Source organism: Cornus florida, unplaced genomic scaffold, assembly GCF_030987335.1.
Source record: "Cornus florida cultivar Cherokee Brave unplaced genomic scaffold, ASM3098733v1 CherokeeBrave_3.0.0_Hap2_Chr05, whole genome shotgun sequence".
Classification (NCBI taxonomy): Eukaryota; Viridiplantae; Streptophyta; class Magnoliopsida; order Cornales; family Cornaceae; genus Cornus; species Cornus florida.
In genome coordinates, this window is record NW_026775575.1 from 53185565 (window position 1) to 53257653 (window position 72089).

The following is a 72089-nucleotide window of genomic DNA, read 5'->3' on the forward strand; positions in this document are numbered from 1 at the left end:
TCTACTTTCCGACCTACAAAAACAGCATAATATTGACATCCAGCCATTGATGTGGACAAACTTGGTGTATCGGTTTCGTTAGATTGGCACTAGGGTAGAATATATATACCACCCACTTACAATATATATAGCAGTTGAGAAACCATTTACTTCTTTACTGCGTTGGTCACGTTGGGTTTATTGAACTAATAATTCCAAAGATATACTTTCACTTCTTTAGTACATATAGCAATATATATGCATTGAATTATAAACATGCAAAGTTTGGTAAGTTTAGAACTTTATGATTAGGTGTGGGTCATTCAGAACTTAATAAACTCTTAATTCCTTTCAACTATTTTTACTTCTTTAGTATATATAGCAGCAGTGAATTTTGGATATGCCGACTTTTGTACGTTTCAATTGATTGATTACCTCTGCGTCATTCAAAATTTATTAAAGTCTTAATCCCTTTGAACTACTTTCACTTCTTTCCTATACTTACCACAATATATAACAGTTAATATTGTATATGCACTTTTCATTATTATAAAGTACTTTAACTTCTTTATTAGAATAATAAACCATATATATATGTATAGCAGTGAATATTAAAAAAATAATATTATATGAAACGTTATTTAAAAACTTATTTCAATAGGTGTCCTATTAATAAGGAATCATCGAGTAGTTTGACTTCTTCAGAAGCCATGCAGTAGCAGTTAATTTTGCATATGCCGATTCATGAAGGTATGAAACGTTGTTTACAAATGTATTTAAGTAGGTGTCATATTAAAACATACCCACCAACAATTAAAAAACAAAATCGCAAACTTTTGCGTTTACAGAGCAGTGATTTAATGGATAAAGAAACGTAATATTGGATTAACGATGTCATTCACAAAGTTGATGCTTTATGCTTCAACCATTTGAAGGACAAGCATGAGTGGTTAGTTCTTATTTTTCAGTACCCATGCATGACAAAATATATATTTCAATACAGGTTTGGATCGAAATTTACATATCATGTTGAAGGGAAATGGAACAACTTGGAAATGCACCGTGGACGATGCTAACATGGGAAGGTTATGGTGTAGCAAAGCATATACTTCGAAGTGATGGGCCAAAATATGTAATGAGATAGGTGTACGTACATACAACATAGTTTTCAGTGCAGGAATTATGATGCAAGGTTTATAAGAGGAGTGGTACGTGTCACAAGATTCTATTATTTAGATATTTATCAATCAAAGTTCTGTACAGGAATATCGTGCCAACTTTAATTAAGACTATATCATAGGTGGATTGGATTGTCTTCAACAGACGTAGAGGCTTGGCATTCCTGCCTCGAAATGGGTCTAAGTCCTTATATGCCATGTGCATTGCATTACTCTTTTGTGATGATGATGACAAGGAGGCCGGAATTCAGTTATTAACTTTGTTATGGCGATATGAGCATCTGTGGATAGCATTGAAGAAGGCCTGAAAAAAAATTCTTACATTAATTCAGAAACAAGACTGTGGGAATGCTAGATTCTTTGAATATGTTTCTCAATGTTGTCCGCAAGGGAAACACATTAACTGGCGATGCTGGATTTTGAACAAGGATATCATAACTTGCCATCACTGTTGGTGTGATTTAAATGTAATGTTGTTGCAAGGAAAACTTTCAACAAATTACATTTAAGGCTTATTTTAAATGTGATGTTATATACGTAATTCTTGGGATGTTTTATACGTAAAGATTGTACTTTTATATACTTAAGTATTGGGGTTTAATGTACGAATAATATGGGATTTAATGTAGGTAAATGTTGGACTGTTATGTATGAATTATATTCACAATTTATCCTTGGTATTTGTTTCCTACATATTTTATTAGATAATATTAGAGTAAAATTTTTTAAATTCAAAATTTGAAAAACTGACCGTTTCTGTACTTTGATTGGAATTAGTATTTCTAGAGTCCTATAAATCATGACTTCGCAAATTTACTTCATATGAATTATGCTTATATTTTTTTCCTATTTGGAGATAGACTCCTATGTTTTGTAAACCAGCAGGTGTTCTTTAAAATCCCATAACTGAATATCATCAATGGCCACCTACACCAACAGTCATGGGAATCACATATCACTCCGGCCATCTAATGTTCAGAACATAGTAAGAGTTTCCCTCTCTTCATTGATGAAATATATCATTGTATTCAAATAATTTTTACTTCCTCCATGATGACATTGGATTATCCCCATTTTTTTTAAGAAGGTTTGGTGAAGCCGTATTTAATGTGTTTATTTCCCTTTATTCAGGCTGCATCTGCATCAGGCACGGGGCTAATCGACTTACCTGACATAAGGTATATGAATACACTTTGTTGGTGTCAAGAGACGGCAAATGTAAAAATTACAGAAAAACAAAATGCCAACAAAGGAAAGTTATATTATGTATGTTCAAAACCACAACATGAACGTTGTGGATTCGGGGAATGGTGCCATCCTATTTCTTCTATCAGATTTGGTCAATCTTCAACTTTATTTGCAAGTTAACCATAAGACTTACCAACCAACCAGTCAATAGGAGATCGCATTAATTTGGTGGATGAAGTTGAGGAACTTAAATCTGAAACCGGAGACCTTGCTTTAACTATGAGAGTCATCCAAGCAAGTAATGCATTGGTTAAGCTGCTGGCAATGTCAACCCTACTTATAACTATCTTATACTTTGTGTTAACTGTATCTGTTTTACTTCATACGTAAGTTTCAGTTGTAAGGTCTGATCCCTCTTTGTGGTTATGGACCAACTTTTGTCTTATGTTTCTTTAAACACTGCAAATTTCATATCCGTATTGCAATGGTAAGGTGTTTTTGTAGTGATGAGAAAGTTGGGATTAACTGTAACAAATGTTTGGACTTCTAGCACAAAATTATTGAGATATAAATAGGAAAATATTGGGATTTATACTAGGCTAATGTTGCGATTTATTATAGGAAAATGTTACGATTTATTTTAAGAAAATGTTGAGATGTTAATTAGGAAAATTTTAGGAATAATTTTAGGAAAATTTTGGGAATAATTTTGGGAAAATTTGGGATTCATTTAGGAAAATGTTCTGATATTCGAACCAAAATTTTGGGATACAAAATAGAAAATTATTGTAAATTGACACAATAAAATGTTGGGATGTAAAGTATGAAAAAAGTTATGATTTTAGATAGGAAAATGTTGGAATTTAAAAAGGAAATTGTTGGGATTTAAGGTAGAAAAATGTTCAGATTTAAAATACCAAAATGTTAGAATTTGAAAGTAGGAAAATGTTGGGTTTTAAAGTAGGAAAATGATGGGATTTAAAGCATCTCCAACACTAAAATATACACCACTACATATACACCGACACATATGTTTCGTAATATCACTCTGTTAGAATGATATTCAATGCATGTTTAGCGACATATATTCCATTCACGTATCTATTAAAGGCGAAGTAAGAATAATATAAAGTTATGACATGAAATTTGTTTGAAATTTTTACACCAACTGAACTTTGTTTTTTGAATATTACTATTACAATTATTATACGACATGCATATCGTGCATCTATCCCATATTAGTAGTCCACTATCTCATGTTTACCTTTTCCTAATTAGTTGTCCTTGATAACTGAAACCAAATATTCCAATCATTTATCATAATTGGCATATGCATATTTCCACAAATACATACTATAATACTTCACAACAATTGCCAAATGACAGAAATTTCAAATAATCCAATCCACTTATTACCTAGGCTAACCTACTAAACTAGGAACCATATACAGAGTTCATGCATCCAACCCAAAATCGTATCCTTATTTTGAAAATTATCTTTTTGAAACAGTACCACAAAATTAGAAGAACTGAATAAGGATTAAGTCAAATACATCAACATTGCTTACTGAATTTTTTAACAACTGTTGCTTTTACGAATACATCATTGTATCCCGAATGTCTAAAACCGTCACCACACCCGTTGATCCTCTATCGATACTACCTGCAAAAACGTTTTCTCCATTTTACTGTCTACCTTAACTTATACAAATCAGGAAGTACTATCATAGATACACCAATCCAATTTGGATTGGGAAAGAAAGTAAGGGGTAAGGTATTTCATACTTCACCGCCACATTATAATAATACATGACATATGGAACTCAACAAGTTTGAATCCCCCATTACAAAACCTGAGACAATAATTGTGGGCCAGAATTTGGATCAATATTTTCCAAAGACGAACATCATTATAATCATGCATTAATCATGTAATATTTCACAAACCATGCTCTAATCATCCCCAAATCCATAGTCGTCTATCTATTATCATTCTCCACAGTAGTAATTGCATTGAAATTTCTATATTTTTTCAGCTTACTATAAAAATACCCAGTACTTCTATCATTATCTTTTAACCAACGTACACGAAATTTCTGGGCTACAAGAATTTCTTCATCACTGACAACAGAGTGATAAGCCAATATAGCTTCTTCTTGAATTTGGAAGGTTGCATCTGTGGTATCATTTAATAATTGGAGCTGGACTTCATCCAAATGGCCCTTAGTTTTCATCACTCTTTCACCAATATTACCAAAACAATTTTTGTTCCAATCTTTTATGATCAACTTAACATTCCAGAGCTTCTTCAGCAGAACATGGATTGGATTCCCTGAAACCTCAATATCCTAACATTTCTGCACCATAGGAGACATACAATCCTGCATACACCATAACTTGAGCATTTTAAAAGGTTTGGGACCTGCTGCAAAATCATTCGAGATGTGAATAGCAATTCCATAGTCATCAGAACATGAAGCAGTAGTATACAAAGCCTTAGTACAAGGCAGCTTGTCCAACCAACTCTTATTCAGATGCATTTTTAAATTTGTTCAATGTTCGCAAGCTTGTACAATTAATCCCGTTTTGCATTTCTGGGATCGTTGAGTAGATCCAAGATGAACTGCGAATGTAGGGGCTTAGGCTCTTCCTGTATCATATTAAAAGTATACAACAGTATGTTATGTACACATTACGACGTATGAAATAAAGTTTGAATAAATAACCCAACTTACATGAAAGGTAGTTGATAATTCATTGCCATTCCACAACTCCATGTACCTCATTACGAACAATCCACAAGCATTTGTAACATCCAATGAATAAATTACATATATATTCAGTGACTTATAGAATACTAAAATATGAAACTTTTTTTCACATTTTTCATTAAATAATTCTATTTAAATTTAAACTATATATATCCATCATTCTGAACTGGTATTTTGTTTGAAAGCTTTCTTTTGTACGATGGCCACTTTTCCCTTACTGCAATCTCAACGAACTGTTTCTGTCATACATAACATGATCCCATTTACGAGGAGGGATGTATTGATTAATAATGCCAGTAGAAGACATAGATTAAAAAAATACAATTCGTACGCATAGAGTAATACCTACGTAGTTGGCATATATTCGGCCCAACGAACATAGGTAATCAACTGACTTATTCAGGTGGTTGACGACGAGCAAAAACCAGTGACTCTCGACAAGTGCAGGAAAAAAATACTGTGTCACAGTGAATCAAGATAAAGTAATGACATAAAAGACAACACATGCAACCGACTGAAATAAAATTAATGATAATAAATGAAACAAACCAGATCACACTTCTTCAGCACATCTACATCGATTTTCGCATACTTTCTGTAATTTTCCCACACTTCTTCTAAGGCTGCCGCCGCTCGTCAATAGTTTTCAAATTCACCAACTATTTTGCCACAAGGAACTGCACGGTTGTAGTTGGGAAGTAGTACTTCGTCATACGGTCTCCTTGTTATTTGTTCAAAACATTTGCCCAAAATAGTATGACCTGAAATAAGTAAACACTTATATTCACTAAGTATATTCATAACAGTAAAGATTAATTACAAATAACATGCGATTACAATCACTCACGAAGTTGACACCTAATTCGGGTCAAACAGTTGAGCTAAGGGCCCCGCCATACATTTCTACCAATATCTCCCTGCACAGATTAATTAAAAGTAATATATTCATTCCAATGCAATATTATATTAATTAAAAATCAATGCAGATGGAAATATCATGACACGCATACAATTGTAAAGGATTTTAACAAGTGTATTAAGTTAATTACTCTTCATCATGCTCACGCGATGCCGCATAACTCAACAATTTCTTCTACTTCATACCCAATTTAATCTTCTTACCTCCCTTATACATAAACGGAGTGAAGTAATATTTTGTTAGCTTTTTTGTCCTCTTACTTCGTCTCAGATTTTCCAGGACTTCATCATCTCTTATGTCCGTAACATTAATGGCATTTTGAGGCACTGCAACATTTATATCTGCCTGACTATTGGAAGCTGCAACTAGTGTTGCACTTAAGTCCTGCTCCATAGCCATGGCGACAACCATATCACCCTCTTCCCTTTGTTAGGGTTAGTGGTAGGAGTAAGGTGGTTTGCATCTCTCTCCAATACATCCCCATCAATTGATTCCCCCTCAACACCTGTTTCCCCTATCCTCTTCATCTTTTGGCATTGCAACATTTATGTCTGTCTGACTACTGGAAGCTGCAACTGGTACTACACTTTAAGCCCTGCTCCATAGCCATGGCGACAACCATATCGCCCTCTTCCCATTGTTGGTCATTCATTTTAGGGTTGGTGGTAGGAGTAAGGTGGCCTACATCTCTCTCCAATACATCCCCATCAACTGATTCCTCATCACCACCTGTTTCCCTATCCTCGCTATCCTATTCATCTCTTAGCTCATCAGTAGACTGTTGTTCCTCACCTCTACAATCCTTTCTTGACTTCTTATTCATTAAAATCTCTATTTCGTTAACCTTTCTCTTCAACGTCTTTGTATTTTCTGCATCTTTTCTTATTTCCTTTTTCATATCTTTAATGCAACGCTACATACAAATGTAGTAATTGGTGAACACTAATTGAAATACAATTACGAGGCAGTCTATTCATACATACATCATCATCTCTAGCATTAACATATTTATTTACCTCTAATGCTGCATTAGACGAGCCTGGCCGAGATTGGGATGGACCACATGCAGTTGGGCTAACATTGACATTACTTATATCTATTGTGCCCCAAGCTGTGATCAACTGTTCCAAATTCAAAATACGCACAATATGTAACTATTGTTCTACCTGATGCTGGAATGATAAAATAAAGATATACAAGCACTTAAATTTGCAACATTTCCCATCTATTCCTCTTATTTTAATCGATCACGCACGAGGCCATCATCCCAATAACCTAGGCTGTTTCTATCTCCAGTAGGATAACATGGGTATTTCACTTGACATCTCATCAAATACAGCAGCTATTTTGTATGAAACAAAATGCAGCAGATTAGACATGATACATATTATACACGAAACAATTTAAATTCACAACTTTCAATTTGCAAATGGAGTTAAATTCAAAGTTGTATACCTGCAAGAATAGCAAGCAACCAACATACTCTCTTTTCAGCTTGCCATCACCCAAACTACCAACCACATGGTCCACCACATACAGGCACCAATTACAAGAACTTATTGCTTTGACATTGTCAACGGCCAATAATTCTTGTACATGCGCATGATAACGACCGTTTGGGGTTAGTACAGTGACACATGCGGATAATACAAAGGCCTTTTTGAAGTCATCTCCAACTTCACATTCTACAACCCTTTTCATCAATTCGCCTACAAACAAAGACTCCCAATATCCACCCTCGTTTATCCAGTCCGCAGAAAACTGACGGGATGTAGGCACTGGCACTATATCGGCAGGTAAGCCCAAAATGTTATGCACCTCAAACTCATTTATGGGTAACAACTAATTGCCCTTCAGCTTTATACCACATTTGTCAGCGTCAAATTGTTCTATCAAGTAGTTGAAGAGTGAAGTTGACAAATGGGAACAATTAAGGTCCAACAGAAATCCAAAACCGATATCCTCCACATCCTTCCTCTTCTCAGAGTTCAGTTTCGCAACTATTTCTATGAATTTGGGAATGGAGCTTCTGTGGAAACCGGCCTTAATCTTGTATTATGCCTTCTTCTATACCATTGAAAAACTAATAACATTACATTATCATTCAATTTTTAAGTCTATGTTATATGAAATAAATACAAACAATTCGATTTAACACATTACCTTTTTCCTTCTTTTATTTGTAGTTTTACATCCGAACCTTCGGAACTCCATTTCAAGTCTACTTTTTTCATCATAATATCAGGCCTTCTCTTCACTACTCATTATTTTCCATGCATGCGTAGCTTTAGTCTTTATTTCTCTTTTTAGAGGCATCTTGATTTTTTCCATCAATCCATGATCTTCTCGGTATTTCCTCATATATATTGCTCTGATCAACCATAAATAAACCAAGCATAAGGATTTAAATACATATACATCACAAGTTACTTATTATGTTCTCCACTCTCAAATTCATATATCTTCCATTTCCGGAAAACCAAAAATTTCATGTAACTTCCCAATTTTTCCTACTTTTCCATGACTTTAGACTTCAAACCAAATTTTAATTGCAAAATTAACATTAATACATACATACTTGAACATAACGAACACTCCAGCAGGACGACGCGACATACTTTCTTTAGTCTTAGAGGATGTAGTAATGTTTGCCTCCGGCTCAAATTCTTCTTCATGTTCATATTCATCTTCATGTACCTCCTCTTCACTTGGCACATAATTAGAATTGCTCTAAGACGACATTCTCGAACTCTCACCAACCTCACCACTCTTAAGGATACTTATTTTATTTGGAACCGGTATCATTTTCCTTTTCCCTTTCCCTTTGTTACACTCTACAGTCTTCAACCTACCTATTTGAAAACCTAAATTCGATTCAAGCCACAATTAGATATGACAAATAGAGACTATTAATGTACATTGCATGCTACATAGCCACAACATGTTAATTGCCAAATATATAACACAATGCATCAGTATTTTGCATAAACTGCTGAAACATATCCAACATAAGCATTTGCTTTCAATCTAAAAATAAAAAATACTAGTATCACTATTACACAATCTGTCAAACCATGAAGTTTCATCAAGTTACATGTGTACAAATAACAAGATTTTAGGCAAGTGTTGTGTATTTGGAGGCTGATTCACTAATATGAAGAGAATTATTCTGAAAGATATAAGGCAAAAATAAATACTGGATTATTTGACAAAGCTGTATTATCTTCAAAACTAATACTCCTGCTACATAGCAAAATATACGGAGTATATGATATAAACATAGTCTTTTTCTTTAGGAAGGCATATTACATAGGTAATATCAACAAATCATACATAAGTAATATCAACAAATCAAGGCATACTGGCTCTTCTACGCAATTTGTCAACTAGAAAATACGCAAAAACAAAAATGTGTGTGCAACATTAGTTAAGTGGACAGAAATTATATAACCATAAACCAAATTTATAAACACTAACTTTATAATCATATACATGTGACACTTTTTAAATATATACAAGATCATCACTAAGGAAGAGTAAAGCAAATTATGCTCACAACTTAACTGCAGTGAAGATAAGCAATTTAATCACTAAAAAATTACGAAATCAAATACATTTACAATTTACGATATCGTATGTATGTTAATGCACACATGTGAATGCAAACATCAGGCACCTCATCTACTATGCTCAAAACATTAGGCAGCATTATTAAACTAAAAATGGCTAATTCACACTCACCCAACTATAGAACTTCAGACTTTTGGAACAGCCGCTTACTATTGATGAAAGCAGGACTCCAAATCAAGAATAAATACCTTCTGCACTTTGTGGGTTTTTAGGGCAATCGGTTATGGGGTTCTCTTTAATCACCGAAAAAGAATGAGGGAGAAAACGCAAGACAGAGGTTTCGGTTTTCTTGAATCAAAGAAAGAACAAGAGAGGTTAGGGTTTTCTTCAATATAGCGATGGTTCTCTTCACAGACCCAAACCTCAGACGCCAAAGAGAGGTTAGGGTTTTCTTCAAAGGAAAATGTTATGTTACAATTTACATATACTTTGAGATTTATATAACGAAATTGTTAGGATGTACATTAGGAAAATGTTATGACTTACTTTACAAAAATATTAGAATACAGATAAGGAAGAATTTGGGATACTTATTAGGAAGAACTTGGAATGCAACTCAGGAAGAATTTGCGATACAAGCCCAACGACCAAACATTTTCTTAACATTGTTACACTCTAAAACACTCTTTTTGCGCCACTCATGACTCTACAAATCCTCTCATTTTTTATCCTCACAAACAAACACTCATGCCCCTAATAACTGCACAATAAAAAATCCATCAATTCAAATTCACTAATAATTTTCTATTTCTAGGTTTCTTACCAAAAATGTGTCTATATATTCTTACTAATTATATTTGTTTCTGCCATTTAATTCTTATGGAAATAAGACGATTCCCTTCAAAATCAAATCTAAGAATTATGATTCGTACCTGCTTAGGTTTAGCAACCAAATTTTGGGTTCATTCACAAAACAATCGCTGTTTCCGGCTTCTATTTGGAAAGAGAGGTTAGGGTTTCTTACCAAAAATGTGTCTATATATTCTTACTAATTATATTTGTTTCTGCTATTTAGTTCTTATGGAAATAAGACGATTCCCTTCAAAATCAAATCTGAAAATTATTATTCGTACCTGCTTAGGTTTATCAACCCAAATTTGGGTTCATTCACAGAACAATCGCTGCTTCCGGCTTCAATTTGGAAAGAGAGGTTAGGGTTTTCTTCAATGTAGCGATGGTTCTCTTCGCAACCCAAGCCTCAGAAGCACAACAGAGGTTACGATTTTCTTCAACTACAAAATTGGCAACACAAGACCTTCTTCCTTCTTTCTTCTTCGCAGACTCACGCAGACCTCCTTCTTCACGAAACAAAGCACCTTCTTCCTATGCAAATCTTCAGATGACCTTCTTCCTTACACCTTTTTCCTTCTTTCTTCTTTGCAAAGCCACGTAGACCTTTTACTTCTTTCTCTTCTTTGCATTCCTTACAAATTCTGTAAAATAAGGGTTAGGGCTAAATGGACAATTCTATACAATAAGTAAGGGCTAAATGGACAATATGCCGTATAAATATAACCTATATACTATATTATTACACACATTTAATACAACTTCAGTTACTTTGTTTTACCCACTTTTTTAAGTGATGTGCCACTCATTCCAAAATGGAGGAACTTGTGTACTGTAGGACTAGAGGTGATTTTCGTCCTAATAATTTTTAGAAAATTACAGTTTATTTTATCCTATTTTTTATTTTATTGGGAGAATGTTCTCTCGCATAGTTTCCCATCAAAGGAAAAAAAAAAATAAATAAATAAAAATAGTTTACCATCAAAGGAAAAAAAATATAATAAAAAATAATAATCTCACACTTAAAACGTTTCTCATAGATTAATGCTAGGAATTTGATTTGATTCTTTGATTGTCTTGCTGGAGATTTTTGATGATGACAGTCATTGGCACTGGTTGAGAATTCAACGATTGTACATGTGATAGTTTACTTCCATATTGTTTGGCCGCATAGGAAAAGGGTGTGAAAATCAATGGTGGGTGAGAAAATCTCCTTTTTCCATTTACAACGCGAAAAATTCTAACTGAAACTCATTCCATTGGATTCAATCAGAGATAAACTCCACATTCCCATGCAAATTCATCTATGCCCGTCTCACTGATCCTCTCAGAAAAGCTAGGAGTTCGATCGTCTTTGGGTTTCTTCCAGCTAGAGCTGGAGTGTACTAGCCAGTCAACCTCGTCGCGGCGCACGATAGCTTCCCACCATAACCCACATGAACCAACTACCAACCAACACATTTTCTCTCTCTTCACACACTCTCTCTCTCTCCTTTACACCAACGAACTCCTATTGTAGAGCAAGCCAAATCAATCTCAATTTTGTAACCCTAAAATTTTCATGTTCTAAGATTTGTTATTTATAGCTTAATCGATCAAATAAAAGCTTAATAACTTCTGATTTTGACAATAAAATGAGGGGTTCAGAGAACCGGAGCTTTGAAGAAGATATGGAAACCCCAGTCCTCAACGATTCTTCCAGCAAATCCACTCTCGCTCAAATTCACCACCCTTTGTCTCCGCCAATCATCGCCTCTACGACCGACACCGATCCTTTACTGTCTCCGCCTCCTCCGCCACAGTACAGAGACCTCGAAAACCCTAATTTCTCTAACAATTCGTACATAGAACCGTTGTCGTATCCGGACGATGTTTTTAGTCCGCTCGACGACAGGAACGGGATCGAGGTCAACGGCGTGGAAAGCCCTAGTAATGATTCAAAGAAATTCATGGCGTTGTCAAGATCGCCTTCGACGAGTTCCGAGTATGTGAAGATTACTGTTTCCAATCCTCATAAAGAGGTGGAAGGGCCGAATTCGTTTGTTCCGGGGGGGAACAATTATGTTACTTATTTGATTACGACGAGAACGAACCTGCCTGAGTTTGGAGGATCGGAGTTCATTGTTCGGAGGCGATTTAGGGATGTGGTTACATTGTCTGATAGGTTGAGTGAGGCTTATAGAGGCTTTTTTGTTCCGCCCAGACCGGATAAGAGTGTGGTGGAGAGTCAGGTGATGCAAAAGCAAGAATTTGTGGAGCAGAGGAGGGTGGCATTGGAGAAGTACTTGCGGAGATTGGCCGTGCATCCGGTGATCAAGAAAAGCGATGAGCTGAGGGTGTTTTTGCAGGTTCAGGGGAAGCTTCCATTGCCCACGACCACAGATGTGGCGTCAAGGATGCTTGATGGGGCGGCGAAGCTTCCGAAGCAGTTGTTTGGGGACTCTGCAAGCGTGATTGGGCCGCAGGATGTTGTGCAGCCAGCAAAAGGAGGAAGAGATTTGTTGAGAATATTCAAGGAGCTGAAGCAGTCAGTGACTAATGATTGGGGAGGTTCAAGACCACCTGTGGAAGAAGAAGATAAAGAGTTCTTAGAAAAGAAAGAGAAGCTACATTTTCTTGAGCAGCAACTCAGCAATGCATCTAAGCAGGTTTTTTTTTTTTTTCGTTGTTGTTGTTACCATCACTATTAGATAACACATTATATACTTACATTGACTGTTGGGTTATGAGAAATTTTAATATTTTTCCTATCCACATTTAGGCAGAAGCACTTGTCAAAGCGCAAAAAGATATGGGAGAAACAATGGGAGAACTAGGGCTGGCATTTATTAAGTTGACAAAATTTGAGAATGTGGAGGCTGTGTTCAACACTCAAAGAATACGGGCTTCTGATATGAAAAATGTGGCTACTGCTGCTGTCAAAGCAAGCCGATTTTATCGGGGATTAAGTGCACAAACTGTCGAGCATCTGGTAAATTAACTGCACCTTCTATTGAACCTCAAAATTGAACGTGTCAATATATATTGTTATATCAAGCAATTTGTATTGAACAACTGAAAAAAGCACTCGATGGAATGAACAGAAAGCTTATAAATTGTATGATAACCGAAGTTCATTTTTTCGACTTTCCTAGTAACACCACTATTGAATCAAGGTTCTTGTGCTCCGGGTAGAATCTCTAATACTATCATGATATCATCATCACCCTCTCATATATTTATATATGCTGCAGGATACACTACATGAATACCTGGGGCTAATGTTGGCAGTCCATACTGCTTTCTCTGATCGTTCGAGTGCTTTATTGACGGTACAAACTATTTTATCGGAATTATCGTCTTTGCACTCTAGAGCTGAAAAACTTGAAGCTGCATCATCCACAATGTTTGGTGGGGACAAGTCAAGGATCCAAAAGAGAGAAGAGCTGAAAGAAACCATAAAAATAACCGAAGATGCTAAAAACTGCGCTATCAGCGAATATGAACGAATTAAGGTAGCATATTTTCCATTTCACCTTTATTGACACATGAGCCAGAAATTAATTTGCTTTTACTTGTAGAATTTATTGACTTGCTTATAGACCAACAACCATGGGATCTTGTTTCTTGTGCAGTGTGCTAAGAAACTGTACTTGTCTGTTTTCCTTTTGTGCTCACTGAATGAAAGTTTGAAGTTCCCAAATGACAATTTCTATTAGCAATGATCAAGTTATTGACTAATCCTTCTAGTCCAACCATGTTAAGCCACTTATGCAAATGTATTTTGGGCTAGTCGCATCTATAGGGTTATCTAGTTAAATTACAGATACCATATCTTTTCAATATGTTTTGACCTATATATATTGTGCCACCTCTCTTATCCTTGTTGTGCCTTTAATCTGAATAAATTATAGGTTATCATTTCATTTAACTCTGTGTAGAGCTTTTTTATTTTAAAATTTTTTGGGCTCCCCTTTTGTCCTTGTAGTGCCTTCAATTTGAAACCCCATTTATCCTTTTAGTGCCTTCAATCTGAATCAGTCTACTCCTCATTCAAATGTAGACTCGGTTCTTATTGCAAATGGTTTTCATCTTATGCTGTGTTTGGTATGAAAGATGGAAAAGTATGTAGGGAGGGTTGGAAGGATGGATGAGGCGTCATTCCTAGGGAAGGGAAGATTTCCTTCCCTCTTTTTGTTTGGTTGTGTGGAGGAGAAGAGCAGGAGTTGACACATTCCATTGTTTGGTAAAGAAAGGAAGTAAATTTTTTTTTTTTCTTTCATCATTATATCCTTATTATCTAAAATATACAAGTAAAAATTAATATGCAAAAACATGCAAAAATTGTAGGTTAACAATGTCATTTTTCAATATACAAATTAGTTATTCTTCTCATCCCTCCTCTTTTCTGTCCAATATTGGAGGGATGAAAATTGGTGGGCCAGGAAGGATGGCTCATCCATCCATTCTTCCATTTCCTCTAGCTCTCCCTCCCACCAAACTAAGGGAAACTTGTTTCATTCCCCCTCTCTTCCCTCCCTCCCCCATTCTTCCCTCCTACCAAACGTAGCATTAGATTATTTTCTTAATTTTTCCCCCAATTGTTGGTACGACCTATTGTTTTAAATTCATTCTGTCATCTTCCTAATTGCCGTTCTTCCACCTCAAAGTTCTCATTTTGGTTCATTCTGTTATGGGAAGTTGTTTATTGGTTGCTTATCGGCTTGGCTAGATAACCGTACTTTTCACTTGGAAGTTTCAAAATGAGGATTGCTTTTAAACATTTACTTGGTCAAATGTACAAACCTCTATATTCCTGTTATTCTTCTCTAAGTCATCTACACGAGTTTTTATTTTATTTTTTCCACCATTCATCTCTATCTGATATCATATCTTGAATGTAAACAATGATTTATGACGTCTTTTTTAGTAATTAGATGTGATCTTATTCTAACTTACTTTGGTTTTCCTCTTCTCCTTGTAGTGTCTTCAACTTGAATATATTCATTCCTCTTATATATATAAATATATAGGACCCTGTTGCAAATGATTGAGCACAGAGCACCTTAGGTGACTTTGCTAATCTTGTCGTTTATTAATGTTACCGATAGCTTTTAATCAACACATACCCGTTTATGTTTCTTACATTGCCACTAAATCTTAATATTCTCATTTTGACGATACTCATTTTTCAAACATGTTTATTGACAACCTAACATATCATAGCATAAATCATGGCTGGCTTACAACTATTTTGTAAAATCTTTAACTTGACTAGCAATCAATAATCTCATAATACTTTGGAGGATTCACTTCAATTTTCCCTTCTTTAAGAATTTTCCCTTCTTTAAGAAAATTTATGAGAAAATGGACAATGGCACTCTTAGGCATCCTTTGGCCATTGATTTTCCCTATTTTGTCATTGTTAGATTTAGGTTGTGTAAATTACACCAATACGCCCTAAATTACAAGTGGGTGTTTGCCTAAATTATAGGTGGGTGTCAAGACACCCCTTGTCAGAGCTAGACTCACAATGTGAAATGTCAATTTTGCCCCTCATTTTATAATGCTTTTTTATTATATAAAATCTGAATCTCAAATGACGATAATACCCAAAAATACCGTATATCTGTAACGACCCTAGCTGATGCCAAAATTTAAAAAAAATTCGGCATAACTTCCCTTAAAAATGGGCCTTCAACAACCTGTCCCAATACACAAAACACATAATATCATCTAACATCCCATTCATCCGTTCATTATACCTCAACATAGTTCCTCTCATGGTGGAACATCCACACACCAATTAATCTAATTTATCATAATTACAGTCCCAAAATACCTGGTTAAGATCTAAAGTCCCTGTCTTACAACGTTACATGATACAATTGCATGGAAACATATACCATAATTCCATTAGTTTCATTTACATTAAACAAAAGATAAGTTTGTTCTTAAGTTACAAGGCCATAAATACTAACTTAGTTACATCCCCACAACTACGAATATACATAAAACGGTCAAAATACAAAATAGCAAACAACCTTCTAACAACTTTCAAGCTTAAGGTGGATTGTCGTCCACCGGTTCATTTCCAAGACCTGAAAAAAATAATATAAATAGCAGGGTGAGCAAATATGCTCAGTAGGTGACGCTTAAGACACTTTTTTTGTGTCCCTATGAATCCGTACAAAGAATAGGCCAATAGGAAATGAGGATTATACAATGTCGGGAAATAATACAACATTCCAACTAAACTCAAGTACAACCCACATGATGCCATGAAATGCAAATGCATGCTAATGTCACTCCCCATTTTCTGTTCTCAAACATCACTTTCAAACTGTTAATATAACCCGCCCTTTGGTGACCCCGCAGCGACACGAGAGGAGGATTGGCTAGTGTCCCTGACCCTTGGTACCCCCGCGGCGTCATTATGGGGCCCAGCTAGCTCAACCACGCTAGGGCGACTCCCTAGTCCCCTCTAGGCTATATTTACACTCCGGCCCTTTGGTACCCCTGCGGCGACCGGGTTTTTCAAAACAGTTTTATCAAATCATTTTCCCCAAAATCTCATTTTTCATTTCAAACTCATTCTTCCCGTTTCATGCCCAATGTAAGTGCATGAGTGCATCAATACCATGAATTTAATCATCATTTAACATTCAACTCTATTTAAGTAAGCAAGACATTATTTCGCAAGAATTTCTCAAGGGATTATAACATGCTTTTGTACAACAATGCATCTAGCACAACGAACATATATAAATCATCACATAAGCAAGAATTTTCACGTAAAATATTTAAAACAAGTTCTCACATAACCACATACACATGCTATAATTTCTTTAAACTACAACTAGCATAAGTAAACATGTCTAGCATCAAATTAGAAGATGTAATTCACATAGGAGCAAGAAACTTGTGGATTAAGAGCCCTTACCTCAAATTTGCACAAAACCCTTAAAAGTAGGTCTTGAATTTCGAAATCCAAAGGGTGCACAAAAACTGAAATTGATGGTATGGATGCGTAGAGCTCGTCTTGGGCTTCGTTTTGCCTCAAACGGCACTTAAAAATACTAAGAGATGAGGGAGCAATCAAGCCTTGAAGATTGAAACCAAAAAAAGAAAAAAAAACAGAGAGCTTCTGGAACGAGAGAGAAAAGCTTACGGGAAAATAAAAAAATTCAGAACAAAAAGTGGTCTCATGACCATTTTAAGTGCATGTGGGTCCCACCCATTTTCCTTTTTCTTTTTCCTTTTTCTTTTTGTTTTAAATTACACCACACACACAAATATATACACATATGCACATATATATATATATTGACACAGACATTACATTCTCGCCAACTTTTAAAAGATTTCGTCCCCGAAATCAAGTCATACCTGGGGAAAAAAACAACTCTGGATACTTGGAGCGAACCTCCTGTTCGAGCTCCCAAGTAGCCTCCTCAACTCCGTGGTGTCTCCAAAGGACTTTCACCATTGGTATCGTCTTGTTCCTCAACACCTTTTGTTGTGTGTCAAGAATCTGAACTGGTCCTTCCTCGTAGGAAACATCCTCATCAATGTCTACATCAACCCAACTCATCATGTGAGATGGATCTGGCTCGTACTTCCGTAACATCGATACATGGAAAACATTGTGGACTCTGTCCATCTGTGGTGGCAAAGCAAGTCTGTAGGCAACCTCTCCTACTCGGTCCAAGATCTCAAATGGTCCAATGAATTGTGGCGACAACTTGCCACTTTTCCCAAATCTCATCAAACCCTTCCGTGGAGAAACCCGAAGAAAAAGGTGGTCTCCCACCTCAAAGGATAACGGCCGTCTTCGCTTATCCGCATAACTCTTCTGTCGGCTCTGAGCTGTAAGTAACCTCTGTCTTATCAACTTAATCTTCTCAGTAGTCTCGAGTACAATGTCGGGTCCTAAGGCGACTGTCTCGCCTACCTCAGTCCAACAAACAGGAGACCTACAAGGTCTACCATACAACGCCTCAAATGGAGCCATCTGAATGCTCGCCTGATAACTGTTGTTGTAGGCAAATTCAATAAGTGGAAGGTGATCCTCCCAACTACCACCCAAGTCAAGCACACATGCCCGAAGCATATCCTCCAAAATCTGGATAGTACGCTCCAAGTGACCGTCAGTTTGTGGATGAAATGCCGTACTCAGATGCAACGCTGAGCCAAACGCTGCTTGAAGTCCTTCCCAGAACTTCGAAGTGAACTTGGCATCCCTATCTGAAACAATGGTTACTGGAACTCCATACAACCTTACAATCTCCTTCACATAAAGAACACCAAGCTTCTTTGCATCATCTGTTGCCTTAATAGGCAAAAAGTGAGCCGTCTTGGTCAATCTGTCAATGATGACCCATACGGACTCATTGTCCCTTCATGACCTTGGAAGACCTGTCACAAAATCCATAGCAATATACTCCCATTTCCATTGCGCTACAGGTAATGGTTGCAATAAACCGGCTAGTTTTTTATGCTCGGCCTTCACCTGCTAACAGGTGAGGCATCTAGCCACAAACTGTGCAACATCTTTCTTCATCCCGTTCCACCAATACTGACGTCTCAAATTGTGATACATCTTGGTACCACCTGGATGAACTGCAAAGCGGGAAGTGTGAAACTCCTGTAGGACGTCCTCACGACAAACCGTAGGAACCACCAACAAACCCCTGAACTGTAGACCCCCATCTGCATCCAAGGCCCAATCTTTCACTGTCTCACCACTGGAGATCAAAGCATGAATGACATCTAAATCCAGGTCCTGTCTCTGTGACTCAATCACTCGTACAACAAGAGTAGGCTGAGCCACAAAACTAAACAAGAATGCCGGCTCGCTGTCAACATCGTCATCAAAACAATACAATCCCATCTCTGCCAAATCCTTAAGCATCTTCCACTTCCGAATAGCCAAACAGGCCAAAGTTCCACGAGATTTTCGGCTTAAGGCATCTGCTACCACATTTGCCTTGCCCGGATGATACTGCAAGCCAAAATTATAATCTTCCAAGAATTCAACCCATCTTCTCTGTCTATTGTTCAAGTCCTTTTGGGAGAAAAGGTACTTGAGACTTTTATGATCCGAGTACATCTCGAATCTCTCACTATGCAAGTAGTGTCTCCAACACTTCAAAGCAAACACAACTGCCGCCAACTCCAAATCATGAGTAGGGTAGTTGTACTCGTGAGTTTTCAACTGTCGAGACCCATAAGCCACTACTCTACCATCCTGCATCAACACACACCCTAAACCATCACGTGAAGTATCACAATAGATCACAAAACACAAGCCACGCTCAGGTATCACCAACACTAGAGCCGTAGTCAATCTTGTCTTCAATTCCTGGAAAGATGACTCACAGGCTTTATTCCATGCAAACTTAATCCCTTTCCGGGTTAAACGGGTCATAGACGCTGCCAAAAGGGAGAAATCTTTCACAAATCTCCGGTAGTAACCCGCTAGACCAAGAAAACTACGGATCTCAAACACATTTTTGGGTTGCTCCCAATTCAAAACAGCTTCAATCTTTGATGGATCAACTAACACTCTGCCTTCTGAAACAACATGTCCCAAAAACTTCACCTCCTATAGCCAAAACTCACATTTCTCATATTTGGCATACAATCGGTGCTCCCGCAAAATCTGTAATACAATACTTAAATGGATCTCGTGCTCCTCCCGAGATCGTGAATACACAAGAATGTCATCCACGAAAACTACCATAAACTGGTCCAAGTAATCGTGAAAGATGCGGTTCATTAAGTCCATGAATGCCGTTGGAGCATTAGTCAAGCCAAAAGGCATAACAAGGAACTCATAGTGTCCATACCATGTACGGAATGCTGTCTTCGGGATATCCTCATCCCTAACCCGCAACTGATAATAGCCAGACCTCAAGTCAATCTTGGAGAAACAATTGGCTCCCCTCAACTGATCAAATAAATCATCTATCATTGGCAAAGGATACTTGTTCTTGATGGTGGCGCGATTCAACTTCCGATAATCGATGCACAACCTCAAAGAACCATCTTTCTTCTTAGCAAACAAGACCGGTACGCCCCATGTTGACACACTCGGTCGGATGAAACCTTTCATCCTCGAATCATCAAGCTGTCTTTTTAATTCCTCCAATTCAACTGGTGCCATACGATACGGTGCCATAGAAATCGGCGCGGTACCGGGCATCAAGTCAATAGTAAACTCCACTTCTCGGTGTGAAGGCAACTCTGTCAAATCCTCCGGAAACACATCCAGAAAATCACGAACAATTGCAGGATAATATTCTTCCACAACATTATCCTCTTCGGCTATAAGGCTAGCCAAAAAGTAATCACCACGACTCCGTCCACGAATTCCATAAAACGATGAAATGTGTGAATCACTCCGATCTCCTACAAAAAAGAAACAGTCTCCCTCGGGAGTACAAACTGTAACCCTTCCTCTGTAACAGTCGATCGTGGCATGAAAGGAAGCTAGCCAATCCATCCCGAGAATGACATCAAAGCTAGTCATCTCCAGGAGGATAAGGTCAAACACAAAAGTCCGCCCGGCTATCACAATGGAACAGTCCCTCACGACTCGGCTCAAAGACACTGAAACTCCAACTGGCGTATTAACACACAACGCCTGATCCATAAAACTGACCTCTAACCCCGATGCAAGTGCAAATGATGATGAAATGAAAGAATGAGATGCACCAAAATCAAACAAAACACGGGCCCAAGAACCAAACACTGGAAATATACCTTGGAGAACTGAAGATCCAAGAGATGCATCAGTCGGTGCAAGGGCAAAGACACGCCCTTGCGGTGCCTGTGCCTGTGAACTACTAATCTGAACACCAGACTGTTGTACCGACACAGTAGGAGTATCCCTCCTAGCTGGTCGTGAACCCTGAGAAGACAAGGCAGGCTGTGGTGGTGGCGGCGGTGGTCTGAAACCTGATTGAACCGTAGCCGACTGTGACGGCCTCTGCCGTGACCCTCTGCCACTAGTGGTGCCTGCTCCCTGACTCGGACAGTCCTGAATCAAATGGCCCTGCTGGCCACACCCATAACAAGCCTTCGGAGTTGAAGATACTGAAGTCAATCTCATGGGACAACTGGACCTGTAATGCCTAGGCTGCTGACATTGAAAGCAAACAACTGCACTCCTATCAGACCCAGCTGGCAACGGAGTGGTAGGAGCAGATCGTGCAGACTGCTGTCCCTGAAACTAAGATGGACCGCCCCTGTTCCTTTTCCAAGAAGATCCTTCTGAAGATGGCCCTGCACCCCTCTTTTGCTTCAACTGCTCTCTTCTTACATCCTTCTCTTTATTATCAGCCTCCAGCATCAAAGCCCTTTCCACTGCTTCAGAATATACCTTGATGAACTGTGCCATGATCAACGGCCTCATCCGATCATTAAGACTAGAAACAAACTTCCGAGTCTTGTTAACTTCATCTCTCACCATTTCTGGAGCAAAGCGAGAAAGTGAAGTGAACTTGTTTTCATATTCTGCCACTGACATGCTCCTTGGATAAGGTTATGAAACTAGTCTTATAACTCCCATCTTTTGGAAAGCGGAAAGTACTTTTCATAAAATAATTCCTTAAACTTGTCCCAACTCATCTCTTCTACCTTGTACCGGCTCGTAACCGACTTCCACCATAATTTGGCATCCTTAGCAAACTTATAAGTAGCTAGGATGATCTTCAAATGATCCTCCGTCACATCCATAGAAGTCAATTGAGTTTCAACTTGCTCCATGTAGTCATCTGCTATCATTGGATCCGCACCGCCCTCAAACATAACCGGCATCAGCTGAGAAAACCCCTTCATAATCTTGAGACGCTTCTGAGTTGGCACCTCCTCAACTTGAACTGTAGGTTGTGGTGCCGACTCCGACTGAGCAGCAATCGTTGCCCTCACGACATTTTGCAACAAACGATTCAACTCCAGTGCCACAGAACCTTCACCTACTTCGACGGGTGCTTCAACATTATCCCTCCTTGTGGGGACAACTCTCGGGGGAATCAAGTCCCTAAGAAGTGTGTCCTCATCATTTAGCTCCTCCGGATTGGAGCTGGAGTTCTCGCCAACATCACCCCTAGTCGGTCTAGGGCCAACTTCCCTGATTTCCTCACGCCATGATATCGTTCTATAAAACAAAGGAAACAATTCAATAACGATAACACTAAGGTCCAACCGTGAACAACCCAACGCAAAAAGATACTGTACAAACATTTAGCATGTAATACTATGCAAACACATTAATATAGGCATATAAGCACATAAGCACGTAAGTAAGTAAGTAGTTAAGCATACTTTTTCACATAGCAAAACACTTTTCCAAACAAGGAAATAACAATGCAAATGACTTCCCAGACAACCCTAGGTAAGCCTCTACCCGTCGTCCTAATGGTATTCGAACCATCGCTCTGATACCAAATTTGTAACGACCCTAGCTGATGCCAAAATTTAAAAAAAATTCGGCATAACCTCCCCTAAAAATGGGCCTTCAACAACCTATCCCAATACACAAAACACATAATATCATCCAGCATCCCATTCATCCGTTCATTATACCTCAACATAGTTCCTCTCATGGTGGAACATCCACACACCAATTAATCTAACTTATCATAATTACAGTCCCAAAATACCTGGTTAAGATCTAAAGTCCCTGTCTTACAACGTTACATGATACAATTGCATGGAAACATATACCATAATTCCATTAGTTTCATTTACATTAAACAAAAGATAAGTTTGTTCTTAAGTTACAAGGCCATGAATACTAACTTAGTTACATCCCCACAACTACGAATATACATAAAACGGTCAAAATACAAAATAACAAACAACCTTCTAACAACTTTCAAGCTTGAGGTGGATTGTCGTCCACCGGTTCATTTCCAAGACCTGAAAAAAATAATATAAATAGCAGGGTGAGCAAATATGCTCAGTAGGTGACGCTTAAGACACTTTTCTTGTGTCCCTGTGAATCCATACAAAGAATAGGCTAAATAGGAAATGAGGATTATACAATGTCGGGAAATAATACAACATTCCAACTAAACTCAAGTACAACCCACATGATGCCATGAAATGCAAATGCATGCCAATGTCACTTCCCATTTTCTGTTCTCAAACATCACTTTCAAACTGTTAATATAACCCGCCCTTTGGTGACCCCGCAGCGACACGAGAGGAGGATTGGCTAGTGTCCCTGACCCTTGGTACCCCCGTGGCGTCATTATGGGGCCCAGCTAGCTCAACCACGCTAGGGCGACTCCCTAGTCCCCTCTAGGCTATATTTACACTCCGACCCTTTGGTACCCCCGCGGCGACCGGATTTTTCAAAACCGTTTCATCAAATCATTTTTCCCAAATCTCATTTTTCATTTCAAACTCATTCTTCCCGTTTCATGCCCAATGTAAGTGCATGAGTGCATCAATACCATGAATTTAATCATCATTTGACATTCAACTCTATTTAAGTAAGCAAGACATTATTTCGCAAGAATTTCTCAAGGGATTATAACATGCTTTTGTACAACAATGCATCTAGCACAACGAACATATATAAATCATCACATAAGCAAGAATTTTCACATAAAATATTTAAAACAAGTTCTCACATAACCACATACACATGCTATAATTTCTTTAAACTACAACTAGCATAAGTAAACATGTCTAGCATCAAATTAGAAGATGTAATTCACATAGGAGCAAGAAACTTGTGGATTAAGAGCCCCTACCTCAAATTTGCACAAAACCCTTAAAAGTAGGTCTTGAATTTCGAAATCCAAAGGGTGCACAAAAACTGAAATTGATGGTATGGATGCGTAGAGCTCGTCTTGGGCTTCGTTTTGCCTCAAACGGCACTTAAAAATACTAAGAGATGAGGGAGCAATCAAGCCTTGAAGATTGAAACTAAAAAAAGAAAAAAAAAACAGAGAGCTTCTGGAACGAGAGAGAAGCTTACGGGAAAATAAAAAAATTCAGAACAAAAAGTGGTCTCATGACCATTTTAAGTGCATGTGGGTCCCACACATTTTCCTTTTTCTTTTCCCTTTTTCTTTTTGTTTTAAATTACACCACACACACAAATATATACACATATGCACATATATATATATATTGACACAGACATTACAATATCTATCTCTCTCCAGCTGACCCCTCTACCACTGCCACTCTTTCTCTCTCCCTCCACATTCCACCCACCATAGCTTACCTCTACACCACCATCGCCCACCCCTTCTCTCTCTTTCTCTTTCTCTCCTGTCACCACCCATCACCAGTAGCCAACCTCGTTTCCACTCTTCTTGGCCTATGAATGATACATCAAGTTTTCTTCGATCATTTCCATCAAAACATAGCATGAGAATAATTATAGCAAAAGTTAAATTCAAAATTAATTCAAAAAGTACTATATATTGTGAGACTAGAGATACAATTGATCAATCGGTTTCACTATGAACAACAGAAATAATAGAAGACAAAAACAAAATTAAATTGAAAAAGGCTCCGTTTGTTTCGACATAAAATGTTTTCCGGTAAATTTTGTTTACATTTTCCGGTGTTTGGTTGCATTTATGATTGTGTAAAGGTAAAATATTTTACATCCTGTTTTCCAAAAATTACTTATGGATAAAATTTTTGTAAGTTGTTTTACACCTTTCAATCTCAACCAAGACGAAGCAAATCGGCTCTGTTCCTCTCTAAACTTTCATCTCTAATAAATCCATGAAATTGCATGACGTGTAAACAGATCTCTCTTTCAATACAATTTGAACCATTGTTTTCATTTGCCTCCATAGGTCTATGAAATTGCATTATCCAAACCCTAATTTTCTCTCTTATATATCCATCTTCAGCCATATATTTCTCATATATATATCTGTATAGGAATTTCTAATACATAGCCAATCTCAATGAAATCGGATGAACAAATGAAGTTCACCAGCAAACAAGAGTACTCATTGAGAGTATAACTCTACAATCTTCTAAGACTTCTGATAAAAAGTTTGATTCATATTTGATATTAATCTCTTATTAGAAGAAACTGATTTGTACTTTCAAGTTTATTCAAAGATTAATCTTTGTACATCTCCATCATCGTCATCCTCATCACTGGGGTTGAGCCAACCTTTGAGGGATCCGCCCAGGGAAGGGAAATCCCAATGAATTTTGAATTCCATATTGTGCAAAAAAAGACTGAAATCAAGTAAGAATCTGGGTGCTTCAGCGGATATATTTGCTGTTTTGTATGTCCTTTACATGGAAAGAGAGGTCTCACTTTCTAAGCCTGAAAGGATCTTAGCCGCTTCAACCTAGGAACTCCATTCTATCTACAAATGTGAGTAAGCCAACTCTAGTTGCTTGGAGTGGAGACAGGGATTAAGAATAGTTGACCTTCAAGTGCCATTCCACCATAGTTTCTAAGGAGCTAGGAGGGTGCTTTCAACAACACCACAGGGGCAGCGCATCTAACTACCAGACAGTAGTCATCGAACAGGTATTTCGTATGTGATTGCCTGGTTTCCTAACCATTGTGTCACCTTTGATCAATAGGTATATAGGACTTTTCTTGAGTTATTTGATTATCATTCCATCATGTCAAAGGATCCTAAATTCCCAGTAGCGAACACCCTTTCTGTGTCTTATCGAGTTCCTGTAGAGAATAAAGTTTTAGTTAGTTCCTAAAGCGCTTCCCTTGTGCTATAGAGACTCTTTAGAATCTGAAGAGGAGATCCCTCTCTCAAGAAATGAAATGCCTGGCCTCAAAGAGATTGATCAGGGACAGTCTGTCAAATGACCCTGCCTCCACTGGCTCTTCCACCTGTCCAGGTTCCATTTCCTCCCCATGCTATGCTCCCCCAGCGCAAGCCTACCACACTTTGTGCCTGCAGTGTTTTCGCCAGACGGTCTTTGCCAGTAGTGCCATCCTCCCCATATATATATATGTGTTGGAAATCTTATCTATAAGTTGACTCAACGATTATAGCAGATTTATTGGGTCCTCAATATAGGCTAATTTTTAGGGATTTTATTTTTATTCTGATTTGATTTGATTTGATTTTATTCTCTTTATTTTGATTTGATTTTATTCTCTTTTCCATATTTGTAATTTTCCGTTTGTATATAATGATAGTCAGGCTCTCAAATTGAGTACGCCAATTTTACCAAATTACTTTTTGGTATCAGAGCCTCAAACCTGCGCCTCCCCCATCTCTCTCTCTTTCACCGCCTCTTTTAATATCTCTCTCTATCTCGTTACAGCCCCTTCCCTATTTTTTTTTCATAGACCTTCTCTCTTTTTCTGGTCGCTGTTGCGACAGTCCTAGGGGGAGTCAATCTCCTCTAGGTTCGACCCCTGTAGGGGTATTCCCTTAGTCTTTTTCATGCACTAAGGGTCAGAAGACGTGTTTGTAATTTTTTGGGGCTGCCGGGATATTCGGCAGCATTTTCGGATCAGACCGCCGTGTCTCCGGCTTCTTGGTTTGATCAAAATCAGGTTTATTCCTCCTTTATTTGAAATTATTGGTAATATGTTGAATTGATCTATTTAATATTATGGCTGAATCAAGTAATAATAAACAACCTCTCTTTTCGACGCAACACACACTGGCTCAACGAGTTACTAGTGTGCTGTTGAATGGCCGTAATCTTGCATCCTGGGCTCGTTTCCTCCGCCTCTAAGTTGGTGGAAAAGGCAAATCAGGGTGGATTTTGGGTACTGAAAAGAGGCCAGATATTAAAGATCCTAAATATGCTCAGTGGGATATGGATAATTGCACCATTTTAGGATAGATGTTTAATTCTATGGAGGAACGCATTTATAATATATTCATGTTTTATGACTCTGTTAATGACTTGTGGACTGCTTTGAATCAAATGTATGCTCATTCTAGGAATGATGCTCGTATTTTTGAATTATATCAAGATATTGCTAAGGCCTCGCAAGAAGGCCTGAATTTGTCTGTAACTGATTATTTTGGGTATTTGAGATCTCGTTGGGAGGAACTAGCTCAATATGAGCCTCTCAGTGAATTTCCTTCTGAGGCAGCCTCTCTTTTTGTCAAACGTCTTGATCGTCAGCATACCTATCAGTTTTTGATGGGATTACGCCCAGAATTTGAACCACTAAAGTCTCAAATCTTGAATGCATCACCAATGCCATCCCTGTTGGAAGCTTTTGCTACTGTTGATGGTGAAGCACGCAGGCACCATTTAATTCAGCCCTCAATTGTTCCTGTACCAGTGTCTGAGCCTGCTGGGGATAGTATGGCTTTTGCAGCCAACTTTGGATCACGAGCTTCTGGAGGTCAGATTATTTGTCACCATTGTGGAGGGGTTGGACATGTTAAGGCTCGTTGCTTCAAACTTCATCCTGAACTGAAGCAAAAATTTTCTAGGAACCGTTTATCTGGAACTGGTTCTTCTCGTACTACGGCTGTTGCAGAAACTCCTGTTACTACTGGTGGATCTACTGTATTTCCTAGACTGAGCCAGCTTCAATCTCAAATTGGGCAGATCCAGGACCAGCTTGGCTTCCTTGCTTCTAGAGTTAGTGCTCCTTCAACTGCTCCCACTGCAACAATTGTTACAGGTACTTCTACTGCATTTCATGTTAAGGCCAAGCAGCTCACTTGGGTTCTGGATTCTGGGGCCAATGATCACATGACTAGTGAGTTATTAGTTTTTTCTTCTAATGTCATACCTGTTACCCAATTTGTGTATCTTGCGGATGGCTCTACATCTTACATTCACAATAAGGGTGATGTTTGTTTGTCTCCTGATATTACTCTTTCATCTGTCCTTCATGTACCTAAATTTGCCTTTAACCTTTTATCTGTTAGCCGGCTTGCAAAAAACCTCCAATGTGCAGTTATATTTTTACCAGATCACTGTTTGTTGCAGGACCTTTGTTTGAAGAGGATTTTTGGCAGGGGTTATGAGCGTGATGGGCTTTACTACTTTAGGGAACCACCAGGAACGAGTCTTCAAGCTTCTGTCCTACCTACTTCTAGTGTTTATGATGTTTCTTTTCGCACTTTTAGTCTGTGGCATGCACGTTTGGGGCATGTAAACTTTCAATATCTATGTCTATTGTTTCCTTCGTTAAATAAAGCATGTAAGGACCATAAGTTTCAATGTGAAGTTTGTGAGCTTTCTAAACATACTAGAACTAGCTATATTTCTCATATGAGTCGTGCTCCTAGTATGTTTAATCTTATTCATTCTAATGTCTGGGCCCTTCCCCAGTTACTGCTTTCTCTGGACATCGATATTATGTGACATTTATTGATGATTATTCTCGTTGTACTTGGGTTTATTTATTGAAAAAGAAATCTGATGTATTTCTTTTATTTAGCCAGTTTCTTTAAATGATCAAAACCTAGTATAACACTGTTGTCCGTAATATTCGTTCTGATAACGGACGAGAATATGTTTCGAATGAGTTCCGGTCTGAACTTAATAAAAAGGGGATTTTACATCAACTCACTTGCCCTTATACTCCTGAGCAAAATGGCGTGGCTGAACGCAAAAACCGTCATCTTATGTCTGTGGTCTGATGTCTTCTGAGTGGTATACATGTGCCTAAATTTTATTGGCACATGGCTGTTCTTACAGCTGCTTTTCTGATTAATCGTACTCCCAGTCGAGTTTTGGGTGGTAAGGCACCACTTTAGATTCTCCAACCTAATTATACATTGTTTCACCTTCTGCCTCGTGTTTTCGGCTGTACTTGTTTTGTTCATAACCGTAGTCCTTCTCGTCATAAACTTGATGATAAATCTATTAGGTGTATTTTCTTGGGGTATTCTGCTATGTCAAAGGGCTATCGTTGTTATGATCCTGTGACCAAACATATGTATCATTCTCTTGATGTAACATTTCATGAAACTGTTCCTTTTTATAGTACTAATTCAGTGGTACAGGATTCTCTCTCTTGTAATCTGGAGAAGGAGATTTCTCCTATTGCCCGTCCTGTTCCTCTCTTTGAAAATCACACTGTCCTGGAATCTCCTTCTCCATCCATGCAGGGTTCCCCTCCACCTTTGCAGGTCTACTCTCGTCGCCATCACACTCAACCTCCCCTGCCAGAATTATCTTCAGAACCAGGTCCAGGTAACTCTCCTTCTCCAATTGCTCCTACAATTCCTGAGCGTACCTCCCGTTATCCTACCTGTGATCGTCATCCTCCTAATTGGTATGGTTTTTCTAGTAGCACTAACCACCCTATTTCCCAGTATGTCTCCTATGATGGTCTTTCAGGTGCATATAAATCCTTCCTGGGCAAGATTGGGACCGTTTCTATTCCTCGATCTGTGTCAGAGGCCCTCCAGGATCCCAATTGGGTGTCTGCCATGACAACAGAAATGGATGCTTTACACCATAATAATACATAGGAACTTGTTGCTTTACTTTCTGGGGAGAAAACGGTTGGCTGCAAATGGGTCTTTAATGTGAAGTACTTAGCCGATGGTTCTATTGATCGGTATAAGGCTCGGTTGGTGGCAAAAGGCTTTACTCAGATTCCGGGCAAAGACTTTAGTGCTACCTTTGCTCCTGTGGCTAAGTTGACGTCTGTGCGACTGCTTGTCTCCTTGTCTGCTGCCCATTCTTGGCCTCTGCATCAGTTAGATGTCAAGAATGCATTTCTTAATGGAGACTTACTTGAGACTATATATATGGATCCACCCCCCTGGATTTTGGGCTGAGGGGGAGTATGCTGGGAAAGTCTGTAGGCTACGGAAGTCTCTTTATGGTCTGAAGCAATCTCCTAGAGCTTGGTTTAGTCGTTTCAGCGATGTTGTTTTATCCATGGGCTTTGTGCGCTGCCACTCAGACCATACTTGTTTTATTCGACGTCGCTCTGATGGTCGTTGCATTATGTTATTGGTATATGTGGATGATATCATTATCACAGGTGGTGATGCTTCAGGGATTGCTCAGGCGAAACTTCATCTTCAAAAGTCTTTTGATGTGAAGGACTTAGGTCCTCTTCGATATTTTCTTGGAATTGAGATTGCTAGATCCCGTCGTGGAATTTCTTTATCTCAAAGGAAATATGTTTTGGATCTTCTTCAAGATACTGGCATGCTTGGGTGTCGACCCGCTTCCACTCCTATGGACCCCAATCTTAAACTCTCTGTTGAGTCAGGGGAATTACTTCCAGATCCATCCGTGTATCAACGTTTAGTAGGTCGTCTTATCTATTTGACTAACACAAGGCCCGATTTGACATTTGCTATTAGTGTGATTAGTCAATTCTTGCATGCCCCTCGCTCAACTCATATGGATGCAGTCTATCATATTTTGAGGTACCTTAAGTCGTGCCCTGGTCTTGGTCTGTTGTATGCCTCAGGAAATCAGTCTGGACTCTCATGCTTTACTGATGCAGACTATGCTGGATGTAAGATAGATAGACGTTCTACCTCTGGCTTCTGTACTTTCTATAGTAATCATCTCATATCATGGAAGAGTAAGAAGCAGGCTGTTGTTTCTAGATCCTCTGCTGAAGCTGAATGCCGAGCTATGGCTCAAGGTACTTGTGAGCTCCTTTGGCTTCAATCAATTTTGGGAGAGTTGGATCTTGTACAGAAAGGTTCTTCAAGGCTGTTTTGTGACAATAAATCAGCCATTATGCTTGCTTCTGATTTTGTTTTACATGAAAGATCGAAACATATTGAAGTAGACATTCACTTTATTCGAGAGAAGGTTCGATCAGGTATCATTAATCCTATTTTTGTTCCTTCTTCAGAACAGACTGCAGATGTGTTCACAAAGTCTGTTGAGCCTTCTCTTCTCCAGTCTTCCATAGTCAAGCTGGGCTTGGTTAACATATTTGCTCCAGCTTGAGGGAGAGTGTTGGAAATCTTATCTATAAGTTGACTCAACGATTATGGCAGATTTATTGGGTCTTCAATATAGGCTAATTTTTAGGGATTTTATTTTTATTTTTATTTTATTTTATTTTATTCTCTTTATTTTGATTTGATTTTATTCTCTTTTCTATATTTGTAATTTTTCGCTTGTATATAATGATAGTCAGGCTCTCGAATTGAGTACGCCAATTTTACCAAGTTACTTTTATATGTGTGTGAGAGAGTGTATATAGATGTGGGTTTTTTTGCTGGATAAACTGAGAAAGAGAAAACAACTTTTTCTTTTCAGGATTTTATTCTTTATATGGTTTGATTTTGAAATATCAACTTTGAAAGAAATGATATTTTGTTTTTCTGAAGTTATTTTCTAGTTTAAGCCAAACACAGGATATTGTTTTACCGAAATTCTTTAAAATGTAAAAGAGTTTTGTATAAAAAAATTGTTTTACGTGGAAAAACAAACAGAGCAAACATTTGAAAACAGAGTATCAGTTGATCAAGTCAATGTAATCATAATTAAACACCAAATACCAGACTAAAAAGAAGAAACTCATTTAATTGAGCATCGATGAGCCATTAATTAATCAACCAATCATAGTTTTGATTTTGACAAACTAACATAAACCCAATATACATTAATTAATCAACACTTTCGTTAATTAACTGAAGTTTTCAGAAGAGAATTAAGCATGCATGTTAGAGAATTAAAGAATAAATTACTGATAAATTATGTTTTGGGGTGTCATTTGACGAAATTGATTAAACCGCGCGGGGGGGGGGGGGGGGGGGGGGGGGGGGGGTGGTTTGAAAGAGTGTGGGGGTTGATTGAGGCTTGGAGAGGCTTCTCAGTTAGGGCTCTCATTCGAGATGCCTGGAGGGCTACTCCTCTTTGTATTTGGTGGTGCATTTGGCTGGAGAGAAATCGGAGATATTTTGATGGAAAGTAGATGCCTGTCACTTTGCTTAAGTTCTCTATTATTTCCATTCTTTTTTGTTAGGTTTCAGGGAGAGATTATAGATCTTTAGAGGACATTGTTTCTTTTTTGGCCTCTTTGAAGGCTTGAGGCTTTTTCTGGCATTTGTGTTTCTTTGGGATCCGCTCCCCTTTTGAGCGCTTTTTTATAAAATTTTTACTTACCAAAAAAAAAAAAAAAAATTGTGTTGGCGTGTATCTTGGCAACGGACCTGAACAAAGACTTGGTAGTGTGCATTTGTCTGAGATATTGAAGAACATGAGTGTAGTACGTGTTTGTGGTGATTTGGAATTGCCGGCTGTGCTGCTTCTTGTCCATTAGCCAACACTTGCTGCTCTATTATTATTTTTCTATTAGCTTTTAATTATAATTTCATATTCTATAACATTTTTATTATTTGTATCTTTATTATAATATCATAGGTCACTAATCGACACTCCTGAATAGAGCTTGTAACTTAACTGTTTACAAATCAATAATGGTAGATTTATTCATCTTGAAAGTCATTTGGGGATAAATTAGTCAATTCACGTGTTATAGAGGTCTTTTCACAAGGTCGAAGGGTGTACAGGTAATTTTGCATGATGTTAGAGGTTGAGACAATTTCCACTTAACGAAGAGTTCTTAGATACCACGTGCCAAACATCAAGGGTTTTGTAAGTATCATTTGCAAGCATAGCATCTGCCCATAATTAACATAAACTTCAAGGGTGTCAGTGTAATTTACCCTTAGATCGTTTGGAGACATTTTCTATACATTATGATTTCTTAGTATTTTTCTAATTTAAATTCTCACTGTATTATTTACTTAAGATTTAATATGGACTATAATTTTATTGTCTTAAACTACTTCAGCATAATTAGCGGATCTTCCCCTGAATAAACATTTACAACTAGCAAGAAAGAGAAGGGCTTAATGGCAATAAACACATCCATTACATTTACTTAATATCATTTTCTTTTTGAGAACCCATTGCTTTCTCTCTCCACGGATCCTTCTTTTTTCCCCCTTATGAGCTCCAGTTTCTTATTTCGGTGTTTCTTTCAACCTATGTTACATGGACTTGGATACGTGTATCGGATATGGGTATGTATCCAAGTGTCAAACGTGTCAAATCTCCAAACAAAAGGACACATCGACACTGCTAAATATTCATTTATATAATTATTTTATTTTATTTTCTAGAGTAAATTTAAGTTCTTTAGGTAACAATGTTCAATATAGACACTTATTTTAAAGTATAATATAATAAAATTGAATTATTGGATATGCTTTTTAAGTTCATGTCCAACCAAAAGTGTCAGACCATATCCCATACCCATGTCGAAGCAATATGTGTCCGGCATGGTACTTCACTACTTTCGAAGAGTCCATGTAACATAGCTTTCAACTAATTTCATATGTAAAAGCTTGGTCTTCTTACCAATAATAGTTTGATTTTTCTTCTTTCTTGTTTTTAGTTTTATTTTAGTTTCTCTGACCAAAGGTCGCACAATATGGCTATATGAATTGAATAAATCTATAGTTGCTACAACTTCAAATATTTCCGTTTCTCTTGTTTAATTTTAAAGCATTCTCCCCTCACTTGGCATGCTGCATTTGTTTATTTATATATGTATGTTATTGTATTTACAACCTTATTTGGCACTAACATGTCAGCAATTGCAAGTAGCAGTAGTAATAACCATTTTTTCACTGCTTCATTCATTAAAAATAAGTTGGGAGGTCGTTCCTTAACATAGTTATTACCTTGTTGTTTTTCCACATGGCTAACTAGGCTACTAATGTACTTGGTCACAAACATATGCTCAGTCTGCTTACAATATATGTTGTAAGCTCAGTCTGATTTTCTGGGGTTTGGAACCTACTAAAAAAGATTGTGTGTAAGGGCTTTATGTGCATTTGAGCCTGTCATAGAATGAAGCAATGTAATTGAGCCTTGACGTGTCCAAGGATCTTTCTTTTGGGTGTCTTTAACCAGAAAGGGGAAGAAAAGAGGATGGTTCATTACCCCCCTTGTCATCTCATGAGCCACTGGCCATGAATTATATCCTTCATTCTTCTCTCTTTTTTATCTTTCCTCTATAACCCCCATTCCCATCGATTTTGCTTCCTGACTGCTTTTGGCTTTATACTTGGGGTGTGTGCACATGCTGAAAAGAGTGCTCTTGAGAACATCTAGAAGATAAAGTAAAATGTATTGTCGGTTGACAGTATGAATTGATTCTGATCAATACAGTTAGTGATAAACAAGTTCATTGATTATGCAAAGCATTTCCTATATTTCCCTTTGTGAATTGATGATATCCTTCTTTTGTTTCTTTATCTAACTCGCCTTCACATGGATTATCAATCTTATCTTTTTTGATCATCATCACATGGATCTTATTTACTCCATGTCCATCGACTATATATTTGAGTGTGATATCATGTTTTCTTGTGGTCTTTCCCATGATTTTCATTTCTATGCCAAAAGAAGGCCTGGCTCCAAGTTGGTTGTATATATGCATCACATTACATGCTTGTTCAATGGTTTCACATCTTCGTAGGTTCCAAGTATGAAACAGTAGCTATAGAAATGTGTCTGAAGTGACTCTGAACATGTTACATGATCCATTTGGCTTAGCTTGGGGGTGGAGAGAGGAGAACTAGTTGCATTATGTGCTTTTAAAGTTTAATCTAATTAGTTTTATATATGGATTATCTATTAAAATTACCAACTTTTTTTGTATACTAGCTTCGTTACAACTGAAAACTGTTTGTAATTGTCTTCTCTTCTCATGTAAAAGTTGTGCTGTTCAAGAAGACATGTTTATGGATTAAATTTGTGAACTACCATCTTCATTTACTTGCATCTCATGTGATAATTGTGTAAATGCAGGAAAATAACAAGATTGAACATGAAAGATTTGAGAGAGAAAGACAGGCCGACTTTGTAAACATGTTAAAGGGATTTGTAATCAATCAGGTATATTCGGTTCATGACTTTATATGATGGTTGCAGTAGTATATGGAACATTAATTTTGAGTTTAATCATAGATGCTTGAAGACAGTTGTTGTCCACAGCTAAAATCAAACTGGTTTAAATTAAGAACGAACTTTTGACAGACTTTGCAAGAGAAAATTTTAAGCCAATAATTATTTCTGTATATTCCTTTATGTTCAATAAAACGTTTCCTCAAAAGTTATTTATGCTTTGTTGAACTGATAATGGTGACACATTATCTCCTTGAGGACTCTAGCACCAACATCATTTCTTCCACTTGTTCGGCTACCTGTGGCAGCCTATCGGTCTTCTATAAAGTAACTTCCCCTGGTATTTTTTAGTTGGCACCACCTTCAAAAACTTGTCTTGGAGGAGAAATGAGTTTAAGAGGAAAGCAAATTTTGCATTTTTACGATGTGCGCGTGCACACACGCCACTTATACATGTTCTGAACATTCTCTTTGAAAAAGAATATAACCATCTTTATTGGACTTATACGTGTTCTGTATTATCCTCTTTGAAAAAGAACACCACCATCGTTCTGGTGCAGTTATGCCATGGATAAACTTACTTGTTGGTTGTTCTTTTTTATTTATTTTTTATTTTTTGGAGGGGGTCCCTTTTCTTTTCCCTTTAGGTAATTATTGCTAGCTGAAATAAACTAATGGCCTAATGTGACGACAATTTTAAATCAATCTCTTTTCCACCCTGGCCTAATGTGAAGACAACCTTAAATCAATCTCTTTTCCACCACTTTTCTCTTATCTACCATCAAAATAATAGGAAACTGTACCTCCATTATCAGTACTTATAAACTACACAAATTTCAGAACCTGCAATTTTAATTACTTCATTGTATGTCCAATAGGAGAAATACTTTAATGCTCGTATTATTTTGATGAGATGGTATCACCAAGTAATTGAATGCTGACACGTAGTATAAATGCATTTTTCCTTATGTGATAGGATATAATTGTTTGACAACACTGATGACATTTATCACCAGTGCAGGGAAGACTTTCTCGTCCAATAGGACGTCAGCTGCTGCTGCCCTGTATACCATTAAACTTTTTTGCATTATTGGTTGTATGCATAGAGGACGGTTTGGCTATCATAGAGCATCAGTTATCAACAAGAAATCTGCCACTCAAGATTGATTAGAATTCTGCTCATAGTAATTAAGTGGATTGGCCCCTAAGACTGATATAATTAGAATGTTATCTCATGAATAACGTGTGCATTTAGGGATTTTTGTGAAATGCCTTTGTACTCCTTTAGTGGCTTTTTACATTCAATCATTCCTTTCTTTTTCTTTTTGCTATTTCTACGTACTATGTATGTTCTCTTTTTTTCTTTTTCTTTTTTGATAAGTAAGCACTTTGTATGTCCTTTTTGCTCCCCTGAAATCTGAGCTCATTACTTTATTATTGATACAACAGGTTGCATATACAGAGAAAATTGGAAATGAGTGGGCAAAGGTTGCGGAGGAGACTAGTGGGTATGCAAAAGAGAGCGCTTGAACTCTATGACAGTAAATTTGCTTCTTTAACTTCCTCTTTTCTTTATATTTTATGTGCACTATACGATACCAACACATTCTTAAAAAAATATGAGATAAAACAAAGGTAGGAGATCAGCTGTCAGTTTTCTTCGAATTTCATTTTTTCCGTAGTTGTATTTGTTAAATTTTGTTACACACCCTTGCAGCATAAATTCACTGCTGTAAATTCTTTACTACTTGTTTGCTATTTGAAGGTGCACTATAATTTTCTTTCTTTTTTGGTAGGCAAGTGAGAGCATTCAACCAACTAGGTGCACAATAATTTCCTGATTGTTGAGATGGTAATAAGTGATAATAGTATGACATTGGGACTGTTTGGGCATACTGGCTTGTATTGTTTGGCAATTGCTTGTGGTCTTGGTAGAGAATTTAGAATTCAGAGCTCTCGCATTCACTCAAAATGTAGAGTAGTTACAAGTGTTCTGTGTGTGTGTGTGTTGTTACCTAGGGTTTATCTCTTGGTGATTGTCCCTGACGTGGTCTTGAAAGCTGGTTTATCTACCTCTTAAATGTATAGTAGTTACAAGTGTTCTGTGTGTGTGTGTGTCATTACCTAGGGTTTATCTCTTGGTGATTGTCCCTGACATGGTCTTGAAGGCTGGTTTATCTACCTCTTAAATGTTTAGTAGTTACAAGTGTTCTGTGTGTGTCATTACCTAGGGTTTATCTCTTAGTGATTGTCCCTGACATGGTTTTGAAGGCTGGTTTATCTTCCTCTTACGCGTTGGTATAAAACCAGTGCGCATACTCAATAGTATCCCTACGGTTAATACGTAACACAAGGAGTCAACCTCTGGACATAACAACTGTTGTCTAGCTGCTACTCTGTTCGTGGTTGAACCTCATTCTGCGCTTAAAATTGAACAGATTGAGTGATTTTAGAAAAATAAGCACGTTTAGTTAGAAATAGTGATTGACCTGCTTAAGTACATAAATCTGAATAGGGTGTTGGACTGGCGCGCCATGGGATTTGATTTGGCTTGAACTGAAGATTTGATTTGGAACTCTTCTTGAATTATTTTGTTTTGAAGTAAAATGTTTTCTAGGAAATTTTTTCCTTATTTTCCAGTGTTTGGTTGCATAACATATTTTGGTAAAATTGCGTTTTTACAAATTGTTTTCCACAATTTTTTTTACAAATTGTTTTCCACAATTTAAATCAAAATGACATACTGATTTAATTATCATTCACGCCCACGATATGAGCCTCGAACGTTCAAAACCGCGTTCAATTATGGTCAACAGATTTTTTTTTTTTTTTTCGAGTGCCTTTTTTCATAGCGTCTAGTTTCTGGTTCGCTTAGGTGCCTAAGTCAAACCATAGGCGACTTAGTCATCTAAAGTACTAAACTTGATTTCTTTTAAGTTTAAAATGACTTCCAAGATGTCAAATGACTATTATACCCGTGCTAAACTTGATTTCTTTTAAGTTTAAAATGACTTGCAACATGTCAAATGACTATTATAGCTAATATAATGTGAGTCATCTATTTTCATGGACCAAGTCAATGATCCCGAGACCTTAAAATGATGTGGATCAATTGTTTGTTAGGTCTTAGGAGATGGAGGACTCAACCACGAGTGTATCAGCTTGAAAAGTTGGGCACTTCAATTAAGTTACAACATAAATCTTTGATATTTTTTGAATTTAAGATCAAATTCTGAACTTTGCCTTCAATAACTTTGAGTTCTTCGTGTTCCATCACCATAAGTCGTGGTGGTTCATTTGAGCTTTAACATAGATCCTTGATATTGGTCGAATTGAGAAATATTCAGCAAGCACTGAATCGGCCTTTTTTTTTTTTTTTTTTTTTTGAAAAGTGACTGCCTCGGCTTTTATTACTTGTATGTTGAATCGAAAACTCTTTGTTGGCTACTCATCTCAGTAATTAAAGGGAAATTTGTTTGCAAAATTTAAAATTGCAATTTTAAGATATGTGGCTATACTAAAATTTTTATGTGGATAAGATAATTACATTGAGTAAATTATGTGTGGGGAAAAATGTAAAATATAATGAAAATCAAATATGTATTTACTTGTGAAATAAAAGTATAATGAAAATTCGGAGAAATTTGGTAAGGTATAGAGATTATCAAGGGCAGTTTTTTATATTAGGGGTAAAATAGTGATTTCAGTGAAGTGATTGAGAAGTATATATAACCTTTCCAAATGTTTGGTTATGTATTGTAGACAGGTGAATTGTCTTTGACTATTATACGAGGGGCAAAGAGAAATTAACATACAGACAGATTTGGATCCTCTCCGAGTATTTTCTCTCCAAAATCTTTGAGTCTCCATTTAATAATCAAAATCACGCCACATCATCATTTGTATAACTATCTATTATATTTGATTTTACATATACATTCATTAAAAATATATATTTATGATTCGGTATTTTTATAACCGTCACATTTAGACATGGAGAAAGTAATTACCTAGTCACCTAGATGATGATAAGGAATAAAGATGTGATGAATACTAGTACCTTGTCAACTAGATGTGCTGATAACTGATAAGGAGCAAAGATGGAAGAGATTTTCTAATGGATTATGGTTGTCAAGGCTTGCTCTTCCTATGACCTCCTCTTTATTGGATTGAGAGATTGTCAGTCCAGTGGCTTATCCTTAGAACAACCCCAGCGCCAAGACAAAGTGTATAATATGTGTGTCGGTGTATAATGAATGGCGCTCCCGCGCGGAGTACACACTAGTGGAGCCTAATTTATATTACATACTCCACTCTTCATAACTAAGTAATGAAGTAGCATCTGGCTTGAGCAGAAAGGGCAGCACAATGGTGGGCCATTGTGTGGGAATGTGTGTGAAATAATAATATAAAATAAAAATAATAATATTGTGTGATGGTGTTGGATTAAAATAATTATTTAAAAAATAATAATATAATAAAGTGTATAATGAAAAAATGAGTGCACAACAAGAATTTAGAATCTTTAAAATAAGTATACAATCAAATGCTAACGTGACTGTACACTTTATATAAAATTGACGATATAACTGCATAGTTTATATAAAAATATGAAATGGGGAACAATGGGTGCACTAGGGTTGCTCTTACCCCTTTGATGACACTATAGAGGAATTTCCAGGTGGTCATGTGGGAGCCAGCATAGGGTCTTAGGGCGCAGTGGGCCCAAAGGACGAAGCCGTCTTTGCTAGAGTAGGCGGTGGTGAGTGCCTCCGGGACGAACCAGATAAGGAAGCCGAGGAGAGGACGGGCAGCTTGGACGGCATGACTTCGACGGTGGGGAGGGGGGGGGACCCATTATAAAAATAAAATTAAAAAAAAAAACAGAAGATAAAAAAGTGCTAAAGTCAGCAATCAATAGACTGCTGACACATGAGCGACTGTGCAGCGAAAGTGACTTATAAAATAATTCAAATTCATCTTTAATAATATTTTAAATAAATTTGGTCTACCATGAAATTCTGGTGTCATGTTTGTTAAGGATGTCAAAATTCAAATCGTTAGAAATTCTTGCTAAACACCACATCTAAATCAATGTTGATTTTACTTTTAATATAAGAATGTGAATCTATTGGTCGAAAGTTTATCTATGTATTTTCTTTGATTAGTTTTATGTCAACATCTTTGATATAAATGGGTATAATATATAAAGTCTTAACCAAAGAAATTTTTTATTTTGTTTTTTTCCAAGTCTAAACTGAAGATTAGACGAGAAGAAAATTATACACTTTATATTTTGACATGGTCCAATTTTCATATAATTAATGCTCCGTAAATAAAGATGAACCAATTTATGGAGCAAACTTGTTGACCCAAGCTCATTGAAAAAGGTGCCAAAACGGCTTGTCCTGTCACCAAACCATTGGCCTACCTTTTATTGGCTTACCTTGATGAAACCTCAACATCGATAGTAAAACAAATTGACTCGCTATATTTGTTCTATTCAAAATAAAATGAGTGTTCATACTTGCACTTCTCATTGTTCTCTCTTGCACTTCTCATTGTTCTCTCCATTTTAAAATGAAATAATACATTATCTCTAGCTCATAAATAAAAGAATAAAATTATAAATATCATCTCTCAATGAAAATATCATCTCAAATATATACACAAGTGTTATAGAATTCTAATTTTTTTTTTTTTACATAATCCCAACTAATCATGAGTGTCCGCGCAAGTAAAACAAAAATAACACAAAAAAACAAAACGATTATAGAATTTTTTTTACTAATCATGATTATAGAATTCTAATTTTTTTTACATAATCCTGACTAATTATGAGTGTCGCACAAGGAGAAAAAAAAAAAAAAAAAATGACATATTTATTTGTGTATATATATGATTAGTCGGAACTATATAATTCCCAACCATATAATAATTATCCCATGCGATCCGAAAAAATCGGTTTCTGATTTCTAGCTTTAAAGGTCTTATGCATGACAAACATACTCTAATTCTTGTTAGTTACATCTATCTTAGTGAAAGATTCTTAAAACTAAAAACGCACTCTCAAGTAGGCTAAAGAAAAGGGGAAAAACAGCTGTCTAAATTGGTTTGAAAAGACTTAAATATAGGTTAAACTTATTTATTATTCGACTATGCTTTTAAGTAAGGCAATATATAAAACCAAAGTGATCTAAATTAATTGTTTACAATTTGGATCAGTTCAATTTAGAAGCTTCCATCAACTTGGTTTTGTTCCAATTAATGTGAGTTTGATTTACCAATAAAACGAACCAAAAGTGTGTTGTTTGATAATCAAACTATGCAAACATTTAAATATTCTAATGGGTTAGACATTTTTATTATTAAATATTTAAAATTTAAAACGTATCAATGAAATTCTCAATTTATAATTTGGACATAAAATTTTAGCACTTATAATTCCGTTCTTGAAATGTTTGATTATTTAATTTTGAGTTTTATCAAACCACTTAAAATTTCTAAATTTAAATAAAATTTCATTACTCATAATTCAAGCATATTTTGAGAGAGAAATAATTTTTGGAGGAGAAATCCACAACAATTTGGAAAGAAAATCAATAATATAAATTATAAAACAAAATAAATAAAGGTAACATCTTTAGATTTAGAAAAAAAGTTTAAGTAACATATTTAGATACAAATGATTGATTTATTTGGTTTAAATATTTGTATAGATTTTATAAGTCTAAAATATTTAGGATCGGGACAAGGTCCTCACTTAGTGATGATTTACACTATCCTCAGTGTTTATGTTGTCCAATAAAAATAAAATACATTCTCTTTTGTTAAACGGGTGAGAAAAATAAAAATAAAAAATGAGAAAATAAACCAAAGCCTACCTGAATGATATCAGGTAAGGAGGGTTCAACAATATTTTTCTTTATTTTTTAATTTTTAAGGTTCAACGTTGCTCTCTAGTTCTATATCTTTTCGGCCACCATCTTCTTCCTCTCAAATTTCCAGAGCTCAACATCATCATTCAATTGTCAAGAATGTTTGAAGGAGGTATGATCTATGTTTTTTTGTTTTATACATTTAGGGTTCTTTTTCTTGAAAGCGACTTTCCATGAACGATTATAACACAAAACTCAAAAATCAGATAACCTGTTATATAGTTGAATATACTATCAAAATAAGTACTAAAGAAAATAAATAAGATAAAAAAAAAGTTGAATTTTATAATATAAAAGATAATGTTGATGATAGTTCTTTTTAGGATGAGGAAATTATTTTACGTAGGCCAAGAATGCTGAGATTAGTATCCAAGGGAGATCTAAGCAATATAAGGGATTCTTTCAAGTCAAAGATTAGGAGAGAGAAGACAGTAATTAATACCCAAGTAACTTGAGCTCGGTAGTAATGGTCGGTTGCTGTGTGTTACGGTCTTGCTTTAATGGTTGATTAATGCTCTTGTTTATATTACTTGTGCCTTTGGTCAAGAAAGGGGCGAGCCCTTTCTTGCCCACGGGTTTGAGGACCTCTCCCCCTGGCAGATGGGACATTGACCAGGTGGCTCTCTCCCCCCTCTTGACGGGTAATGACGCTCCCTCTTTAATGTGGGTCCTTCTTTAATGTAGGTTCTGTCAAATGTCTTTTCCTTTTTTTTTTTTGCATTTAATGTACTGTTTGCTTTTACCTAAAGCTCGACGTAACTTGGGTATCAAACATCCTCTCTTCTTTGCATTGACCCCGAATTGAGGCGACTCCTTAGATTCCAGCCACCTGTCCACATTTCTTCAAATTACCGGATTCAGAGATGGGGAAAGAGCCCCCTCGAGATTCTGCCTTCTTGATCCCGCGAGGTTCTATCTTGGCCCCAAACCCCGAAGCCTCTTCAATTCAGGGGGTGAGGGGTGAGGGCCTAAAATGTTCGGTTCCATATGTAAGAGGGAACCTTGAAGGGGTAAGAGAGGTGGGACTCATCCGAATGGAGCGGTACCTCCAAAGAAGAGTGAAGGGTGATGACCCCTTCTTTTAGAGGAATGCCAGACAGATACTACCCAGGTGTATCCTCTTTCTAGAAATGACACCACGCGGGTAGGTGTCGTAGCACCTTTATCAACATATAATAACATTTTAAAAAAACAAATGGTGTATTAATGAGTTTATAATTTTTTTGTTATTTTATTTAAAATAAAAAGACAATAATGTGAAACCATGTTTGATTCGATTTTCTAATGAATTGACCATAAAGTGGAGCCAAAATTATATCCAAAAATTAAAAATTAGAAAAGAGATACATATATTTTATCTATTTCATTTTAAAAATATATAAAAGAATAGAAGTCCAATATCTAAATAGAAGATTTAAATTACATTGTGTACCTCACAGAATTTTAAATGGAGAAAATTATATATATATACATATATATAAAATTTAAATTGTTCCTAATTTCATCATAAATTTTGAGGAGAATCACAGCTAAGAACTGGAATTAATAAACAAGTGATTATAATAAATTCCACATTATTCCAGTTAAAATATACATAAATACTAATTTACAATAATTTATTTGTAAAAAGTTTATTAAAAGATAAAAATCTATAAATGGGTTTAAGTAGTATAGATATAGATACAGATATAGATATAGCAGTACAGTTTGGATACAGATACATAGACAGTGGCAACAAAATATAGTGTAGATAAAGGAAAAAGTAGGGAAAGCCACTGATAATAATATCTATATTAAAAAATACAAAATAAAGGATGCCCCTTATGTTCCTTTTTCTTCACATTGGTGTCTCTTTCAACGTCATCTTCTCTGAATGTGTCCGACTCTTCTTCCCCCTCTGCTTTGTCTTTCTTCTCCCGCGTTCTTTTTTCGCACTTTATTCAGCCAAACCGCGTTTCCCCATGAATTTCCCGTGGACCCACTTCTCCCCTCTGTTTCCTCCATTTCTCTTTCTCTCTCTACAATCAATGTCAAGAAAAACCCTAGCACACACCCCCACTTCTGGTAGTTGTTGTTGTTGTACTGTACTGTATACCATAAATTGAAAGTCTTTAACGTCCTAAACAACAAGAACAAATAGTATCAAAGTCTCAAAACCCATTTGGTATTGACCACTGAATAATTCTTCCATTCCCATGGCGGAGAACGGCGAAGAGAAGCTCATCGCGGTGGCTCGTCACATCGCCAAGACTCTCGGCCACAACGAAACCATGGCCGACGACATACTCCAGATTTTCTCCAATTTCGATGGCAGGTTGAGAGAGAAGCTCTCCGACAAGCTAACCGACGAAGACCCAAGAGCCTGTGCAGCTCTGGAACAGAACCTCAAGTCTCTCGACCGTCAGATCAACCGCTACTTGTCAGCTGATCACCCCATCTGGTCCGACTCCGCCGACGCCTCCTCCTTCCTCGACGCCGTTGACGAATTGCTGGCTGCCATTCGTGACTGGACTCCCATGGCCGCTGATAAGCCCGTCGCCTCCTGTCTCGACCGCGCCGACGATCTTCTCCAGCAGGCGATGTTTCGGCTTGAGGACGAGTTCAGATCGTTGATGGAGCGAGGCGGCGAGTCGTTTGATGTGACTCGGTATCGGAACAACGAGTCGGGAGCGGATTACGCGTTTGACTCGGACAAGGACGAGGATGAGGACGGTGAGATGATCTGTTCCGGCGACGACGATCCGATCCCTGTTGCTCATCCGATCACTGACTTCGATATCGTCATCGACGCACTCCCGTCGGCGACGATCAACGATCTACACGAGATCGCGAAGCGGATGGTGGCCGCCGGATTTGGGAAGGAGTGCTCGCATGCATACAGCAGTTGCCGGAGAGAATTCTTGGAGGAGAGCTTGTCCAGATTAGGGTTATCGAAGCTCAGCATCGAGGACGTTCACAAGATGCCTTGGTCCGACATCGAAGACGAGATCGATCGGTGGATCAAAGCCGTCAACGTCGCCGTTCGGATCCTCTTCCCGAGCGAACGACGGCTCTGCGATCGCGTCTTCTCCGGCTTCTCCTCTGCCGCCGATCTCTCCTTCATGGAGGTCTGCAGAGGCTCCACCATCCAGCTCTTGAATTTCGCAGACGCAGTGGCTATCGGAAGCCGAGCGCCGGAGCGGTTGTTCAAAGTCCTCGACGTTTTCGAAACGGTTAGGGATTTGATGCCTGAAATCGAAGTTGTGTTTTCAGATCAGTACTGTTTGGTTCTCAGAAATGAAGCGATGGCAATTTGGAGAAGATTAGGAGAATCAATTAGAGGGATTTTTATGGAGTTACAGAATTCAATCCGCCGTGACCCGGCAAAAGCCGCCGTTCCCGGTGGCGGACCCCATCCCATTACTCGGTACGTGATGAATTACCTCCGAGCTGCCTGCCGTTCTCGGCAAACCCTAGAACAGGTCTTTGAGGAAAGCATTGCTCCGCCAACTGGTGGCGGTGATTACCGGAAACCCGACGACGCTTCGTCGTTGTCAGTTCAAATGGCTTGGATTATGGAGTTACTGGAGAGCAATCTAGAGTCAAAGTCGAAGATTTACCGAGACCCTGCATTGTGCTCTGTTTTCATGATGAACAATGGAAGGTACATTGTCCAGAAGGTTAAAGACAGTGAATTGGGGTCTCTGTTAGGCGATGATTGGATTCGGAAACACACGGCGAAGGTCCGGCAATGTCATATGAATTACCAGAGAAGTTCATGGAGCAAGGCTTTGGGAGTGTTGAAGCAAGACAATAATAGTTCTTTGGGCTCTAATGTTTCAGTGAAGGGTTTGAAGGAGAAGCTTAAGTTATTCAATATGTACTTTGAGGACACATGTAAGAGTCAATCCAATTGGGTCATTTTTGATGAGCAGCTGAGAGAGGAGCTGAGGATCTCGGTTGTCGGGAACTTGTCTCCAGCATATCGCAACTTCCTCGGGAGGTTTCAGGTTGTTCCGGAGTTGGGGAAGCACGCAGAGAAGCATATTAGGTACACAGTGGAGGATCTTGAGGCTCGGATTAATGAGCTGTTTCGGGGAACTGGTGGATCTGCTGGTGGCAGGAAGTGAAAAGCGAACCAAGTAAGCTGTTGATTGCTTGTGTTGTTGTAGTACGAATGCTTGTTGTAGACTTGTTGTAGTTGATAAAAGGTTTTATTGTAGAATTGTTTGTAGTTGATAACGGTTTTGTTGTATGTAAATGAAATATTTTTATGTTGTGTCCCTCAATCTGTCTGAGCTCAAGTTGTTTTGATTTCCTGTTTTTTTGGCTCAGTTAAATGTAAGTTATATATAGGTGACACAATGTATAATAGTAAATGCTGAAATGGTATTCAAATTTCAAACATGAGTTTTTTTTGTTGGAATTTCCTGAAATTTGGTGGGTAGATGGATGTATCTGCTTGAAATGTTAATTTTTGAATACTAATGCTAAGTAAACTCGAATCTCTTCCGAAAACTTTAGTTACTTTCAGTCTGTCTTGGGATTACCTAATTATTGCTGATAACTGGTTAGGTTTGTGTTTTCTAGATTCTTGTTTCTGATTTTTCCTATTCTGATGTTAAATTTAAAATCGAAACCCTCCCATCCGCCGGTATACCCTTATTGACCTTGCAGTTGATGATGAGGATAATCTTGCTGGAGGAATAATCAACAACTTAAAGTAGTTTCCTAATTGTGGTCGATTAGATGAATCTTAATTTTCCATTTTGCTCTATTAAGGGTCATATCCTCAGTCGAACGTGTTAGCACGTGAATTCTTACCAATTCTACCAATTGTGGTCGATTAGATGAATCTTAATTTTCCATTTTGCCCTATCGAGGAATAAAAGCACCAAAATCTCAGAAAACCATAGAAAATTATATGGTGAACTGTGCCATTCATTTGTTTCAGTAGATTACTGTATAGGTACATGTGCTTCAATGCGAACGCTATTGATTCCTTGAAGCTTTATTACAACTGATCTAAATCTCGTAAAAACGTAATTTAGAGATGTAGTCTAACTGAAAACAATCAAATGCTTGACTATCTGATAATCGAAACCTGAAAATTAATCTCAGGCGTTGTTAGTATCCAATAATTTGAGTTTCGATTATATTCTTTATGGCTTCTGCAAGGGGCCGGTACGCAGCTTCAGTAGGATGAATGATATCCCAGAACATAAACTGGGAAGGGTTTGGACATACTGGAGTGTTTGGAGTGCAAAGAGGCCCTGTCCCGCGCAATCCATATCCGCAACAGGATCTCATGACATCCACAAATCCTGTTACAGTGTTTCGATCAGTACTAAATTATGTACATTCACCAGTGTAGGAACTACTAGGATATCATCATATATTACGTATACTTGAATAAATACATACATACATAGGACCAATTAGTGTCGTGCTTACCATATTTTAGTGGGTTGGCGACCATGTCAATCAGTGGATCATATATATTTCCATAGACTAATTTGCTCCCTGGAAGGGATGCCTGTAACCGAGGCAACAGAGACACAAGCTTCTGATTATAGGGTTGAGAATCTGCAGCTTGGTTCGGTACGCTCATTGGAGGTAACCCTGCGATGACCATTTTACGGCACCCGAGCTCATACAGTTCCTGTACATTTGGAATTAAGTGGAAATATTATTATCCATAAATCAAAGTATACGTAGTATGTTTGAGAGAAAGAGAGAACCTGAACAAAAGTTTGTAGCTTTGTTAGCAGAAAATCATAGTAGCCGTTAAGGCTGAATGAAAAACCCCTTGTGGGATTGCCATAGAAACTAATTAGGATGTCATTGGTTCCTGCATTAAGTACAACCAAAGAACCATGGATTATTCTCCTAGCCTCTTCTTCCCCTACAACTGTTTTAAGCTTCTGAATGTAACTCCTTAGATATTCAGGTTGCTTTAACACCGGGATTACACCAGACTCAGCCGTAGTCAGCTCATCGAACCCTGATCCAGCCGATGCAAAACAAACACCTGTACGTAGGTCTTCGGCTGATAGATTCGGATTGAGGAAAGGAGGAACAGTGTCTTTGATCTCCATCATCTCGGCCAAGAAGTCGGACACAAGTTTTCCGTTGGAAAACCTCCCCGTGGCAACGTTGCCAGGGAAATCTATGCCATAGGGAGGAAAGTTGGCTTTGACTACAGTGTTTATGTAGTTGTTATTCCCTGTATCAAGTATTGAATCACCAAAGATGAGAATAGCAGGGAATTTTTGTGCGTATGTGCCCTGGAATGGGTTGAGAATGAGAATGCAAAGTTGCATTAGGATGAAGAGAAGTGTTGGTGCCATTGTCAAGACTCAATATTAGTTTATTTCAGTTGGATTACTATTTATAAGATGGTGTCTTTGAGTTGGCCATAGTGTGAAAACTGTTTAGTTGTAATTTTTTTTTAGGTAAGTAGTTCTCAGTTATTCAATTTAATGCTTAATTGTTTTTTTAGTTTTATTTTTATTTTTATTTTTTTCCCATTTAATTGAATTAAAATTTTTGATTTAATCTTATCCTTGCTTTACCCAAAAAAAGAAAGAAAATTGTTTCTGTGTTGTATTTTACTAATTCGTTATCCAGCAACATTGAAGGCCTAGTTTGTAAATTTTATTAGGATAAGTTGTGAAGTTGTATTAACTAATAAGGAAAACAGAGTGATCCGATTTGATTCTTAATTAATTTTAATTCATATGAGTTTATTCATTTTTTAAAGTTTTACTAACTTAGGTTTGATTTCATTATACTTTATTTTGGGAAGTTTTAAATGTGGGATAAAGTTAGTTCGAAAGCGGCAATGTGAAAGAGGGGCTGGTGGGCCTCTTTCATGTTCGGTTTTCGGACTCCAAACTGTTGTCCGAATGTTACTTTTCTTTTTGTAAAATGTGGTTGAATTGAAAGGAATAGAAAATGCAAATTATTCCTCTATGATTGTTCCTTCAATTCAAATATGAAAACCATACCTATAAATTATTAACAAATATCATTAATAAAAGCCTAAATTTCCACCATTTCTAAAAATGTGGCTAAACTTTTGCAACATGGCTGTGTTCGGTTGCATGGAATTCGAATTTTAAAATTAAAATTTGTGGAATTGGAGAAAACATTTTACAATATTAAATCAAAATTTTCTCTAATTTCACAAATTTCAATTTCAAGGCTCCAATTCCATGCAGCCGAACGCACAGGGACGACGGATCTACCGTTGGCTCAGTGGGGCATCCGCCCTTAATTTTTTTGTTATTACATTTTATGCCTAGGTCTGGTAAGAAGTTAAAATATTCTTACAACAATTTCTCTGCCTAAATCAGAAATCTGCAAAGGAAGATAAGGCTATGTTTTTACACTAAATGCCTATGTATTAGAGTTAGCCACACTTTAACACTGTCCCTGGGCATACATCCACAACTGCAGATGAATCTTGCACAAGACACTTAGGGCTACCCAGCATGTCTGAGCCAATAAGATCTTGTTGCTGCACCACCAACACTGATACCATACAGCTCGAATCCGATGCCACCAGCATGTCCCCCATAAACCCTAGCTCGGGAAACTCATTCCATTCTTCGAGTCCCATATACAATAGTGAAATAGCAGGGTGGCGCCTTCCCACCAAGATTAGCTCGAATGAGTTCTCTACCTCTCGGATCACGCTAACCATTCCAACACCATCCCTCACCACTTCCTCCTTGTAAACGTCGCAGTTACTTTTCATGGCAGCCATCTGAAACTCGTTGATCATTTCCAGGTCTAGCTCTGAGTCTGTACTAGTCTTGTTTTTCTTGCCAGTCTCAACGAAGTGAACCACGGTGAGACTTGCATTGGGGCATTTGGACATGCGAATAGCGAATGCTAATGCCTCTCTGTCATCTTGCCCTCCGAAGAAAATCATCCCAATGCGATATGAAGTTGTGCTTGTCATCAACATATGAGTGGCACTGGGTAATGTGCCTCTATCAACATAGATCCCCACAGAGCAAGGAGCCATTTTGAGGATGATACGGTTCACAGCTCTGATGGCAGGAGATGACTCTTCGCTTTCGTCGAGGCTGAAAAACATGTGAAATGGCACAATCACTATGGAAACCCCCTTATCTAGGGCAAGTGTGCAGACATCGTCGTGCATTGATGCATAAGGCGAGATGGCTGTGTAAGGGTTCACCCTTACCATGCCATTGTCGTGCTGCTCGTATAACCTGAAAGCATTTACTATGTGCTCAGAATCATGCAGGTGAATATGAATCCTCCTTCCGGGGTGATGAGCCACGAGGAGTGGTGCAGCTCTGGATTCTAGCTCGACTAGGTGAACAACGTAGACACAAATGGGGTTTTTGGATGTTGGATTTGAGGCTGCGAGGAGATTAATGATGGATGGAGCATGATCTTGAGTGTAAATGCATGCGAGCATCCGGAGCTCAGAATTAGGTTTGACGTGTTCAATGGTCCTCCTCCTGTAGGACATGTATCTCCTTGATGGCTTGTAGAGAAATTTCACAATCGGTGAAATGGCTCCGCTGAATAGAAGTATTGATATCACCATGATACTATAAGATTCTTTGTCGATGAGCTGCACCAAAAAGAGCACAAACATGCTGGAATTAGGGTTGATAAGATGCAAGAATATATACTTCAATGAAATCAAAAGTAGTGTTCTTTTTAATTTGGTTGAAGAAGATCAACACACCCTATGCCCTTTAAGAGAAATATTGCAGTCCAATTAACGAAAAGTGTAACGAAAATGAAGCTTAAATTGTTTGCCATTGATCATTACATTAAGCTCCATTGCTCGCGACAGAAGTAGAACATCAGTGATGCCTTGGACACTCAAGACAAGCCCTAGAGCCAGCGCATCGCCAACAGGCATTTTACAATAGAGGCAAGGCAGCATGGTTCCCACTAATTTCCCCATGAATCCGAAAAAAGCCAGTAGCTCAATGATTCCGAAGTTCTTGAGATGTATAGAAGAGATCTCAACGTCGACACCGGTGACAACAAAGTAGATTGGGAGGAGAATTGACGAAACATATGTATCTAGCTTGTTAACAAGGGCGGAACCTATGGGTGGTCCATCCGGTACTGCAATTCCCAAAATCATCGGTCCATACAAATAATGCTGCCCGGTAAGTTCACCAAAGAAGGAGCATCCCAATACCATAAGAAAGATAGCAAATATATAGCTCTGGTTGACTGCTTTTTCGTGTTCTGTTCTTCGAACCATCCAGAGCATTATAGGTCTGAAGATGCATATGATGACAAACAGCAAAAATGCAAAAGCATACGTCACTAACAGCCATGTATCGGGCCTTCCTTGCTCGCTTTGCCTCTCGGCAAAGATGGTTGATGCCAAAAGCCAACTGCACAAGCCACTGATGGTTGACGAAGACACGGCTAGCCTGCCAAGCTCTGAATTGAGTAGCTCTAGATCCGCAAGGAGGCAGACGACGACATGGAAAGAAGTCAAGGACTGCATTGATGCAACAAAGATAAGCGAGTTATGCAAAATCTTGTCCATGTTGAGTTGATGCATTAGTATCCTAGCGAGAAACAAGTCGAACATCAAGGGCAAGAAGAAGGTACATATGCCTATAAATACTGCTCTTCTTCCTGCTTTCAGTATGATGAATAGATCTGTTTTCACTCCAACAAGGAACAGGAAGAGCATCAGACCGAAGCACGCGAATGTTTCGCTCACATACAAGCTTTGGACAGGGAAGATCAACTCTCTGAATTTTTTGTTTTTTCCCATAATTGATGGCCCCAGTACCATACCCGCCTGTTCATTAACATAAAACAGGACACACATTAGAGAGACGGTGTATAAATATTGCCCCCTAACAGGACTCGAACGCTCACTAGTGAATTACAATATATGTTTGCATCCAATATTATGACATATACTTCATGCATCACATATACCAAAGCATAATAGTACACAAAATTTATGTTCCTCTAAGTGTGTGTAGTTATTATGCTTTGGTATATTGTGAATCATTTGTATGTATATAGTTTCAAAATTTAAGAAGAAAATGTTAGTTATTGCTTAGAAAACAACAGTTTGTTGCAAGTGAATGGCATGAATAGGGTAAGCAATTAGTACGTGAAGGAAGAAAAGCAGCTTACAATCAACTGCGAATTGAAGGTGGTTTGACCGAGCGGGGAAAGAAAAAAATGCAAGATGGCAGTGAGTGAAGAACAGAGAGAGAGCTGAATCAGAATAGCCGGTGTCGCGAAATCGAACGGATTGTCACCGTTGAAGATGCCTCTAGACTTGGAGCTTGTGTGCGTGTAACAGACCAAAGTTTCATTCAGTATTATTGCTGACATATTGTTGTTGAAGATTGCGTGCGGGAGCTCGGCGGAGTCGAATGGCTTTGCCGGTGGAGAGAGGGAGAGGGAGAGAAGAGAGTCGGAAAGTGAGAAGTTTAGAGCCACGCATATGGATGATTGAGAGAATGAGTTGAAGTCTTGGACAGGAGGAACAAGCGGGATGATCAGACCTCAAATGATTTTTTTCTCTTTGACCGTTGACTATTTGAAGCTAGGTTCCTACGACATGAGTTGGGTTCAAGTTTCAACTTATTAGTTTTATTATTCATTTTTTATTATTATTATAATTATTGTTATTCGCTGTCCGTCGTGAGAAAAAGATTAAAGACATGATGACGACGATGATGATAATGATGACCACGAGTTATATATTATTATGAACAGTACACTTGTTTTGTCAGAAGATTAATAGTTATCAAATTTAATTTTTATACAAATATTGTTTCTCTCAATAAACTATAGGTGACCGCAACTCCAGCGAGTTGAGGTCAATCCAGAGTCCAGACTTAACTCGCATTATGAACATTGTTGCCTAAATTCGGGTCTAAGTCGACTTTTGGTTAGAGTGCCTCAGCATTAGCTTTACCAAAACGAGTAGGATGACAAAAGACAACAAGGTCGGCGAAATAACAATGACAATATTTTACTGTAGATTTAAGTTAACACGCATTAGATGGATTCTGGTTTTAGGTTGGGCTCGGGTTACAAATCTCTCAACCCAAGTCTAGCTCGAAATGGCAATTGAAAATTTTGAACTGTAATGACCCGAATTCATAGGTCTGAACCGTTAGCCGGGTCCTTACCCGAACTCGAGGTTAACTGAGTCAATGTCATTAAGTTCAGTGCTATTATATCATTAAACATTCTATATATATACTTCGTTAAAACCGTAAGTGACCTTCCAAGACTCCTAGTTAGATAAACTGAAAGAGGGAACAAGATGCACCAAACAACAGCAAACTGGTTGACCGAAATGGAGCTTCGGTCGACCGAAGTGGCCATTTCAGTCGGCCGGTTGTGGTTTGAACAGTGAATGAGGCCACTAGAGGAATCGGTTGACCGAAATAGTCCTGCGAGCTGCTTAATTTCAATTGAACTGCTATGAACAATAAAATGCACAAAAGCCTATTATGGAACTTTACACGAAATAAATCTTGCCCAAACACATATGAAATCATATAATACAACCTTACAATACCCAACAACATCATAATACATGATCCATTACATAAAGTTATAACCTTAATCAAAATATTTGGTATAATATTTGTAATGTTTGTGATTTATATAAATATATATATACATATATATGTATTTACATTAAAGGAAAAGATTATTGAAAGTGGTGGGACCCACCACTAGCTTATTTGGTGGCCATGAGATCACAATTTGGTCTCTCATTCCCGCAGGTTCTAATTCTCTCTCTCATTCTTGGTTCTTTTTATTTATTTTTTTCATCAAAGCTTCCATTTTCAATTTGTTTCTCATCCCTTAGAATTTTTGGTTACCGTTTGCGGCAAAACGGAGAGCACGGCAAGATCTATGTTGATACAAACAATTCCTCATTTGGCCAACCCTAGGAATTTTGAATTTTTGGACCCATTTAGGGTTTTTTGCATCTAAGTGAGGTAGGGGTGCTCTAATTCATATTTTCTTTGATCTTTTGTAAATTTTTTACTTTTAATTTGATTCTAAGCATGTCTGATTTTAACAATTTTGCCTATGTTGTTATGATTGTATGTAATTAAGGTGATGGATGTATTATATGTGTTAATTGATTGAACCCATGATTATGATTATATAGTTGATGGTGAAGATACATGTTTAGTATTGATATTTTAGATACCCCATGATTTTTAATTGTTAAGAAAAGTAATTTTGAAATTATGAAAATAAATGTTAGGATTTCCCGTTAATAATGTGATTGTGATGTCGATGGAATGGATGGGATTTATTGTAAATTTTTCTTGAAAAATTGCCATGATGCTAGATATATGATGTGTGTTTCTATGTGTGTTATGTGTAAATAATATATGTGCGTATGATTTGTTGATTGGATATGGAAAACATGCTTTTGTGATTATATCTTTGTGTAATATGTGTAATTGTAGAAATTTTGTTGACTTAAAGCATGCTATAAATTCATGAGAAAATTCTTCTTTATTATGAAAGTTGTTAAGGTTTAATGATGTGGAAATTATGGTAAATTGTGAAGCATGAAGTATTCATGCATCCATTGGGAAAGAAAAAAAGGGAAAAGTATTTTTTTAAAACCAATGAAATTGTTTTGGGAAAACGTTTTTGAAAGTGTTTGTGAAAACCGGACGCCTAGGAGGCGTCTAGTGGTCCGTGATGTTAGTGTGATGTAGAGGGGGTTAGAGAGAGACTTTAGTGTGGTTGAGCTACCTAGACGACGCCATGGAGGTGCCATGTGGTTTGGGAAAAACTAGCCAACCCCTCCCTCATGACGCCTTGGAGGTGCCTTGGGTCGGATTACACTAACGATTTAGAAGTTGAAACGGAAATGTTTCGGAAATGGGGAGCGACATGAGCATGGCATTGCACTTCATCGGCATACATGATGAATATGTGACTTGGATGACATTTGTGTTTATATTAGATATTGTGGTTATGGTTTACATACCCGGTATAGTATGATCCCGTTCTCTTATGTTCTATTCTATACATAGATTCACGGGGTCATAAAAGGTATGTCTTAGACACTTCTTACTGAGCTTAATGTCACACCCCGCTACTCGTGACATTAAGCTCACTCCATTATTAACATTTTTCAGGATACGGAAGGGAAGTAGCGGACGACGCTCTTCCATAGGTTTTGACGGGTTAGTGGATTGTTTTGACATATTTTATGGCTATGATCCCATCATTATTATTATTATTATTATTATTATTACGTATTGACATAGGAAATGACGGTAGTGCCCTTAATTGACCTCGGGTTCGGATAAGGACCCAGTTAGCGATTCGGACCCTCGGGTTTGGGTCGTTACAAATTTAGTATCAGAGCAATGGTTCAAAAAACAGTAGGACGACGGGTAGAGGCCTACTTAGGGTTGTGTGGAAGGTGGATTGCATTATTTATGTGCTTATGTGTCAAAGTGTTTGTTGTCTGAGAAACATGCTTACTTGCTTAATTGCTTATATGTTTACGGTTTTAAAAGACATGCTTATTTGCTAAGTGTTCACATGCTTACGTGTTTAAATACTAAAATTTGTATTACATAGCCATGTATGTAGAATAATTATATGATCCAACAATGTAAATGAAATGTGAAAGTATCTGAAAGCATGTTATACATGATAAGGTGGAAAGTATGTGATACATGACTGTGGCAAGTAATAGGCACGGTTGGTGCAATTTTCTTTTATGATTAAGTGACAAGTAATGAACATGGTATGGTGGGTTTTATTCATATTTATTCTTATATGCTTATACGGATGAGCATTGGGGTGGTTGCTAGTATGGTAGAGTACTTGTTATGGCATTGAATGTTGTGTAAGTTTTGACCTAAGTAGGAAAGGAGCTCGGTTGCTCCAGGGTTGTTGGGTACTGATTCTTATCAAACTATAGGTGTTGACTTCTAGCTCGTGGATTGAGCTATTTGGTGTGTATTCAATTTGATCTTCTTATTGCATTTTGTGCGGTGCTTAGAGCATGACTTTAGAGCGGGTTCATATTTCATGGCATGGTGCCCTTGTTGTATGTGAGTTTCATGCATTGGTGTATAGGTTCTGGTGACCGTGGAGGTCCAGTGTGCGAGTGAGAGTTTCGGTATGACCTTAGGAGGTTAGTGTTTGTGACTTGGGTTACGGTTTGGTGCTGAGGTTCTTTTCGAACCGGTCGTGGTAGGTGTGACAGAAGTTGTTTGAGTCACGAATGTAGTCTATGGGTTGTAGAGGTGTATTTCGGATTTTCTGGTACGGTCTAGGAAAGTGTGTTGGTTCTGACTGTCGTAGGGATTTATTGGATTCTGTAGGTCTAGGGTGATATAGGACCGGTTGCAGGATGTAGATCATTTCGTGGTCTTGTAAGAGTCTGTTTTAGAGACTGGTTTGTCGAGGGTGATCCCCATTTCGGAGAGTTACAGGAGTGTGCTACAGGTAATTGACTCTCGGTGAGTCGATTGCATAGCTCGGTCGATGAGTGGGTTTCTGGGTTGGCACAGCTGTTTAGAGAGTCTCGAGGTGGTGTATAGTGGTTAGTTTTAGCTGTGTAGTGTAGGATTGCATGATAAGGCAGGTATTATGTAGTCATCGGTATGTTTGGTTGTTGCGGATGAAGTGATGGATGGTAGGTACTGTGTTACCAAATGGACTATGTTTTGGAAGTTGAAAGTTGTAGACTGGAGTTGAATTTTACGTTGCGTATGTGGTATGGGGATATAGTGCTTGTTGTTTAAGGATTCAAAGAGATAGACTGACGATTGAAATGATTGGGACAAGGTTGATCTTGTAGGTTTAGTTGGTAGCTGTGATACCCACTGATTTTGTGCGTGGATTTGATCAACCCGTATTCCAAAATTACAATTATATATATATATATATATATATATACACACACACACACACACACACACATATATATAGTTTAATAAATTTATGATAAGTATGGATGGTTGTCTATATATATATGTATTGATATATGTGTATATATGTGAATTAAATAATCAACGATTATTATGGAATGTGTTATACACATATATATTATAAAATATATGTGTGTGTGTATATATATATATATATCATTTATGATTATTAAATATTATAAATCTTATTTGGTATATTTTGATTTGTAGATGGTATGGTTGATTTAAAATCGTAATAGAGTGGTTATTAAATTAAGGACATGCTTATAATATGCATGTGAAGTCTATGTATGATTAAGCTTATAATTAAGTTTAAGGTTGGTACATGGTTGAATTGTAGGTATGGATGAGTTACCAAAGACTGTAATATATTGCCTTATTAGTTATGAATAAATTTCATATATGGGAAGTATGGTTTAATTGCTAATTAGTGGTATAAGTAAATATACTTAAAGAGATATGGTTGAATTGCTAATAAATAAATAAGTATATTTATAATGGCATGGTTGAATTGCCAATGCATAACTAAATTGCTATGCGTTAGATGATTTAAAAATTTGTCTATGAATATAGTACATAGAAGTTGATTAGGATTGGATATTCTTATTAGAATAGTCTAGTACCTAAATGTTAGGTATTATTTTATTATATTAGTAAAATAATAGTGGTAGAGACATGGACTAATTGTCAAAGCATAGACATTAGCTATGTAATAAAGATAATTGAAATTATTATTTGTTTTGGATTAAATGTGGTATTCTTTTATTTTAAAAATTGGTGGTTTAATTAAGTTACTGTCTAGGTTGGAATTAAGGTTGGGGGAGTTTTTTTTTTTTTTTTTAAAAAAAAGAAATATATATTGGTGGATTGGTTTAGGTAGGATTATTTATTATTCATTGGTTAATGATTTTACAATTTAATGAACCTATTAATGGATAAGATTATGGTTTGGTAGAGAGAATTTGCTCGTAGGGTTTAACCCGCGATTTATTTTTCAGGTTATTAGAAATTCAAGTCTCAAGATTGAGGATCCGCAGCTGGAGGACTTATCCACTCTTTCGGTTTATTTAAAAGTAGGACATTATTATTATTTATTTTGTTATTAGTATTTAATAATGAACTTCTGGATAATGCATTTTGGTTAAGGGGTTCTTGAGTTACAGGATTCCCGAGTTGTAAATTTTGGAGAATTATTAATAAAAATTTTATTTATTAGTTTTTCTTCAGCGTATTATTTATTCTTTTATTTCATTTTGTACTCTGTGCTTGTTTGAAATACTTTAATTGTTTTGATATTTCCCTGATATTGTACGCGGACTTGATTAACCCGTGTTCTGAAATTAGGAGGTATCACAGTAGCCGCATTTGACTTTTGTTGGGGCCAAGAGTGTTTTGAGGAATGGTGAAGAGAGGAAGTAGAGATGTTGAACCTAGGGCATGAAGTTTTCTTGCTTAGGCGTGTAGATTACCTTTGAAAGAGTGGATTAAGTGGTCGGTTGAGCGTTAGTGATTGATTGCATTGTTGATGATTTTAAGGAGACAATTGAGTGTTGAGCATTATGAGATTTGTGCTCATTTTGTTTTGAGGATTTGTCGGCATGGCATTGCCGTATGGAGGTTTTTTCCCAGGGGTAAATTGTGGCTGTTGTGGAAGGTATCGAGAGTAATGCTTATTTTTTTGTTATGATGGTGTCATAGGTTGAATTGCTTGGTGACTTGGTGATCTGGTAAAATGAGAGGTTTGACTTGTCATTCAAGGATGATGGTAGTAGAGGCGTTATGGCGTGATGTTTAGTATTGATGAGTAGAATGGTTTGGGATATGATCAGAGAGTGGATTGGAGAATATGAGTTGTTATTATATGTTGTCGAGTAGGTGATGGGGGTGCATCAGTTGAGGTGATGGTGAACAGCTTAGTCATTAGAGCCAGTGAGGACAATGTTGCCAGATAGGCACCTTTTTCTTTTGACGAGTCAGTAGATTGTTGTGACTGAGGTCACGAGTTGGGTGTGCACGGTGATCGAGGCAATATCGTTTGGGAAGTTAGTGATGGAACGGGTGGTAAAGTGTCATTTTATGGCACATGGGTTGTCATTTGGGAGTGACGGGTTCTTGGTAGAATGGGACGTGGTGTCCAACGTACAGTGATTGTTCCTAGTGTTAGTATGTTGTGGGCATTGGTGCTCTTATCTGGTTAGTTTTGGTTAGCATGGGTGTTGCGGGGTATCGTATGCAAGGTTTCTGTGTTGATAGTGTATGACGGTCCGTGAGTGGCGAGGTCGCCTAGAATTGAGTTCGTATTTCCGTACGGGTATCCATTTGGTTCTTCTCTTTATGTGTAAGGAGTTTAGTTTATCTCAGGTGAAATTGGGTGTCTATGGTTGGACAATTGGTGTGTAACATGTGACAAGGTGTCAGGTGCATTCAGTTGCGAGTCATCAGTCTCTTATGAGAGCGGGGTTTGTTACCCTTTCCATTTGTTCTAGTCTTAGCAAGGATGTCGTTTGTTGGAGCCTTGTTTTCCATTTAGGAGTTATGAGCGTCCGTGGGTGGACGGACCCGTGTGTGATTTGTTATATTGTTGAGTTCATCGATAAAGGTTTGGTTGACTTGGTCGACTCACTCCCACGGAGGGAGATAAAGTCATCAGTTTTTAGTACTTGTTTTGAGAGTGGTTTTGACGGCACGAGTTACTGAATAGGGATTGTGTTTCCGGTATCTGGTATTTTCGGTGATAGCTAGGGGTGTGTCGTGAATTGTAAGCTTGAGGATGGTTAGGTGATGTGATGTGAGTCATGTACTCGGATATTTTTACAGGCGTTTGATTTGAGCAATGTCTTGAGGACAAGTGTCGATGTCGCCTTAGAACTACGTGATTAAAGAAAGTGAATGTGGGATTCCATTGAGGAATAATGGGAATGATTGATTTTGGTTTTGAGGTTTCAGGCATGATATGGTCGTATTGTGTGTTTTGAAGAAGTAAGAATTGAACCGAATAATGTTATTGAGTCGTCTACCTGGTATGGGTGCTATGAGATTATTAGGGAGTTTTTACGCTAGTCGATGATTCTGACGTTTAGTGCTGTGTTATTACTAGCTTGTTAGGGTTGTATGACTAAAAGCATGATTGGGATTTTTAGAGTAAGTATGTGACTGTTAGCCGTTATGATTATGTAGAACGATGGATTGATAGCGATTGAATCTCATGGTTGTCTTGTGGACTACGTGAGAGTGTGTTTGAGGTTTGGACCTATTGAATCAGTCACTCTTAGCATGATGTCGGGTCAAAGGTCAATGATTGTTTCAATTTGTCAAGGATAATGAGGGCACGGTATTGCGCGTTGTGTCGGTGTGACAGTGTGGATTCGGATAGTTTGTTTTGGGTGACGAAGTGTGTTAGGTAGTACCAAGTGTGTGGTAAAGGGTTTATGGTATGATCATTAATTATTGAAGATCTTGTTTTGAGGATTTAGGTTCTAGGTACAGGATAATACGTTTTATTGCTTTTGTGACTCATAATTATGCAGTCGTTGGGAGATTTGTTGTTTAGTCATCTTGAGGATGATAAGTTTAGTGATTGCTGCTTGGTGTGGTTGGTAGTCATTGTACAGGTATGTAATGGTGTAGTTAAGTGTTAGGTATTGAGTGTTCGGTCTGACAGAGATGTGTAGATTAGAGTTGAGCTTGATTGTGAGATGGACGAGGTTCTTTGTCTGGACTTTTATGTGTCCTTTTAGGGAGGAGTTGAGATTGGATATTGTTATGTTCGGTGGTTTATAGACCATTTTTCTTTCGGGCTTTGGAGTCTTGCGTAGCAGTATAGAGTGGACTGATGTTCGTTGAGAGTCGGATGTAGGGCCTAGTTGGTCTCATGTTCTGATGTCGTGAGTAATGAGTACCCTCATAGGGTGGTGAGCATTGTGTTTTTGTGGCAGTAGTGTGTGATTGCCTGGTGACGTCTGGTGTTAAAGGCAATAATGTTGGTGAGTTCATGGTTTTGGGGTTTTATGAGTTGTTCTCGGGAAGGTGTATGGTTGTGGGCCTCCTTCTTTAAGGAGGGTAGATTTCGAGGACGGAATCTTTCAAGGAGGGTAGATTGTAATATTTGTGATTTATATATATATATATATACATCTATATGTATTTACATTAAAGGAAAAGATTATTGGAAGTAGTGGGACCAACCACTAGCTTATTTGGTGGCCATGGGACCACAATTTGGTCTCTCATTTCTATCTTTCCCCCAGGTTCTCTTTTTCTCTCTCATTCTTAGTTCTTTTTTTTCTTTTCTCCATCAAAGCTTCCATTTTCAATTAGTCTCTCATCCCTTGGAATTTTTGGTTGCCGTTTGCGGTAAAACGGAGAGCACGGCAAGATCTACGTGTTGATACAAACAATTCCTCATTTGGCCAACCCTAGGATTGAATTTTTGGATCCATTTGGGGGTTTTTGCATCTAAGTGAGGTAGGGGTGCTCTAATTCATGTTTTCTTTGATCTTTTGTGAATTTTCCCCCTTTAATTTGTTTCTAAGCATGTTTGATTTTAGCAATTTTGCCTATATTGTTATGATTATATGTAATTAAGGTGATGGATGTATTATATGTATTAATTGAACATATGATTATGATTATATACTTGGTGGTGAAGATCCATGCTTAGTATTGATATTTTAGATGCCCCATAATTTTTAATTGTTAAGAAAAGTGATGTTAAAATTATGAAAATAAATGTTAGGATTTCCCGTTAATAATGTGATCGTGATGTAGATGGAATGTATGGGATTTATTGTAATTTTTTCTTGAAAAATTGCAATGATGCTAGATATATGATGTGTATCTCTATGTGTGTTATGTGTGATTTGTTAATTGGATATGGAAAACATGCTTTTTTGATTATGTCCTTGTGTAATATGTGTAATTGTAGAAATTTTGTTGACTTAAAGCATGCTATAAATTCATGAGAAAATTCTTCTCTATTATGAAATGTTGTTAAGGTTTAATGATGTGAAAATTATGGTAAATTGTGAAACATGAAGCATTCATGCATCCGTTGGGAAAAAAAAAAAAAAAAAGGAAAAATATTTTTTTAAAACTAATGAAATTATTTTGGGGAAACGTTTTCGAAAGTGTTTGTGAAAACTGGACGTCTAGAAGGCGCCTAGTGGTCCGTGGTGTTAGTGTGATCTAGAGGGGGTTAGAGAGAGAGACTAATGTGGTTGAGCTACCTAGACGACGCCATGGAGGTGCTATGTGGTTGGGGAAAAACTAGCTAACCCCTCCCTCGTGACGCTTTGGAGGTGCCTTGGGTCGGATTACACTAACGATTTGAAAGTTGAAATGGAAATGTTTCAGAAATGGGGAGCGATATGAGCATGGCATTGCACTTCTTCGGCATACATGATGAATTTGTGACTTGGATGCATTTGTGTTTATATTGGATATTATGATTATGGTTTACATCCCCGGTATAGTATGATCCCGTTCTCTTATCTTTTATTCTATATGTAGATTCATGGGGTCATAAGAGGTATGTCTTAGACACTTCCTACTGAGCTTAAGCTCGCCCCATTATTAACATTTTTTAGGATACGGAAGGGAAGTGGCGGACGACGCTCCTCCATAGGTTTTGACGGGTTAGTAGACTGTTTTGACATATTTTATACCTATGATCCCATCATTATTATCATTATTATTATTATTATTATTATTATTATTATGTATCGACATAGGAAAGGACGGTAGTGCCCTTAGTTGACCTCGGGTTCGGATAAGGACCTAGTTAGCGATTTGGACTCTCGGGTTCGGGTCGTTACAATATCAATTTATAGACCATAAATTACAATTGTTTCTACAACCTCCACTTTTAGAACATAATACAATTTACACTTGGTCATACAAAAGTTTATGATTCATATTCTATACAAAGGTACAAAATAACAGTCCCGGTCCAATCTAGATTTGTGATGGATTGTTGTCCACCACTTTTTTCCCCGAACCTGAAAAATGTTAAGATAATGGGGTGAGCATAAGCTCAATAGGAAGTGTCTAAGACACACTTCTTATAACCCCGTGAATCCACGCAAAGAATAGGTAAAGAGTAAGTGAGATCATACCATAGGGAGTATGTAACAATAACCGCAAGACAAGTATATAAACAAGTGTCATCAAGTCACAATTACACCATATATGCTAATGAAGTGTAATGTCAAGCAAATGTCGCTCTCTATTTCCAAAACATTTCCGTTTCAACTTCCAAACCGTTAGTGTAATCTGACCCAATGCACCTTCAAGGCATCACGAAAGGAGGATTGGCTAACCATCCACGACCACAAGTCACCTCCAAGGCGTCGCATCCGACCTAGTTTGCTTAACCACGCTAGGGTCTCTCCCTAGTCCCCTCTAGACTACACTAACACCACGGACCTTTAGGCTATTCCTAGGCTTCCGGTTTTCACAAACACTTTTCAAAAAATCATTTTTCCAAAAACAAGTTTCATTTCTTTTAAAACACTTTTCCCTTTTCTTTCCCCAATGGATGCATGAATGCTTCATGCTTTAATTCATCAATTTAACCATAAAACTTTCATACATGCTATTCAAAGTAAATTTCTAAAATACATAACTCAAGCTTTCATTCAATATTAACTTTGCATAATAAGTATGTAATGTTTCTGATTTTTGCCATTTTTCATTTTTTGGAATTTTCTGATTTTTTGAAGGTATTTTTGTCTTTCCTCGTTTTACGTACCGAACATCGTGGAGTGTGCCGGGTGTGTTTGAGAGTTGGTTGGGGCATTTCTTTGAGTTCAGGACTCCTAGAAATGCAATGGTTTTCATTTCGGCATTTTTCAGTTTTTAGGGCCGGACGGTCCCTGGTGGGACCCACTACTGGAATTATTGCATACGAGGATTTTATTTTGGGCCTATTGCATTCCATGCATATTTGTTTTATACATATTTTTATGATTTTGTATCATTTTGTGTGGTTGTAAAATAAGTAGCCTATATATATATGAATTTGTGGTGGAAATTAAAGTTAAAAGAAAAATCTTTTGGAGGGGACCCACCATCACCCATTTTAATGGTCATGAGACCATGTTTGGTCTCATTTTTTCTTACCTTCTCCCGTAAGCTCTCTCCTGCCTCATTTCTTCACTTCTTCTTTTTACTTTTTCTTCATAACTTCAATCTTTCATTTCTCTCCAACCATTTGGAGATTTTTGGTGCCGTTTGCAGCAAAACGGAGAACACGACGAGATCTACACATTGATGTAAGCAATTTCTCATTTGGCCAACCCTAGGAATTTCGAATTCTGGGATCCATTTTGGGGATTTTGCTTCCTTGTGAGGTAGGGGTTTCTAATTCACATTTTCTTGGGCTTTTTGTGAATTAATCATCTTAATTTGTGGTTAGCATACTTAATTTTGTAGAAATTTCATGCTATATTGTATATATGTTGTGCCAAAGTTGTGACTATGTGTTGCTTGGTATATATGATGATGATGAACCGTGCTTAATTGATGATAATTTGTGTTCTTTGTACCTTCGGTGCTAAATTTCATGACTTGAAAGTATGAATTATGACACAGAAATTTTGTAAATCATGTGACTATGTGTTAGTTAAAATTATATGAAAAAGCATGCTTAGTTGATGATATTATTTGCCTATGGTGTGGAAAATGCTAGATGTTGTGATATGGAAGCATGATGTTTATTTTCTTTAAAATTCTCTACAAGGCATGCTATATTGCTAATGTTACTTTCTTTGTGACCAACGGGCCAGTAGCCAAGCGGTATCAGTTTCTTACTTTTCAAATGGAGGTCAGGGGTTCAAGTCTCAAAAGAGACAAGTATGTGTGAGTACTAACTAGGAAAAAAAAATGTTTGATTTGTGAAGCATGAAATCCTCCAAGGGCATAGCATTGAAAAGCAAGATGCATTTCATGCATGACATTGGGCAATGAAATGGGAAAATGATTTAAAGAGGAAAGAAAATAATTTTTGAGAAAAAAGTTTTGATGAAAAGTGTGCGAAAACCTGGCAGCCTAGGAGCTGCCTAGGGACTGTGGGGTTAGTGTGGCCTAGAGGGGACTAGGGAGATTACCTTAGCGTGGTTGAGTTCGCTAGCCCAAAATGACTCCCTGAAGTTGCCTTGTGGTCAGGGACAGTTAGCCAATCCTCCTCTCGTGCCGCCATGGAGCTACCATGGGACGAGTTGCACTAACAGTTTGGAAATGATGACAAAAATGGTTTTGAAAAATGGGGAGTGACATGTATGACATTACATCCCATTATACGGCATAAATTAGTTATGATTTGGACTATCAATTTTTTTGCTATGTTTACCCCGGTATGGCATGATCCCGTTTCCTTATTTTTCTATTCATTATGTGGATTCACGGAGTCTCAAGAGGTGTGTCTTAGGCACCACCTACGGAGCAATTTTGCTCACCCTTTATTATTAACATTTTTCAGGTCATGGCAAAGAAGTGGCGGACGACAATCCACCACCAGTTTAGTCGGGTTGACGGACTTGGACTCTTTAGTACTTAATGTTTATTTGACCCTTTTTTGTTGTAAATAGTATTAGAGGTCATTTTATATATATCATATGGTTGGAAATGGTCCTGAGACCATTCTTTTGTATTTGGTGATCTCATTATGATTTAATATCCATGTAAGGCTTTAAGGCTATATATTTGGTGTATGATGGACTTGTTTAAATTTTAATGATGTATCGGACTCGTGTATGGCCTCATTCGATTTTAGTATCACTTAGTAGTGTTAGTTTCATCATTATATGGAAGATTTGGGACTTGGGCTTTGAGTAAGGTCACCAAGGGACCAAAGTAGTGCTAAAGTGCACAAGATCATAATTTTAGGCTGTTTGGGGCAATTTTGAGGTTTTGGGCATCTTGAACCGGTTCAGCCCCATTGAATTGTTCAAGGGGGGATTTTTGGTTCAAGAATGGGTACACTACCCATCTTGAACTGGTTCAGCCCCACTGAACCGGTTCAAGTCCCCCAGTGCACTAATTTGTCTTCTTTAGTTGACAGCTTGGAACGTTTGACTTTGGACGGTTATAACTTCTTTGTTCTGAATCCAAATAGGGTTATTCTTGAGTTCATTTTCAACGATTTTGAGTTAGCTTTGCAATGAGACCAACCTCATCCTAAAATTCCACTTATGTTAGGAGTTATGGTCATTTTAGTGGGACAGTATCAGAATTTCCCTTGAATCGGGTTACGGTTTTTTTTGGGAATTCATATCCGATGACCGTAGAACCTCACCGAGTATCATGGAATGACTAGAATAATTGTTTTAGACCTCATTTGACTGGTTTGAGGTCTTATTACCCTTTCATATTGTAAAATGACCATTTTGCCCCTAGTGTGTCCTCGGGTTTGGTTAAGGACCCGGTTAGCGATCCGGACTCCGGGTTTGGGTCGTTACAAAGTTGGTATCAGAGCAATGGTTTGAATACCATTAGGATGACAGGTAGAGGCCTACCTAGGATTGCATAGGAAGTTGAATTGCATGTTTATATGCTTGTGTGCTAAATGTTTAAATTTTTTTAGAAGCATGCCTAATTGCTTACTTGTTTACAGGCTTATGTGTTAATTGCTTGTTGAATTAAAGCATGCTTAAGTATTTAATGATAAGTGACAAAATTTATGGGATTAATTTCATGGTTAAATTTTTAAAGCTTACTAAAATGACAATGTGTTAATTAATTGAGTTGCTTATCTTATATATGGGTATACTTGCCAGATTATGTGTTTTTTTGCTAAGTTGTTTACTGTTGTGCAAACATGCTATATATATGTTAAGATGACAATTAATTGAGTATGAGAATCATCCATTATGTCTAAAAGTTATGAAATATGTTATATGATGAGTATAACTATGTGCTAAGTACCACATATGCTTATATGGTATATGTGTGTCGTATTGACTTAAATGATCTATGAGTAGGTGTTATGTTTTCAGTATGTAATTGTTTGGGAGGCGTGTTTATATTGTATTAGTTCTGTGAGTTGTCACCTACGACTAGGGAATGTATCAGCGTTGTGAGCAGGGGTGATGTGAATAACACGAGCTTTTGAGTCCGGTTTGATCTGGACGTGTTGTTCCATTAGGAGTCTTTTCCCTAGAGACTGGTAATGGTGAAATGGTTTGATCTTAGGTGTCTTTCGGGGTGGAAGTCCTCATTTTCTTGCATGGGCGAGAGTTTGTGTTGTGTTTCCACAGTATAGTGAGTGAACTCTTGGGATGATGGGGTAGTAGGGTATGGTGTGTGAGTCATGGGTTCCTTTCATGTGAGTAGAGTTGATTAGATGTCACGGGACATGAGGTGGTGTATGCAGTGTATGACTTGTGAGGTTCAGGTGTTGTGCGGGTTGAGCAAGATTTGTATTTGGATTTTCATTTAGAAGTTCATGGATGTTTAATGTTGCGAGGTTGTCTATTAGATTACCATTTGGGAATAAGAGTTGAGGTTAACCTTGAGTTGGCGATGAGATAGGTAGGTTGCATCTTTTGTTTTGATTCCCAGCAAGGAAGGCAGAAGCTTAGTGTGATGTTTGGTGACCATAGAGTGCTGGTCACATATTATGTTGAACCAGTGTGAAGAGTGACCTCTTGGGCTTAGTGGACTATTCCAATTAATTTATTTATTTTGTGGCTCTGTGGACGGGTGTGCGTGAGAGTGTGTAAGTGGTACCAGAAGGCTACCATACTGGGCGAGCTGCGGGTACACAACTCAAATGAAATCGATGTGGACATTCCATTGTGTTGGATGGTAGTCATGACGATTGGATGGGAAATGATAGTGTTAGGGGCGTAGGAGTTGTATGACCTTTCGTTTGATCGGATAGGTCAGTTGGAGGTATGACTCGAGTTTCCAGTTAGATACCAACGAGAGACCATTATTTTGTAGTCATAGTAGAGTGTAGTTTATGTGGTTGACCGTTTGGGCATAGTGTCTATTTCCCTCTTAGGGACTATTTTTGTAGCGTGCCATGTATAGTTCTTATTCTTATAGCGGGTTATTGACTATGGTGTCGGGTACCACGAGTGATATGTGTTTTTATGTCGGGTTGGTGTCACTTTAGAATGAGCGGTTGGTTAGGGGGGCTCGTTGTTTCAAGGGGATTAGAGTTTGTGCAGTTATTTTAGGAAGGACGATCATGGGGGTGTTGGAACGTAAGGTTCTTGTATTAGAAAAGTGAGTCGGTTTAGGGGTGACCCTAGTAGTCAGGTAGGAAGTAGTGATTGGTTGTTGTTTATGGTGGGTTCTTGACGTGGTTAGCATTGTGGTGACATTTATAGCTTATTATTTTGCTTTGACTTGGTTAGGAGGCGCACCATTCCTTATGAAGAGTCAGTAGGTTGTGGTGACGATTATCATGACGTTGTGCACTGTGTAGGTGTTGATGTTACCGTGGGGGCTGTAGTGGCGTGGATTAATGGTAGGTCATCGTTCTCACGTGATGGAGGTTGAGAGGGACTTCTCCTTAGATTGAGGAGGATCCGATATCCTGGGTAGTATTAGTTACTTCCTAGCATTATTATATTGTGTATGTTGATGTCTTTACATGAGAGCATTTATTTTGTTTCGCTCTATACTGTATTATTTTTTTTTATTTTATTTGTGCATGGTATTCTTGGCACTCGGTGTGCACGTATTGTATGTTAGGTTTAGTTCTTTTTGCATTAGCATTTTATCATTTCATGCATGAAGTTCCAGTATTGATAGTGTATGACGGTTTCTTGGTGGCGAGATCACCTAGGATTGAGTTCGTAGTTCCGTACGGGTACCCAGTTGGTTCTTCTTCTTGTGTGTAAGGGGTTTAGTTTATCTCAGGTGAGATTGGGTACGCACAGTTGGGCAATTGGTGAGTAATGTGTGACAGGGTGTCGGTTGTATTCAGGTACGAGTCGTTAGTCTCTTGTGAGAGCGGGGTCATTACCTTTTCCATTTGTTCTCATCCTAGCAAGGACGTAATTTGTCGTGAGCCTTGTTCTCCATTTAGGAGTTGTGCGCGTCTGTGTGTGGACGGATCTGTATGTTGTTTGTTTTGCTGTTAGAGTTCACTGGTAAAGGTTTGGTTGAATGGGTCGACTTGCTCCCACGGAGAGAGGTGGAGTCTTTGGTTTTTGTAGTGCTTATTTTGAGAGTGGTCTTGATAGGTGGTGTGTGAGGCACGATTTGCCGAATAGAGATTGTGTGTTTTCGGCGTCTAATACTAGCAGTGATGGCTAGAGGATGCATCGTGAACCGGGAGTTCGAGAATGATTAAGTGATGAGATGTAAGTCATGTACTCGGGGGTTTTAGAGGCGTTTGATTCGAGCAGTGTCTTGAGGATAAGTGTCGATGTTGCCTTAGAATTTTGTGATTAGAGAAAGTGAATGTGTGATTCTATTGAGGAATAATGGGGATGATTTACTTTGGTTTAGAGGTTTTAGGCATGAGATAGTTGTATTGTGTGTTTTGAAAAGGTAAGACTTGAATCGAATGATCTTAGGGAGTCATCTACATGGTATGGGTGCTATGAAGAGGTCAAAGATCTTATGCGCTGGTCGATGATTATGGTACTTTATGTCGTATTGCTTTTAGCTTACTATGGGTTGTATGATTGAGGTATGGTCGGATTTTAAAGCTGGTATGTGACTGTATAGTTGTTGAGGTTAAGTAAAGCAACGGATGATTAGAGAGTGGATCTCGTAGTTGTTTTATAGATTGTGTGGGGATTAGACCTGAGGACAGGAATGACGTTTGTGTTAAGACCGGATCGATGATAAGAATGACCTGACTAACCATTTCTCCTGAATGAATCCCTCTTAGCACGATGTTGGGTCAAAGGTCAATGATTGTTTCAATTTGTCAAGAACAGTAAGAGTACGGTATTGCGCGATGTGTCAGTGTGACAGGGTGGATTCAGATAGTTTGTTTCGGGTGACGAGGTGTGTTAGGTAGGATCAAGTGTCCAATCCGTTAGATTATTAAGGATCTCATTTTGAGGATTTGTGTTCTGGGTACAGGATAGTACGCTTTATTGATTTGTTGACTTATGTTTATGCAGTCATTGGGAGATTTATTGTTTAGTCATCTGGAGGTTGTTTAGTGTAATGATTGTCGTATAGTGCGATTGGTAGTCGTTGGTGCAGTTATGTGATGGTATAGTTACGTGTTAGATAGCGAGTACTTAGTCTGACAGAGATGTGTAGATTGAGTTTAGCTTGATTATGTGATGGACGACGAGGTTCCTCATTTGGGGTCTTGTGTGTCCTTTAGGGGATGAGCTGGGATTTGGACGTTGACGTGTTCGTTGGTCTGATGACTATTTTTTTTCGGGCTTTAAAGTCTTTCGTGACTGTGCAGAGTAGAACAATGTCCGTTTTGAGTCAGGTGTAAAGTCTAGTTGGTCTTATGTTATGATGTTGTAAGTGATGAGTACCCTCATAGAGTGGTGAGCATTGGGTTTTTTTGGCAACAATGTGTGATTGCCTATTGGCGTTTGGTGTCAAAGACAATAAGGTTGTTGAGTTCTTAGTCGTGCGGTTTGATAAAGTGTTTCTCGAGAAGGTGTGTGGTTGTGGGCCTCTTTCTTTAAGGAAGGTAGATTTCGAGGACATAATCTTTTAAGGAGGGTAGAATGATTTTCGCCATTTTTCATTTTTTTGAATTTTTTGATTTTTCGAAGGTATTTTCGTCTTTTCTCGTTTTACGTGCCAGACACCATGAAGTGTGCCGGGTATGTTCGAGAGTCGGTTGGGGCATTTCTTTGAGTTCAGGACTCCTAGAAATGCAATGGTTGCCATTTCGGCATTTTTCAATTTTTCAGGACGGACGGTCCCTATTGGGACCCGCTATCGAGATTGTTGTGTAAGGTAATTTTTATTTTGGGCCCATTGCATTTCATGCATATTTATTTTATGCATATTTTTATGATTGTGTATCATTTTGTGTGGTTGTAAAATAAGTAGCCTATATGTATATGAATTTGTGGTGAAAATTAAAGTTAAAAGAAAAATCTTTTGGAAGGGACCCACCATCACCCATTTTAATGGTCATGAGACCATGTTTGGTCTCATTTTTTCTCACCTTCTCCCGTAAGCTCTCTCCTCCCTCTTATTTCTACACGTTTTCTTTTTCCTTTTTCTTCACAATTTCAATCTTTCATTTTTCTCCAACCATTTGAAGATATTTGGAGCTGTTTGCAACAAAACGGAGAGCACAGCGAGATCTACATATTGATGTAAGCAATTTCTCATTTGGCCAACAATAGGAATTTTGAATTCTAAGATCCATTTTGGAGGTTTTGCTTCCTTATGAGGTAGGGGTTTCTAATTCACATTTTCTTGGACTTTTTATGAATTAATCATCTTAATTTGTGGTTAGAATGCTTAATTTTGTAGAAATTTCATGTTATATTGTATATATGTTGTGCCAAAGTTGTGACTATGTGTTGTTTAGTATATATGATGATGAACCATGCTTAATTGATGATTAATTTGTGTTCTTTGTACTTTTGGTGCTAAATTTCATGACTTGAAAGTATGAATTATACCATAGAAATTTTGTAAATTATATGACTATGTATTAGTTAAAATTATGTAAAAAAGCATGCTTAGTTGATGATATTATTTGCCTATGGTGTGAAAAATACTAGATGTTTTGATATGGAAACATGATGTCTATTTTCTTTGAAATTCTCTACAAGGCATGCTATATTGCTAATGTTTGATTTGTGAAGCATTAAATTCTCCATGGGCATGGCATTGAAAAGCAAGATGCATTTCATGCATGACATTGGGAATGAAATGGGAAAATGATTTAAAAAGGAAAGAAAATGATTTTCGGGAAAAAGGTTTTGATGAAAGGTTTGCGA

General features: G+C 37.7%; 4 protein-coding genes across 4 annotated transcripts; 2 read left to right on the plus strand and 2 right to left on the minus strand.

Moving 5' to 3' along the window:
• The first annotated feature begins 11546 nt into the window (after positions 1 to 11546).
• On the plus strand, positions 11547 to 37079 carry LOC132306472 (sorting nexin 2A-like). The gene is made up of 5 exons (XM_059803861.1): positions 11547 to 13102; positions 13216 to 13425; positions 13688 to 13948; positions 35199 to 35285; positions 36744 to 37079. The coding sequence occupies exons 1-5, from the start codon at positions 12089 to 12091 to the stop codon at positions 36822 to 36824; spliced, it is 1653 nt and encodes a 550-aa protein (XP_059659844.1). The 5' UTR covers positions 11547 to 12088; the 3' UTR covers positions 36825 to 37079.
• Positions 37080 to 44081: 7002 nt separating this feature from the next.
• LOC132306473 (exocyst complex component EXO70B1-like) lies at positions 44082 to 46637 on the plus strand. Its single transcript, XM_059803862.1, has one exon. The coding sequence runs from the start codon at positions 44428 to 44430 to the stop codon at positions 46339 to 46341; it is 1914 nt and encodes a 637-aa protein (XP_059659845.1). The 5' UTR covers positions 44082 to 44427; the 3' UTR covers positions 46342 to 46637.
• A 701-nt stretch (positions 46638 to 47338) lies between these two features.
• LOC132309280 (GDSL esterase/lipase At2g30220-like) lies at positions 47339 to 48561 on the minus strand. Its single transcript, XM_059807598.1, has 3 exons — positions 47953 to 48561; positions 47666 to 47873; positions 47339 to 47535 (listed from the first exon to the last, which is right to left on the minus strand). Exons 1-3 carry the CDS (start codon positions 48559 to 48561, stop codon positions 47339 to 47341), a joined length of 1014 nt encoding a protein of 337 aa, XP_059663581.1.
• An 847-nt stretch (positions 48562 to 49408) lies between these two features.
• Positions 49409 to 52738, minus strand: LOC132306474 (cation/H(+) antiporter 15-like). Its single transcript, XM_059803863.1, has 3 exons — positions 52379 to 52738; positions 51030 to 52031; positions 49409 to 50825 (listed from the first exon to the last, which is right to left on the minus strand). Exons 1-3 carry the CDS (start codon positions 52580 to 52582, stop codon positions 49626 to 49628), a joined length of 2406 nt encoding a protein of 801 aa, XP_059659846.1. The 5' UTR covers positions 52583 to 52738; the 3' UTR covers positions 49409 to 49625.
• Between the last annotated feature and the right edge of the window lie 19351 nt (positions 52739 to 72089).

Coding starts and splice junctions, on each gene's coding strand:
- LOC132306472 (XM_059803861.1), top strand. CDS start 12,089: ATGAGGGGTTCAGAGAACCGGAGCTTTGAAGAAGATATGGAAACCCCA. Junction 13,103..13,215: donor TCAGCAATGCATCTAAGCAG/GTTTTTTTTTTT, acceptor ATCCACATTTAG/GCAGAAGCACTTGTCAAAGC. Junction 35,286..36,743: donor AGGGATTTGTAATCAATCAG/GTATATTCGGTT, acceptor TTGATACAACAG/GTTGCATATACAGAGAAAAT.
- LOC132306473 (XM_059803862.1), top strand. CDS start 44,428: ATGGCGGAGAACGGCGAAGAGAAGCTCATCGCGGTGGCTCGTCACATC.
- LOC132309280 (XM_059807598.1), bottom strand. CDS start 48,561: ATGGCACCAACACTTCTCTTCATCCTAATGCAACTTTGCATTCTCATT. Junction 47,874..47,952: donor AGCTACAAACTTTTGTTCAG/GTTCTCTCTTTC, acceptor CCAAATGTACAG/GAACTGTATGAGCTCGGGTG. Junction 47,536..47,665: donor CGCCAACCCACTAAAATATG/GTAAGCACGACA, acceptor ACACTGTAACAG/GATTTGTGGATGTCATGAGA.
- LOC132306474 (XM_059803863.1), bottom strand. CDS start 52,582: ATGTCAGCAATAATACTGAATGAAACTTTGGTCTGTTACACGCACACA. Junction 52,032..52,378: donor CCTTCAATTCGCAGTTGATT/GTAAGCTGCTTT, acceptor GTTAATGAACAG/GCGGGTATGGTACTGGGGCC. Junction 50,826..51,029: donor CGCGAGCAATGGAGCTTAAT/GTAATGATCAAT, acceptor TTTTTGGTGCAG/CTCATCGACAAAGAATCTTA.